This window comes from Peromyscus eremicus, chromosome 7 (assembly GCF_949786415.1).
Source record: "Peromyscus eremicus chromosome 7, PerEre_H2_v1, whole genome shotgun sequence".
NCBI lineage: Eukaryota > Metazoa > Chordata > Mammalia > Rodentia > Cricetidae > Peromyscus > Peromyscus eremicus.
Genome location: NC_081422.1, coordinates 82,612,697 through 82,684,785, shown reverse-complemented (window position 1 = coordinate 82,684,785; position 72,089 = coordinate 82,612,697). Strand labels below are relative to the sequence as shown.

Below are 72,089 nucleotides of genomic sequence, written 5' to 3'. Positions count from 1 at the left end.
GGAGATTATTCCAGTTTTTTTTGTATCTGTTGAGATTTGCTTTGGTCAAGTATGTGGTTGATTTTAGAGGTTCCATGGGGTGTTGAGAAGGAGGTATATTCTTTTTTGTTAGGATGGAATGTTTTGTAGATATTGATTAAGTCCATTTGAGTCATAACATCAGTTAAACCTCTTATTTCTCTGTTAAGTTTTGATGTTGCAGATAGGTCCAGTGGTGAGAGTTGGGTGTTGAAGTCTGCCACTATTAATGTGTGGGGTTTTATATGTGATTCAAGCCTTAGTAATGTTTCTTTTATGTATGTGGGTAGCCTTGTGTTTGGGGCATAAATGTTCAGAATTGAAACTTCATTTTGGTGGATCTTTCTTGTGATGAGTATGTAATGTCTTTCTTGATCTCTTTTGATTGATTTTAGTTTGAAGTCTATTTCGCTGGATATTAGGATGGCTACACCACCTTCCTTCTTAATACCATTTGATGAGAAAGACATTTCCCAGCCTTATACTCTGCCAGGTAAATGTCTATCTTTGAAATTGAGGTGTGTTTCTTGTATGTAGCAAGAAAGATGGGTTCTGCTTTCGTATCTATTCTGTCAGCCTGTGTCTTTTTATAGGTAAATTAATTCCATCGATATTAAGGGATATTAATGACCAGTGATTGTTAGTTCCTGTTATCTTTTGCTGGTAGTGTGTGCGTACTTCTCTTCTTTGTGGTTTACTGCTGTGGGGTTATCTATTGCCTATGTTTCTGTGGGTGTATCTTCCTTCCTTATTTGGAATTTTCCTTCTAATGCTTTCTGTTGGGCTGTATTTGCCGATAGATATTGTTTAAATCTGGTTTTGTCTTGGAATGTCTTGTTCACTCCATCTATGCTGATTGAAAGTTTTTCTGAGTATATTAGTCTAGGCTGGCATCCATGGTCTCTTAGCATCTGCATTACATCTTTCCAGACTTTTGGCTTTCAAAGTCTCCATTGAGATTGTGGGTATTATTCTGATGGGTTTGCCTTTATAAGTCACTTTGCCTTTTTCTTTTACTGCTCTTAATATATTTTCTTTATTATGTAGGTTTAGTTGTTTACTTATTATATGGCAAGGGGACTTTTTGGGGGGTCTAGTCTGTTTGGTGTTCTATAGGCTTCTTGTATCTTCATAGGTATTTCCTTCTTAAAGTTGGGAAAATTTTCTTCTATGATCTTGTTGAATGTATTTTCTGTGCCTTTCAGTTGGTATTCTTCTCCTTCCTCTATCCCTATCACTCTTAGGTTTGGTCTTTTCATGGTGTCTCAGAGTTCTTGGACATTTTGTGTTATGACTTTTTTGGCTTTGGTATTTTCTTTGACTGACGAATCCATTTCCTCTATTGTATCCTCTACACCAGACATCCTCTCTTCCATCTCTTGCATTCTGTTCATTATGCTTGCATCTGTGTTTCATTTTAGTTTTTAGAAATATTTTGTACAACTAGTTTTGAGCATAAACATCTGAACTGCAACTCCTTCCAGATCCATCCCCTTTTCCTACTTACTCAACTTTCTGTCTTAAAAAAAAATTCATTAATCTCATTCTATTTCATTTTCAACTGTTTGTAGTTGACAATAGAGACAGAAGATGCCTTGCTCCTTAGCTTCTGGAGATCACAGTATCCAGACAGAAAAATGTACAGAAATGTTCTTGATATGAAATATTGAAGAACCTTCTGAATCTCAATCAAGTGCTGTAGATCGCTTTGCACCTGGATGCTGTGGGATTTTCTTATTTCTAAAATGTTTTTAGGTGAAAGAAAACTGAACCACTTTGTCCTACTTTTCCTTCTTACAAGTCCTTTGTATATAGCCTACCAGTAGACCATGTGAGCAGGATATAAGTTGATCTGAACAGTACAGAAGATCCAGATTTTGATGGGTCTTCCTGCTTTAAATGATTCAATCAAGAAAAGTTGCTAAGAAAAAAAATCACAGCCTCTTGCTTTAAGTTAATTCCAGATGTAGTCAAATTAACAGCCAAGAATAGCCATCTCAAGGGATGACCACTTTGTATTAGTGATTCTTTGGGAGCTCATTGCTAATAGAGGCTAATTCTGTGTCTAGAGGTGAGACTCTTTCAAACCTTCCCACATTCATATCAATATATTCATTGTCCTGATTTTGTTTATGCAGCAATTTCTAGGAGAGACTGTTTCACAGCACACTTCCTGGTCTTCTGGTTCTCACTGTCTTTCTGATCCCTCTTCCACAATATTTCTGGAGCCACTGATGTAGGATATAAATGTATCTATTGGGGTTCAGATCCCCATGATCTCTTGATATTTACATTCTGTCCAGTTGTGGTATTCTGTGAGTGTCTGCCTGCATGCCTGAGGGATCCTTTTCTATGTTCTTGTAAATGAGCATGACTAGGCTTTTCTTACTTGATCTGAAATCTAATGTATTTTTCAGTTTAATAGTAAACCAAATCAAGGATAAATTATTTCAGGGATTGTGAGATCAAGGCAATGACAGGAGTAACTAATAAGGATAAAGGCAGGAAAATTGTGCTTTGTATTCATTGACATGCAAGTTGTCAACATGGAGATGTGTTTAGTATTTAGAGAGTACAAGGAACCATAATGAGTATCTTAACACAGCTTCCAAAGAGTATGTAAAACGATGATGAGAAAGACGATAATATTATATGTTACTTACCCATTAAATCCTGGGTGAGGGAACTGGTGTTGTCAGAATGGTAGGATTTTCTGTATGTGAAGCTTATTTAGACTTCTAGCTATAAATATGGTTCAGATAAGGATTATTCCTAACTGAGTTAGTAGGAATCCTATTGATGGAGTCATGACCTGTGCTATCATTCATGCTATGGCTTTTATGTAGTATCTTTCTGGTGTTTGAATCAATATCACTACAGTAACAGGTGTTACCTCATAGGGGACCAGGAGATGGAGCCATTCACTACCCCTTAAGAAAATTTCACTGCCTCTAAAGTGGTAGCCTTAACCATAGTTGAGCAGATCATAGAAGCCATGTAGAATCTACTTTTGACAATATCAGAGTAAAAGAAGTTGGATGATTTGGTTCATTTAAGGAAACCTCTAGGGTGTAAACTAAGCTTTATATGGAGCTCCCTGATCCTTCTGTTTGGTGGGTTCAGGATTAGGAAGGGAGGCTATAGGATGAAGACGTCCTGAAGTGGATGATGATGTGTTTCCTCCTTTGGGAATTCTCTATACTCCATTTTCTATACTCCATTTTTAACTGGGTTAATTGTTTGCTGGATGTCCAGTTTCTTGAGTTCTTTATATATTTTTGATATTAGCCCTTTATTGGTTGTGTAGTAGTTAAACCTCTTTTCCTATTCTGTAGGCTGCCACTTTGTCCCAATGATAGTGTGTATGCCAAACAGAAGCTTTTCAGGTCTGTGAGGTCCTATTTATTAATTGTTGTTCTTAGTGCCTGTGCTATTGGTGTTCTGTTAAGAAAATCTTTTCCTGTTTCTCGTGAGTTCAAGGCTGTTCCTGCATTTCCCTTCTATCATATTCAAAATATTTTGCTGAGGTTTTTGATCTACTTAGAGTTGAGTTCTGTACAGGGTGATAAATGTTTATGTGTTGGAATCTTCTACACAAAGCAGTCTAGTTTGTTCTTGTACATTTGTGGAAGATGTTGTCTTCAATTTATTTTGTATTTACCACTTTAAAAATAAAAAATCAGGTATTCATAAGTGTGTGAATTTATGAATTTATGTGTAGACCTTTAATTTGCTTTCATTGATCAATGCATCTATTTTTATTACAACAAGTTTCTCCTTCCATCAAGGGTTCCAAGGATTGAAGTCAAGTTGTCAGGCTTGTGTAACCTGAGGTGTTTGGCTGAACTTGGAATGAAGTTTTTCCTAATCACTGTGTGATATCTTTAGCACCACGGAGGTCAATATTTTCTTTTCCTTGCAGAAGTGAGTCAATGCAGCTGAGCATGCCACAGGCTATTAAGCTAGAACTCAAGGCCCTACCCATCACTGGACTGACTGAAAGTTACAACCAGTTCCAAGGTGAGTGTCTCCACTGATAAAGTAACCAGAGGTAGCCTTCAATAATGAGATAACCTTTGCAAATACAATATTTTAACTCCCCAGAAATTAATAAATTAATTTCTTACATTGCATTTGACTTCATGGATTAAAAAATACACAAGATAAAGAGGTTCACACTATTAATCCCAGCATCAAAAACCTAGTGTGTGGAGGACTTTCAATGAGTTTGAGGACAGTCTGGTCAACATATTGAGTTCTATGCCAGTCTAGGACAAATAGAAAGACCCTATCACCAAAGGAACAAAAAAAAATCATAAAATAACTTAACAGACAAAGCCATGTATCATGAGCAATGAAAATGAAACAAATTGATAAGACGTGAGGCAGTGTCTAAATCCCCCTTGTAGATCTAAAAGTCAATTGTAACCTTACAGAGAAAGAATATCAGATGAACCAGAAGTTTAAGGAGGACAGATACATTCAGGGATCTACTTCTAGAGCATATTTAGATTCTCCTTGAGTATAAATATGCTCAGTTAGATGCAAATGAAAACACCAATATGAAAGTTATCACTACTTATATCTACATAAAAATAACTTTTCATGTAGATCCATGAGCACAGCCTTTGCTCTGGCCCTTGTTGCAATGCACACATCTTCCCTGAGGCATGTGTAATTTAAATCTTTTCAGCATGCTACCACTCTTTTCTTGTGGAAATCCTTGACATTGGTGTATTTGAGCCAAATTTAACCTCAGGTCTTATCCTTCTCTTTTTAAAATCTTGAAGACTCTATGGACCTTTCTCACCTGAGAAATGTAAACAGTCATTTTACCTAAATGTTGTTTCTTCCCACAGTGCGCATTTCCTTACCAAACATAACGAAAATCCATCACAAGATAAACCTGTTTAATGCCATGAGAAGATTGAGCTTCAGACCTCACTGATTGTTGCCTGGAAACCTTTTCCCAAATTGTACTGTGTTTTAAATATGCTGACAATGAATATCTGGCATTAGACTCCCCAAAGTCTGATCCAGGTTGACAAAGTCAATCTGCACCAGGTTTTTTTCTCTTTCTTTCTTTCTTTCTTTCTTTCTTTCTTTCTTTCTTTCTTTCTTTTCCACCCTCCCTCCCTCCCTTCCTCCCTTCCTTCCTTCCTCCCTCCCTCCCTCTCTTTCTCTCTCTCTCTTTCTGTCTTTCTTTCTTTCTTTCTTTCTTTCTTTCTTTCTATCTTTTCTTCCTTTCTTTGAGATAGAGTTTGTCTGTGTAACCTTGTCTGTTCTGGAACTTGCTCTGTAGACTAGGCTGGCCTCAAACTCAGAGATCTACCTGCTTCTGCCTCCCAAATATTAGGATTAAAGGCATGAGGCACCACTACCTGGCTCCATTTTTCATTTTTTTTTTTTTTGAGCTGAGGACCGAACCCAGGGCCTTGTTCTTGCTAGGCAAGTGCTCTATTACTGAGCTAAATCTCCAACCCTCAGTTTTTATTCTTATCTCTTCAGTGGTTTGCTTCCCTGTATGACACCTGCAGGGACCCCCTCACTGTGTGACTTTTTGCAGCCTTGCCTATGAATTTCCCAGATGGTACCTTTGCCATGTTTCATTGATCAAACCAGTTGCTACAGATAAGGCCTAAGAGGATTTAGTTTCCACCAAAGATGGAAGAATTGCCTAGTAGTTGTGGTCCACTGCCAAAAGTCAGCATCCAAGTTCACTTCAGTATTCTTCATGTATACTTGCTTAGCTCCAAGGTTATTTCAAAGTATAGTATTTAATTTCTGAATATTGAGTCATTCCTAGACTCTTGATTTGATACTAGTTTCTCTTTTTTATTTTATTTTATTTTGCAATACAGAACAGTTCTACATATCAGCCACGGAATCCCTTGTTCTCCCCCCTCCCACCTCCAACACCTTCCCCCCAGCCCACCTCCTATTCCCACCTCCTCCAGGGCAAAGCCTCCCCCGCGGACTGAGATCATCCTGGTAGAATTAGTCCAGGCAGGTCCAGTCCCCTCCTCCCAGGCCGAGCCAAGCAACCCTGCATAGGCCCCAGGTTTCAAACAGCCAACTCATGCAATAAGCACAGGACCGGATCCCACTGCCTGGATGCCTCCCAAACAGATCAAGTCAATCAACTGTCTCACCCATTCAGAGGGCTTGATCCAGTTGAGGATCCCTCAGCCATTGGTTCACAGTTCATGTGTTTCCATTCGTTTGGCTCTTTGTCCCTGTGCTTTATCCAACCTTGGTCTCAACAATTCTTGCTCATATAAACCCTCCTCTTTCTCACTAATTGGACTCCCAGAGCTCTACCCGGGGCCTAGCCATGGATCTCTGCATCCAGATCCCTCAGTCGTTCAATGGGGTTTCTAGCACGACAAGGCAATTTACTGAAAGCCAACAGCCAACATCAAATTAAATGGAGAGAAACTCAGAGCAATCCCACTAAAATCAGGAACAAGGCAAGGCTGTACAATCTCCCCATATTTACTCAATATAGTACTTGAAGTTCTAGCCAGAGCAATAAGACAACATAAGGAGATTAAGGGGATACAAATTGGAAAGAAAGAAGTCAAGCTTTCCCTGTTTGCAGATGACGTGATAGTATACTTGAGTGACTCTAAAGATTCCACCAAGGAACTGATACAGCTTATAAACACCTTCAGCAACATAGTAGGGTACAAGATCTACTCAAAAAAATCAGTAGCCCTCCTATACACAATGGACAAAGATACTGGTTTCTTATTTAAAGGATTTATATTCAGAGCATATATGGGATTTTATTTTGGGGATTTGTGTTAGGAGTCAACATAATGTTCTGTTTTGGTGACTTTTCTGTTTCTTCTTTAACACTAAAGTCAAGATTTTTTGTCATCAATATCTGCCTTCTTCTTGACTTTGCAGCCTATGTCCCATTAATTTCTTTTCTTTCTTTTTTTTTTTTTTTCGAGACAGGGTTTCTCTTTGTAGCTTTGGAGCCTGTCCTGGAACTCACTCTATAGCCCAGGCTGTCCTTGAACTCACAGAGATCCGCCTGCCTCTGCCTCCCGAGTGCTGGGATTAAAGGTGTTTCTTTTGATTTCTACCTGAGAACTGATCTCAGGTCCAGAATAGTTCCACCCCTCAATTGTTGAGCAGAGTGTGGTGTGTGTGTGTGTGCTCTCTATGCTAACTTTTTATTTTAATTTATTGATTTATTCTTTGATTCTTTTTCTTCTCCCATTGCTGTATTCAATTTTTGTTTTTTGCTCTCAAAAGGCACAAACTTAGATTCCCGATCTTAGCTTATTTTTCCTAGTATTTTATTTCATGCATCAGTTTCCCTCTAGTAGTAGTTTATGCCATGGTCTACAATTTTTATCTTTCTCATTTTTTAAAAATTTAGTTCAGAATATAATTTTTTACATTTATGTGTGTGTGTGAGACACTCCCATGTCTCACTCTCTTTTCTTCCTTCTGACTCTCCCATAAGCCTTTCAAGTTTTTCCTGGGGATGGCTGTTGAAATCCAGATCTGCTCAGTTCACTTACCTGTTCTGATACAACTTCATAGTATTATACTATAATTTTGGAATTAGTAGGTCTTACAAATAACAAGTAATAAGCAGTTATTTGTATGGACAAGGAAATATTGGAATGTCAGAGTACACACCTTTAATCTGTAAGGAATACCAGTCGGCATATAAAGCTTACCTATTGCTGCCATGAGGACCAGCCTCCAGCAACTCAAGGATTGAGGGGGAAGCCACAGAGTTGGTGAACTAATAAAGTATGCCTTTAAATCATTTTCCAAGATGTTTTTACCTCAGAGCCAATTAACACATCTTTTTAACCTAACCTCAAGTCATTATTTATTTAAAGCATTGCTTTAGCTATGATGTACACCAAAACCTGTGAGCACATTTTCCAACATTAAGGTTAAAAGAATTTAAGCTATCTGGGCTACTGGGACTCAATTGTTTTTCTTTCTTTCTTTCTTTTTTCTTTTCTTTTTTTTCTTTTTTTTTTTTTTTTTTTTTTTTTTTGGTTTTTGAGACAGGATTTCTCTGTGTAGCTTTGGAGCCTGTCCTGGAACTCACTTTGTAGCCCAGCCTGGCCTTGAGCTCACAGAGATCCACATGGCTCTTCCTTCTGAGTGCTGGGATTAAAGGCATGCACTACCACTGCCTGGCTTCAATTGTTTTTCTTAATCATTAACCTAAGTCACTAGTCAATGTCTATAGGGCTCCTCATGAGACATTTTCTTGTTCTTATTTTTTATCTTCTGTAGCCCCTGCTTTATTAGGGGCAGGGGCAACTTTGTATCTTACTTTTACCTATTTTAGTTTTCCCACTAAGATAACCTTTATCCTAATCTCTTACTCTATTTCTTAAAGACTGTCAATTGTCAAAACCCTATTTAAGCCAGGTGGTGTTGGCGCATGCCTTTAATCCTAGCACTGGGAGACAGAGCCCGGCGGATCTTTGTGAGTTCAAGGACAGCCTAGTCTATAGAGTGAGATCTAGGACAGGCTCCAAAACTACACAGAGTAAACCCTGTCTTGAAAAACAAACAAACAAACAAACAAAACAACAAAACAATCCTATTTAAACTAACACTACTATTGTGTAAAATCGTTGCTTTAGTTACAGTCCAGTTTAGGAGGAAATCATCTTCACAGTAATCCACAGGTAAAAATGCCCAGCAGAGCAGGATATTTCCATGAGGTAATCACACTACATTAAAGGCAATGGGGATCCTCCCATGCTGATTCACACCATGCCAGATACCAGTGAAAAATGGCAGCAGCAAACATATAAAGGCACAGCAATAGGAAGAGACATTTTGGGGCTGAAGCCCTTGGGGCCTTTCCTATCCAAGATTCACCTATCAAAGCTTTGCTTCCTGGTGGGCTGACTTCTCTCACTTCAATTGCCACCTGCTGCTCCTCTGACATGTACTTACCACTGAAATCAGTCTAGATATATCTAGCTGGGTGGTGGTGGTATACACCTTTAATCCCAACAGAGGTAGGTGGATCCCTGTGGGTTCGAGGCCAGCCTGGTTTACAAAGCGAGTTCCAGGACAGCAAGGACAACTACACAGAAAAACCTTCTCCCCCAGTAGTTGTCAGGCTGTGGTGGCCCATGCCTTTAGTCCCAGCACTCAGGAGGCAGAGGCAGGTGAATCTCTGAGTTTTAAACCAGCCTGGACTGCATAGTGAGTTCCAGGACAGCCAGAGCTTCACAGGGAAACCTTGTCTGAAAACCTTGTTTGAAAAACCAAAACCACCCACACCAAAGTAAAAAACAAACAACCTGACTCTCCCCCATCCCCTTCAAAAAAAAAGAAAAAGAAAAAAAGGAATTAATCTAGATATGTAAATACAGAGTCATTCACTTCACAATCAGTTCCTTCAATTTTATGTTTTCCTGTTGTCACAATATGGGGAGGTTCATTCACCTATATATGACACTATGTATAGGGCTATTACTATGGTGTGTGGTTGCTTGTGTGATTGAGACAGGGTGCTGAAGGAGAGTTTCAGCCATGCCAGGTGAAGCAAAGGTTATACTTTCAAAGGTTCCTGAGGAAGGGGAGGTCTTTCAGGAAGCAGGTTTGGTTAACATATGACTTAAGCTGCACGACTTAGTGACAAGGGTCACTCTTTCTTTGGGAGTGGCGATTATTATTGCATGAGCCATACAACATGACAGTAGTGAGGCTGCCTCCAACCCCTAAGAGGGAAAGCGAGGCCTGGGTATGTTCATGCCTCACATGCAGCCCTATGTGATTAAGGCCTAGTTACCTGAATAGCCTTGGTTCTCTTACACCAACAGTGAAGGTTTTAATCTATAAGGTAATCATTGTAGTCCATTCATAAGACAATAATATCAGAATAGTTCTTTGATATTTCTTTTTCTTCACTATATAAGCAGGGAAAATTATAATGTAAAATACACATGAGAGCCTTCCACTCCTTAAGACAAGCTGGGTCTTCAGGTTCCTGTTTATAAGCATAGAGTAATTGACTGAGGAGAAATGTGCTGTTACAGGATTTGGTGTCATTTGAGGATGTCACTGAACTTCACCTGGGAGGAGTGACAGAATCAGAGGGTGCTGTACAGGAAAGTGATGCTGGAGACATACAGCAGCCTGGTGTCACTGGGTAAGTAGTCTCAGGAGCAAGCACTTTCAGTGTAGTAAATATATGAACGAATGTGAGATCTAAAGCTGTTTAGGGGTAAGGTTCTAGGCCACACATTAGGATTGTTCAGTGCTCTCTAGTGAAAGGTCCACATTTGCACTTTGGTTGCACAGATCTTAAAACCTGTTTTTGTCTTTCTTCAAAGAACGTTATTAGCAGAAATTTTCTCTAAGTCCTACATTATTTCTTATTAACAGGACAATGTATTCCTAAACCTGAGTTGATCTTCAAATTGGAACAGGGAGCAGAGCCATGGACAGCAGATGTCATTTTTTTAAAAGTTTAGTAATATTCTATTGCATGAATATTCCACATTTTCTTTATACAGTCTTCAGTTGAGGGATATCTAGGTTTTTTTAGTTCTTGTCTATTATGAATAGAGCAGCCATGAACATGACTGTGCCAGAATCCTTGTGATATGAGGCAGGGAGGCTGGGAACAGAGGATCAGATTGGGAGAGGGAAGGTAGATGGGGTTGAGGGAGAGAATGCATGGAAAGAAAGCTAGAATTTAGGGGCATTTGTGGGGTGGTGTGGAAACCTAGTGCAGTGGAAACTTCCTAAAATATATGAAGGAGATCCTAATGAAGTCTTCAAATAATGGGAAGATTGAGTCCCAACTGGCCATCTCTTGTCACCAAATGAAGCTTCCAGTACTAAGACTGGATTGCATTCAATTGAGTTATTGGCCAAAGAGGTCCCATGGAAATCCCCAAATGACTTAGGCTGTTGCCTAGACAATAGGCTGCTCTCCACAAACTGACAGTGAGGCCCCACTATAGAAGACATCACCCATACAACTCTTTGAACATGGAGGGGTCGAGCTGGTTCCTACACAGAACCTTCACTCCTACATTCTAGTGTCTTTTGTATGGGAAGGTACTCTGTAGGTTACCAAAAAGAAAAATGTAAACACCAATCCCGTCACAAACCCTTTGATCTACAATGCTGTCCTGCCTGTGAAATATATTAGGGCAATGGTGGCACAAAGCTTGTGGGAGTAATAAACCAGTGTCTGATTTGACTTAAGGCCACTTCACTAGTAACCATCTTATTAAATAAGAAACACAGAGCCAATACAGAGATGAAAGCCCAAGAGGTCAGAGCTAAGAGCCTTACCTTTCACTGCTGCAGCTCTCCTCTTCAGCCAAGAGACCTGCTTCCTGTGTATTTGTCTTTATATAGACTTTCTGTTCTGTCTTCTCATTGGTTGTAAACCCAATCACTGCCTATCTGTACAGACCTCCAGGTCTTCTATGGTTGGCATTGAGATTAAAGGCATGTGTCTCCATGCTGGCTGTATCTTTGAACACACAGAGATCCGTCTAGCTCTGCCTCCCAAGAGCTGGGATTAAAGGCATGCACCACCACCACCCAGCTTCTGCTATGTCTTGCTATTAGCTCTGACACTCAGGCAACTTTATTTATTAACATACAAATAAAATCACATTTCAGTACAAATAAAATATCACCATAAGAGAAAAAGGTTTTTTTTTTTTCAGGTATTGGTAGTACACAACTTTAATATCAGTGTTTGGGGTGTGTAGAGGAGAACCAAGACTACACAGAGAAACCATGTCTCAAAAAACCAGAATAGCCTGTGTCAAGTTGACATTAAATTAGCATGCTTGACACCATTAAATAGGATCCCGCAGGTACATCATATTTTTATGGTTCTAGATCCAACTGAGGGCCCTGAGGATACTTAAAAAGAGCTTTCTAACTCTAAACTAGACCCTTAGTTCCTAAGACTAGTCTCTTCTCTGTTTCATACTCTAAGTCTAATTACTAAATGAGTACTTCTAGCAAATATGCAAAAATAAATAAACAAAGAAAAACTACATTGAAATGAAGTGCTCTTTGGGGAATATGTGAACCATTGATGAAAAGGAAACATAGTCTACCATCTTTTTCATTTAACAGCATTTTAATATTTAATAGCAATAAATGGGGTAACATTACATCAGGAAATACTTTAAAAACACTAAAGTACTGGATTACAGCTTCATATGCTCATGTTTGGCCCCTGGAGAAGTAAGGCTTGACAGGATAATTGAAGGTGTCAGGAGGATACCTGTATATGAGGGAACTCTTGGCAACATTCATGAAACTTAAACATCCATCCTCACAATCAAGGAATACACCAACTCGGCCCAGTGGCTTCTCTATGTAGTGTTGGAAAACTGGGCATGTGGTGAGGAGACTGTATTGATTATCCTCCTTCACACACACAAGAAGAAAGGCACCTTCACATTCATTCATTTGGTTTCTACTCCTTAACCAGGAATCCTTACAGACCCCCACAGCCCAATCCCAAGAGTCCTTCAATTCCAGCTCCCAGTAATATTTCCCTGAGATGAAGCTCTGTGATCCCCAGGAAGCCAAGCAGGATCCAGCAGAATTCACAGATGTATCCTTATGGTGAGGTCTGAAGATGAATCTTCTCATAACATTAAATAGGTTCATCTTGTAATAGAGTACAATTATATTTTCAAAGAAGATGTGCACTGTTGGAAGAGTCAATATTTTAGTTAAACTGACTGTTTATATTTCTCAGTTGAGAAAGTTCCATAGAGTCTTCTTGGATTTAAAAAGAGAAGGCTAAGACTTGAGGTTAAGTATTGCTCAAATACATCAAAATAAAGGATTTCCACAAGAAACAGAATGTTAGATGCTGTAGAGGAGGGAGCCTTTTTTAATCTATGGAGTTAAATCCAGAATAAGAAATTAATTGCTGCTGAGCGGTGGTGGTGCACGCCTTTAATCCCAGCACTCAAGGGGCAAAACCAGACAGATCTCTGTGAGTTTGAGGCCAGCCTGGGCTACAGAGTGAGTTCCAGGAAAGGCGAAAAGCTATACAGAGAAACCTGGTCTCAAAAAAAAAACCAAACCAAAACAAAACAAAAACAAAGAAAAAAATTAATTGCTAAAGAGTTTACAGGAAAATAATCAAATATCTCCATTACTGAGTACACTAAAATTGAATTAGGCTGTCCTGAGTTACTTAACCATCCTTTATGTCTCAAGGAACAATTGATGCTCTCTTTCAGCCACTATATCATACAACATGATATTGGTATTCATTTATGTTTGTTTATTTGTAAGATGACCATGTGATTAAATAGGATTAGAATGTGACTTACCTAGTCATGTTTCTGTAAAGTTAAAATATTTTAATAATTGCAAAGGTTATCACATTATTGAGAGGGACCTCTGGTCATTTTATCAGTGGAGACACTCACCTTGGAAGTGCTTATAATTTTCAATCAGTCCAGTGATGGGTAGGGCATTGAGTTCTAGTTTCACAGCCTGGGGCATGCTCAGCTCCAATGACTCATTCCTGCAAGGAGAAGAAAATATTGATCTACCTGGTGCTAAAGATATCATCAGAGTGATTAGAAAAAACCTCACTCCAAGTACAGCCAAATGGCTCAGGGAATAAATAAATCCCTAATTACACAAGCCTGACAACTTGAGTTCAATCCTTGGAACCCTTGATGGAAGAAGAACACTGTCTCCTGAAAGTTGTCCTCTGACCTGCACATATGTGCAATGGCACAGGTGGATGCACACTCAAACACACATAAATATAACAAATCAAATTAAAAAATCCCAAACACATCATACACAAAAAATTGAGTATTTTCTATGTGAAAGTTATCTGCACATTGCTAAGGCAGATTGGTCTATTTTATAGCATATTTCAGGGTATCCTGGTTTGCACTGATGGCTAAACTCACCTTCTGATTATGTCATCCAAAACCTGCAAACAAAAAAGAAAAACTCAGATTTCTGAAGAAATGGCATACAATATTTGTTTATAAAGTTCTCATAAATGTGAGTCACCATCACACCTATCTATCCTGGTAAATTATATTTATGTCTCAGGATAACGCCAATGAATCAGATTGACAGAATTTGAATTCTTGATGAAATCAGATGAAAGTAAAATTTGAGAAGGACATAGGTGTTGATTGTGCATTGCTTTTGAACCCCCACCTGTCTGCAAAGGTAACTTTCCCTGAGCTTGCATGGTTAGAGGCCTGAGAATTACTGTGAGTGGGAGGCTATCATGCATCACCAAGTAGGATTCTTCCTCAAAATACCAATCTCCTAAAGAACTCTGAAAAACACAACTGCTGTGGGATGTTCTGTATGGCAAATGTGTTGCTAATTAGTCAATAAATAAAACACTGATTGTCCATTGGCTAGGCAGGAAGTGTAGGCAGGACAAGGAGGAGAATAAAGCTGGGAAGTGGAAGGCTGAGTCAGAGAGACACTGCCAGGATGTGAAGATGGCGGTAAGCCACGAGCCACGAGGCAAGGTATAGATGAATGGAAATGGATTAATTTAAGCTGTAAGAACAGTTAGCAAGAAGCCTGCCAAGGCCATACAGTTTGTAAGCAATATAAGTCTCTGTGTTTACTTGGTTGGGTCTGAGTGGCTGTGGGACTGGCGGGTGATAGAGATTTGTCCTGACTGTGGGCCAGGCAGGAAAACTCTAGCTACACACAACTTTAAAACAGAAGAAATTAAGTAATAGCTTTCTTTACAATTGTGTATAATATTCAAGTAGAAGTAAAAATATTGAATTTGGGCTTTCAGAGAAGCAAGGTACAAAAGCAAAAATTTAGTATGTATTCTTTGGGGAATTTACTACAACAATTTCAAAAAGCTTGTTCTTTCAAGATTATTGCAGAATTTAGTTTCTCCAGATTATTGCTGAAATGAATCCCCCTAACATAAATGCAGGGAATACTGAAAGCTGTCTTAGAATAACAAACACCAAGTGGGCCTAGAACAAAAAAGCCTTTTCCTGCACTCCTCCATGCTCACCTGCAGCAGGACCACATATGGCTCCTGGGACATTGCCATCAGCTCCTGATATGTTTCTCTTAGTTCTTTGCTCTTTTGGATCATCATGGCTTCACTTGTCCTGAGTTTCTCTAAAACACGTTGGCCTTCATTTCTCATAGACTCAATATGTTTCTCTTCCTCTTCACAGAAGAGTGGATGTAGCTTTCTATACTCTGTCCTGATCATTTCTTCCCGGAGAGTCAAGTAGTCCTGAAGAAAAAGGAACATTCTCAATCATTTTTGCAAAGCATTTTATCCTCTTTCATTCCATACTCCTATGCTTAAATTTCACAAATGACTTCTAGAACTCTGCTACATAGACTCTGATTGACTGTCTCCACATTTCAAAAAAATGTAAATTCCTTGGTTTCATTTATTTCTTCTTCATTAATTATACAGGCAAACAGATCCTAAGCATTTTCACCTATATTAGAGGTGCAGAACTGCCTGAAAAAAGGGTATTGATTGATAATTCATATGTTCACAAATATATGAAACTCTGCATGTAGTAATTAGAATTCATGGTGTAGTCATTGAGTCTAATGCAGTGTGCTGAACTGTCATCAATTCACTCATTAGTTTCAGGCTTTTCTGCCACAGCCAGACCATTCTTTCCATGTACAGTTATACTAATACTCAGAATTAGAGGCCAGCAAGACACCTTTTCCTAGTATTATATCCCATGTCTTATACTCAAATCTTGAATGATGAATTTGAAAAATACTTGCCTCGACCAGATTTTGGGCATGAATCTCATACTCACCATCCACAGAGTTGTCATTCTGTTCTCTGCCTTTAAATTCTCTTGATTTTCTAGGATCTTTTCCCATAAAGATGCCATTTGCTTTAGAAGTTGTTCCTGTAACAATAAATATCAACTTTTCATTAATAGTACTGATGGACAGACTCTTAGGCAATAAATACAACTGCTTTAGTGAGAGTAAAAGGATCACATTGCTCTTTCTTTTTTTTTACTTTTGGTAACTATGACTTTTACATTTCAGAACACAGAAATAGAAAATACAGCATACCCCTTTGTTCAGGTATAGTGATTAATAATTATGGCTAATGTCTGGATAATTTGCCTAAGACTGGGAATCCCAGATGCTTCTCTCTAGCTGAGTCCAATATACATTTTCTAATTTAGTCTCCAGACATAGACACTTTTAAAAGATAGGAATTTAGGCCGGCTGGTGGTGGCGCACGCCTTTAATCCCAGCACTCGGGAGGCAGAGCCAGGCGGATCTCTGTGAGTTAGAGGCCAGCCTGGGCTACCAAGTGGGTCCCAGGAAAGGCACAAAGCTACACAGAGAAACCCTGTCTTGAAACCCCCCCCCAAAAAAATGATAGGAATTTAGTATTGCAGTTTCCAGTGACGTGGGCATAATGTATCATAAAATACAAATGATCTTTACACTCATGGGTCTCCCAAGGGATGCTTATACTTATAGTCAACTTTTCTTAATTAGATGATAATAAAGTGCCACCATTCTGACAACAGTGCCTTTGTCATAATGAGGACCAGCATCTTCCTGGGGTTTGCTAAGCCTACCTATCTCCAGCTTTGAAGTTCTCTCAGCAGCATCACTTACCATTTGACTCTCAGCAGCTGCTTCAATGGGACAGTGTCTGTGTCCTCTGTGCTCATGGGAGTTAGAGCAGGGTTGACAGAGGAAGATCCTGTTCTCAGCACAGAAGATCTTCTTTGTCTCTTTGTGTGTCATACACTTATGCTCCTCAGAGCTCAGGTCCTTCATGAGGCTGGTTTGTCTGACAATGGACACCAGCTTCTTCAGAACAATGTTAGTTCTCAAGCCCTTCTTCTGAGATGGTTTCCTGCACATAGGGCATGGGACAGGAGGTTGGATGTCTTCCCAGGAAAGGTGGAGGCAGGCTCGACAGAAGCTGTGGCCACAGCTTACAGTGACTGGCTCTATAAGGCAGCTCAGGCAGATGAAGCAGGTGAGTTCTTTCTGGAAGGCTTGTGAGATGTTTGTTTCCATTTCTCTGAGGGAAGAAAAGCAGAATTACTATCATTGAACCCCAGGGAAGACAGAAACTTCACAAAAACTGATGCAAGTTATGATTTAATTCTGTGTATGGCAAGACAGACTTCATTTTTTGATGATCAAATAAAACTAGCCTAGGATTTTGGTTGCTAGTCTTCCTGACAACTTGTCCTGACAGAAATACAGACTGATTTGATGTTCTTCTCTGCCCTACCATATGCATATTTCTTGGAAACTCCAAATCAATTAGTACCTTGGTTCAAGGTCAGAAACATGCTCACTCAGTTCTTAGGAAAAAAATATACAATAGATTGATCAAAATCCTTCAAGTCCACATGTTGGTATTTCACTACAGACATAGTAGTGAAACAACTGTACATCTAAACAACTCCTTTTGTTGTCTATCAAGAAAACACTCCCTACTTCACATGGTCTCTAGTAAATGCTTTGCTTGATTTCTGATGTTAGTATCTTAGTGGTTCACATCCCACTGTCCCGCCCCTTGACACTTGAAGGCAACAATATTTACTTATGTTCTTTCTGCTGAAAATACCTAACAAGAATAAGAATTATGTAGGCTCATAATTCAAGGATATGTCTGTCCATCACTGTGGGGAAGAAATGGTGGCAGGAGTTTGAGGTAGCTGGTCTCATTGTATCCAAAATCAGCAAGCAGAAAGCAAGAAGCACTTGCTGCTCAGCTCCTGTTTCCTTTTTTCTTCAGTTTGAGACCTCAAATCATGGAATGGTCAAGTGATCTAATGAGCATTTAGTGTGGATCTTACCAACTGTAGTGAACCTTCCACAGATAATCCATCACAGACATTCCCAGAAGTTTCCAAGTCTTTCCCAAATCCCATCGAGTTGAATACTAGGGTACTCCCTGGTTTGTTAAACAAAGATAGAATTCCTGGGTTGAGTTTAAGGGATGAATCCTTGAAGCATAAATGAGGCTCTAATGACTACTGGAGACTTGGAGATCTAATCAACAGGTGCCTATTGCCCTTCTCTTTGAATATCTAAAGAATCTTGGTTTGATTGATGTAAATATCCTCCATATAACTTAAGCCTCCGGGGTTTGAAGCAAATGGAGTCAATGGCTTTAGCTGGTGGCCCTGTGTACATCAAAATAATACAAATTCTCATTGTCAAGATTAGATTAGAAAAGAGATGGAGACTCCAGTGCTGCCTTCCTTAACTTACTGGATGGCCCTCATTTGGTATTTTTTTCTGTATGTTAGGTACTTCATTCCAAAATTATTTATAAGAACACAGAAATAATGAAAATTGCACACAGAATTGAAAAATTGCACCAGATTTTAACCAGAATCTACTTTCCTGAATAGAATAGTATGATTAGTTTTCTGTAATTTAATCACATGTATATTTCCAACCTAGTAAATCAATAAATAGCAGTAATAGCCAGTTCTACCAAAATGGTAAACTACTATCAGGCATTATTTCACACTGTATTATCTTCCTATAGTTTACAATAGAAAAATAATAAAAATTTTCTTTTGTTTTATCTTGAATTTTCTTTTTTTGTTGTGTTTTTTTGTGGGTTTTTTTTGTTGTTGTTTGTTTGTTGTTTTTTGAGACAGGATTTCTCTGTGTAACTTTGGAGCCTTTCCTGGAGCTCACTCTGTAGCCCAGGTTGGCCTTGAATTCACAGAGATCTGTCTGGCTCTGCCTTTGGAGTGCTGTGATTAAAGGCATGTGCTACCACCGCCTGGCGATTTTCTACTTTTATATATAATATTTATAGAATGTATCTTTAAAAACTAGTAATTTGCAATCCAGTCAAAGCATTTAATTTTTATTTAATGTATATTTCACTTAATTTATAGGTGTTGCTCTTGCATCTGTGAGGTACATACAGAAATTCTCTAAAAATGTTTTTAGAGTTTAAAGAATGATCAAAATTGAATAGTACCATGTAAGTGCCTCTGAACATAAGACATCAGAGCCACAAAAGACTGCTTATGGATAAACTAAAATTAGCTATGACTGTTACATATAGTAGTTTTACAAAGACCGATGACCAAATGTGAGCATAATCTTTCTTGAAAAATTGCAAACTGTCATTGTTAAGCAGAAACCTTAGTTTGGTAATGAATTAATACTAGGAAATATCAAAAACTTCTCACCTGTAAATTGCACACTCACCCAAGGAATTGTCTCTGGCCTCAGCAGCATTTACTGGAGACACAACAATATTAGCTCAGCTGTGGGGTATGAACCTCAATGTGTGGAGTGGATAGATCTAGCAGTCTAGGAGCCAGAAGATATGGAGACTCACTCTGGTGTGGAGAAGAATGAACCTGGCTGGCCCCTAGAATGTCCTTATATACTCTCTAAAGACTATGCCCACTTCCTCCTATATTGCTTTTAATAATGCTTCCAATAGGTGAGCTCTTGTAAAATGCAGTATTCTGAATGGATGGAAGATTGAATTAAATCTGTGGTCAATCTTCACAAGCAATTCTCCACAACAAGATTTCCTGATTCACTGCTTAACTGGGTGTGGTGGTAGCTCACACCTTTAATCCTAGTGTCCTAGAGAATGGGCTGCTGAAGCAGGAAGAGTTTTAGTTCAAGGTCTGCCTAGGATATACAGTGAGAACTTTTCTAAAAAAAAAAAAAAGGAAGTAAATTTCCCACAATATTTTACTGTATCTAAATATTTTGCAGTGTGTTTATTCTTTGCTGTTAATAATTTAACAAATGATGTCATCAATCTCTGATTTTGAAAAATATCAACATTAAAAATTGTTAATAGTTCTTTGAGAATTTTGTACAACTTCTTTTGATCATATTCACCTCAACGGCAACTCCTTCCAGATCCATCCTCTTTCCCTACACACTCAACTCTCTGTTCTTTAACAAAACAAAAAATCCATTCCATATACATCATTCTATTTTAGTTCCAAGCGTGTATAGTGACATTAGAGTTCAAAGATTCCTAGCTCTCCAGCTATCTAGAGTTCAAATGAACCAGTCAGAGAACTGTATGAAAATTCAGATATGAAACGAGTCAGAACCCAAAACACATTTTTTCAGAAACTGGATTTCTCTCTGTGTGGCCTTGGCTTTCCTGGAATGAGCTCTTTAGATCGGGTTGGCCCTGAACTCCCAGAGATCTGCCTGTCTCTGCCTCTGAAAAGCTGGGATTAAAGGCGTGTGCCACCACCGCCACCAGGAGGAACCTGCAATATCTCAGTCAGGTACTGTTGATCGCTTTGCACCTGGATGCCGAGTTTTTAACTTTTATTTCTACTATGTTGTTAGTTGAAGTAAAATTACATCATTTTCTCCCTCTATTCTTTTTTACACTTCCTTTTTCTAGGCTGGCACCAGAAGGTGTGGCCAAAAATTAAGGTAGATCTCACACCCCAAAAGATCCAGATTAAGGTAGAACTGTCCACTTCAAATGATTCAATCAAGAAAAATCTCCCACAAGAATAATCACAGCTTCTTGAGTTTCAGTTAATTCTACATGTAGTCACAACCAAGAATAGTCATCATCAGGGCTGATCACTCTGTATTGTGTGAACAGTGAGTGAGCTCATCCCTGATAGAGGCTAATTCTAGGTGTGAGTCTCTTCAAAAATTTCCCACTTCCCTGTGGTAAGACACTTTGCACAGCATTGGTGCAGTGGGAAGGGGCTTGGACCTGCCTAGGCTCAGTGTGCTGGGCTCTGCTGACTCCCCATGGGAGACCTCGATTTGGAGGATGTGGGGATGCGGGGTGGCTTGGGAAAGAGGGCTTGGAGGGTGAGAAGAGGGAGGAGTGGGGTCTGTGGATAGCATGAGGAGTGAGTAGAAAATTTCTTAATAAAGAAAAAAAATTTCTACTTCCACATCCACATATTCATTGTTTTGTTCTGATTTATGCAGCCATTTCTAGGAGAGACTGTTTCACAGCACACTTCCTGGTATTCTGACTCTTACCATCTTTCTGACCCCTCTTCCACAATGTTTCTGGAACCACTGATGCAGAAGCTAGGATACAGATGTATCATGGGGGTTGGGATCCCCATGATCTGTTGATTTTTTCGTTTTCCCCAGTTATGATATTCTGTGAGTGTGTGACTTAGTGCTTCTTTCCTAAGTTCTTGTAAATAAGTACTACTAGGCTTTTTTCTTTTCTTTTACTACATTTAAAATCTAATGTTTTGTTTATTTTTGTAGTAAACCAAATCAGTGATAAATTAATGTTTGAGTGATCATGATAGGTCTAACTATTAAGGAGGGCTGGAGGGAAAAGCATTTTAATATTATTTATGTGTATATCAGTTTTTAGATTGAGTTGTGTTTAGAATTTAGAAAACATAAAAACCATAATGAGTATGTTAAGATAGATCCAAGGTATGTACAAAATGATGATGCAAAAGACATTAAAATGACTTATAACTTACCCATTAAATTCTGAATGAGGGAGCAGGGTTTGTCAATCTTGTGAGGATTTCCTACGTGGAGAGAATACACCCTGCTTTACCTTCTGCCTGAACAGGTGTGGATAATGGTGTGAGCTCCTAGATCAGTGAAGCCGTTGAGGGTTCTTGTGGTCTTTGGGGCCCTCCTACAGTCCTAAGCTGAGCTTCCATAAGAAAAGGGCTACATGAAAGGGACAAGTTGCCATAACAGCAGCATCTGACTCTACAGGAGCCTGTAGTTCATCAGGCCTTGCAAAACTGGGCTAAACCTCCTCCTGGGTGATGCTGGATAAGTTACAAACCTAAGCAGCCAAATATCAAAATATCAAAAAATGTGCCCTCCACATGGATACTAGAGTTATGACTCAGCGTCTAATTTGTGCAGACCTATGCACACAGCTGCTGAAATTATTCTGGGGCTGGACCCACTGATGTTGCCCATATGCAGTCAAGGTAGCAGGATGTACCCTGGCATATGGCACAGCCTCAAGTTCTGGCTATTTCTCCTTGATTCTGGAGATGTTAGGAAGGAAGTGAAGTTCATGGTAGGCAAAGCTGATGTTACCTGTCTTTCAATTCTTCAGAAGACATCCCTATGAGAAGGTCTAATGGTTCTGTCATTTCTATCTGTCACTTGCTCTCCATTACATCTATCTTCACACCCTGTGTTTCAATGTGTCTGTGCATGTGTGCTTATGTGTTACCATATTCATGTGTATCTATATCGCTATTCCTGTTCACTAGGAAATAGGCATTTCCTTTCCATAACTCAGTTTGCTCAACTCACAAGAGAATGTAAAAACCCCAGATTGTCAGCATCCTTTGAGAATCAAAAAGATAGACTGTGCTATTGACTTCTTAGCCATGTAGTCCTCCTCCTTGCCAGAAGTCCCTGTTCATCCACTTGACTGAGAGAAAGGTTCAGCACAAAGACTTATCCTGCCTTCTGAGGAACTCCTCCTGAGGATAACCTGAAATATACCACCTCCTCCCAAATAACTTTGTCTTCTGCTTTCTGACTCACAGAGTTGCCACTAGAAAATATCTTCCAAGTAGCATTAGGGCTCCATCATACACACTGCAGACCTACAGTTGTCTTAATATTAGAATCAATATTGGTTAGTCTATATCTAGGACTTAATGGGAGTGCATGCTCTATGTTAGCTGCCCAAGTAAGAAGAAGAATTCAGCCTCAACACAATCATTTTCTCTACTTACCATCCATATCATCCACTAGATTTTTATAAAAAAAAAAAAGTTAGAACACCTTCTTGACAGGAAAACTAAAAGTATTGAAATGGTCATACCTACTACCCCCAGGTTTACAATCAAGAAAGTCTGACTGTCTTCCTATTTTATCTGGATTCAATTGATTTATTATCTATTAAAACATCTTAGATAATGATTCTCATTTAATTGGTTGTGACACACTCTCACAGACAGCCTTGAATTCAACAATAGAAAGAAAGCCTGGCTTTAACCCACATGACCTAAGGTGGTCACGTCTTGGAATGAAATTAGAGGACCAAAGGAAAAGAAGAACTCAGTCATATCTACAGATTATATGGATAGGAGAAAGTACTTGGGATTTGTTGTGTAGTCTCTGGATGGAAATAGTGGGACATCATTTCACAGTTAAAGTTCTTCTCCAGATTCAGTATTAGAAATTTCTGTGTCCATTCCCTCACTCCATGTACCACTTCAAATCCTTGGAAAACTGTGGGTGTTGGAGTGATGAATAACATTCCTTCTCCAGTTATTGGGTTTAGAATCTATGAGGAGACAAAACAACGGGCTGTGTCTGTGCAATTGAACTGAAGACCTTCCATCAGTGAGGGCAGCACCATGCCATGGGCTGGTGTAGAGGACTGAGCAAAAAGGGGTGAAACTGAAATCAAATGAGCACAAGCATTCATCTCTCAGTGCTTCCCAGTTACACATGCAATGTGACCTGATGATGCATCCTCCCGTGACCATGATGGATTATGTCCTCTGAAACTGAGGGGAAAAAAACATCACAGTTGTTTTTGTAAGGACAAGATGAAAATTAACCAATATAATTGGTTAGTTTTAAATTTCTTGTCAGTTGCTCTTCTGCGGTGGCTTAGAATGAGGTCTGAAAAGAGGACAGGAACTGATGGCAAAGTCTTCATTTTGCAGATCAAAGTCAAGGAGATGATTATGTTTAATTGACATCCGTGCTGCATGTATGGAAATAACCAAGCCCAAGCCAGTGAGCTCTTTCTTACATCAAGGTATGCCCTTTAGAAATGATTCACAATCACAGAAAACTTACCTGAAATGGGAATGTGGCCAGAGACTAGAAGGCACAGCCTTCCTGTATTATATTCCTAGTTCAAACCAGGGGAGTGACCTTTGATCATCTAATTGATTAGTTTGAATTAACAGAACCAGACTGTTTATTACTCTTTAACTAGTAGAGTTTTGTCCAGGAAATGCTAAAAACTAATTTATATCTCATTTGAGGATGCCACTCTGTGCTGTGGACTAATCCTTCTGTACACTGTGTAATTATGTCACTATGATTGGTTTAATAAACAAGCTGACTGGCCAATATCTGAACAGGATAAAGTTAGGTGGGAAAGCCAAATTGAAAATGATGGGAAGAAGAAGAATGGAGTCACAGGAGACACCAGCCAGCTGCCAAGGAAACAGGTCATGCAGAAGATAAGGTAACTAGCCATGAGCCATGTGGCAAAGTATAGATAAGAAATATGGGTTAATTTAAGTGTAAGAGTTAACTAATAACAAGCCTGAGCTATCAGCCAAAGCATTTACTATTAATATAAGCCTCTGTATGGTAATTTGGAAACAGCTGCCAGTATGTGAAAACTCTGCCTACAACTGTGAACTTGACCTGGGAGGAGTGGCAGAATCTCAAATGATTCTCAGAAGATGCAATACAGCAATGAAATGTTGGAAACCTATAGCAACCTGTTGTCACTTGGCAATTCTCAGGAGCAAGCACTTAAGGCTCTTTAGAAGTAAGGTTCCTTCTGTTTGTTTCTTTTTGTGTCAGGGTTTCTCTTCATAGGCCTGCCTGTCCTGGAACTCCCTCTATAAATGAGGATGGCTATAAACTCACAGAGATCCACCTGCCTTTGCTTCTCCAGTGCTGGGATCAAAGGCAGGCATCAACACTGCCTAGATAGGGTTAAGCATCTAGGCCTCGGATCACATGATTGTTCAATGCTCTCTAGTGGAAGATTTACATTTGCATTTTTATTGCACAGACCCTAAAACCTGGTCTTTTCTTTCTTCAAAGAATCTTACTAGCAGAATTTTTCTAAGTCCTACATTATTACTTATTAACAGGGCAATGCATTCCTAAACCTGAGTTGGTCTTCAAATTGGAACAGGGAGCAGTGCTGGGAACATCAGTAAAATCTCCAAACCAGAATCTACCAGGTTAGTCAGTATTCATGGATGGGGAGCTCATTTCTAGCACACATTGGCCATTTCACGAATTTATCCCAAGTTCCATATCTTAGGGCTCAAAGTTGTACATTACATAGTCTACAAAGAGAATTCTCTCATGTGTGTTCCTACCTTTCACTGATGAGTGTTTTCTTAGATTCTCCAAAGTCTAATCTCTGACTCTGCTATTTGATGTTTTTCTCTGGTATTTCTGGTCAGCTAGTAGTTAGCTCCGCCCTCTGACTCAGGATAAACTTTGTCAGTTTCAGGAGTGTCAGAGTGTGATCAAAACATCCCACAACATTTTCTCATTTTCGTCTAGATAAAAAGGAAGGTTTTAATTCTAGCACATTTAAAGCATATGCAGTAAGGACAATTAGCAGGCAAGGATTATATTCACAATGTCCAGGCCATTTGCATTTGGCTAATTCAGAGAAAATACTCCATTATCTATCCTGTCTTAGTGAGTTCAGTGTTTTTACCTAATTCACTTTCTATCCTAACTTGCATTACCAACACAAAACTATCTTTTTAAATCTTGAAACATTTTCTTTTTTTCCCTGAGGATATTTTATTTAATTATTGCAATCAGTCAGTTTTAATTCTTTCAGGACACCCCACTCTCCAATCAGTTACTACATCCCTGCTGGCGAGATGACCCATGAGGTAAAGTCACTTGCTACTAGTCCTGACAACCTGAGTTCCAACACTAAGGACCCCCAAGGGGGAAGGCAAGGATTGCCTTGTAGAGGGTGTTGTTTGACCTCCACATTGCTGCCTTTTCAAGAGCACAAATGCACAAAAGAAGTAAGTAAACGTAATTAAAACAAACCCCCAACTCATTCATCTGGCGCTGAAATATCATCCGCTATTAACTTAGTCTTTTTTTTTTCTTAAAAATCACATTGTAAAGACCTTTAAAAGGTCTTTTTAATTTAATATAAAGATCTGGCTTCATTTTCATTTTGCTTTAAGACTAGGTCTCACTATATATAATTACTGGCTGGTCTGGAACTCATTGTAGACCATACCAGCTTCAAACTAGAGGCAATCTACCTGCCTCTGCCTCCATACTGCTGTGACAGGTGTGCTCTACCACGCCTAGCTTGGTTGACATTATTTTCCATTTCAGAATCACAAAACACTTCACAAACTAGAATACTTATCAGATGAACTAATGGATTGGCTAACATCAGGGAACATCTGATAAGTCTTAGACAGAAATTGTTTTGTTTCTGTTGAAACTAGAATAGTGTGTGTTGTGGAACTCAGGTGCTGACTGACTCCATTTTGACATTTAGCCTACAAGCCTAGAATATCTGACAGACTTTTTTGTGAAGCAGGAATTTTGAAGGACTTTCTACCTTGTCTTTGCAAAGTTTGGCAGCCATCTTCCGTTGTGCCCTGCTTGGCCAGTTTGCTCAACATACTGTCAACAATTGAGGTAAGGGAAGTTTCTTGTCCAGTGGCTACTTTTGCAAACTCCATATAGAGAGTCTTCAATGCTTATCATCCTTTTTTGAAGTTGATTGGTGCTGCCAGGAGCAGACATGTCTCACTGTAATGAAAAGCCTTATGTTATTAAAAACATCTTAAATGCCATATTATGTGGATCTCTGAAGTGTTTGAAGACCATCTATCTAAAATATATGTCTGTTTAACCTTTAAAACTTAACCAACATGGCCAAAATTTGATTGCTAGATGACTAGCCACTAACCTCTATTTGTTAATTATCCTAAATAGTTTGTAATAACACCTTCAAGGACTAAAAACTTACATTACATTGTTAAATGTGCTGCATAAGTACAATACCTTAAACAAGATTAGAAACATATACATAGTATGACAAAAATAATCTCAAATATGTATCAATATACAAAAATATCTTAAACTAGAATATAATCATATACAGTATCACAAATATAACCTTAAATTTGTATCAACATACAAAAATCCTTACCTATATAAAATATTTGAGACTAGTAGGTTTTTTTTGTTTAAAAGCAGATTCAATAATCTATCCTTTTATCCTATGATTCCTATATCCTCCCTATTTTCTTTTCAGAATGAGATCCCTGAATCTGAGATCTCCTTTGCTTAATTTCCTCCCTGACCATGACCAATAACAACTTGTAACCAACCCCTCTAAATAATGGCAAACATCCATAATGCACGAAGTGACCGAAAACTACTACCCCACCTCTTAGAAATATGGGCATCATATTCTTAAAATTACTTCTTGCTGTCTGGAGGTGATAGCAACTTTAGGGGACCCAGAGAAAATTGAGATAATGGTCAAGTCTTTGGAGAGTTAGCTTTTGTCCAGTCTAGATGTGATGGGAAAGTGCAGTACTTATCTGAAGTCTTGGTTGGAGTAGTCTGTGAGACTGAACCATCTTAGCTAACTACTGAGAAATTGTCCTGAGTAGTTTGTAGTTCAAAGCTGATCTTTGGGTGGTGTTTGTCAGCTTAACCATGCCACCACAATCCAGGTGGAATCATCATTGTGGGGCCCCATCCTTCTTTTGGAGACTTCAAAGGTCGCCAGAAATGGTCACAAGACCAAATTTAGCCATAGAGGTTTTAGAGGATTGAGTACATACAAAGAGACCGGAGAAATAATAGAGAGATGCTCAGCCCTTTTGGACCAAGGAAGGAGAGAGAGCTACAAGTCACTGGTCACTTCTCCATTACTTCACTTCTCTGATCAAATAAGATTTTTACTCCAACATCTGACTCCTAAATTTTTATTGATAAAAGAATAACTAAACACTTCAGATCTGCCTGTTGCTAAAGATATCATCAAAGTGATTAGGAAAAACCTCACTCCAAGTTCAGCCAAATGGCTCAGGGGTTAAATCCCTTGCCACACAAGCCTGACAAATTGAGTTCAATCCCTGGAACTCATCCATGGTGGAAGGAGAGGACTGTCTCCTGAAAGTTGTCCTCTGACCTCCACACATGTGCAATGGCACATATGCATGCACACTCATACACATAGTTATCACAAATCAAATTAAAAAGAAATAAACACTCATCTGAACATGTTTCACAACAAACCATTTCTGATATCATACTGATATCAGGATTCCATGATCAGGAAACAGCATAGTTTCTACCTAGATGCTCTTTCTGAAGCCCTTTCTGTTACCAATCCACTTCTCAGTGTTTCCTGTCTTTCTTCTATAACCAGAAAAATAGCCCATGGGCTTCAATGTTTATGATTTCAAAATTAAAAATTTTAGCATCAAGCCTAATTACATACTGTGATTGTTTTAAGTAAAATAGACCCCAAAGGGAATGATATTATTATTAGGTGTGGCCTTGTTGGAGGAAGTGTGTCACTGTGAGTTAGGGCTTTAAGTTCTTTTTTGCTCAAGCTTCCCTCAATGTGACAGTCAGTTGACTTCCCATTGTCTACTTATCAATATGTAATGACTCTCAGCTCTAGCACCAGCTCTGCCTACACTCCAACATGTTCCCCACCATGATGACAATGGACTAAACCTCTGAAGCTGTAGGCAAGCCCATTCAATTAAATCTTTTCTGTGCCATGGTGTCTCTTCACAGCAATAAAAAAAAAAAACCCTAACTAAAACACATATAATCCTTCATTCACAAGTAGAAATAAAGGACACTTTCTGGTAAAGAAGAACAGAAGTCAAATATCCATGAAAACAATCCAAAATACAATATACACAAACAATTGTATATTATCTGTATAAAGTATATCTGTACTTCGCTAAGGTGGCTTGGTCAATTTTATAGCATATTTGGAGATATTCTGGCTTTCACTGGTAACTAAACTCACCTTCTGAATATATCATCAAAATCCTGCAAACAAAAACAGAAACTTAGACTTCTGAAAAAATGACATACAATGTTCGTTTATAACATTCAGATAAGTAACAGTCATCTTCACACCAATCCACCCTGCAAATTTATTTTCATGTCTCCGGAAAATGCCAATGAAACAGGTTAGCAGAATTTAAATTCTTGATAAATCAGACCATGAGAGTAAAATTTGAGAAGGGCATAAAAATTGATTGTACATTACTTTATAACCCCAAGCCATCGACAAAAGTAACTTTCCCTGGGCTTGAACATAAAGCACAGGGATACTTTAACTAAGGGTACTTCAAGAGGATGACCTCATGCCTGTAATTCCAGAACTGCCAGGTTGGAGGCCTGAGGATTACTGTGAGTTGGAGTCCATCATGCACCACAGAGTAGGACCCTATCTCAAAATCCCAACCTCCCAAAGAACTCTCAAAAAAACAGCTTTCAAATAGAAGAAATTAAGACAAAGTTTTCTTTAAAATTGTGCATAATATCCAAGTAGAGGTAAAAATGGAATGTTGGAAACAACAACCGGTGAATTTGGGCTTTCAGAGAAGCAAGCTATAGAAGCCAAAAATTAAGACATATTCCTTGGGGTATCTACTGACACAATTTCAAAAAGCTTATTCTTTCAAGATTATTACTGAATTTAGTTCTTCCAGATTATTGCTAAAAAGGAAACCCCTTAAACATAAAAATGTAGGGAATATAGAATGCTATCGTAGATGTAACAGTCACAGATGTGGGCTTCAGTTAATAAAACATTTTCATGGACTCCTCCATGTGCACCTGCAGCAGTACCACAAATGGCTCCTGTGACATTGCCATCAGTTCCTGATACATTTCGCTCAATTAATTGCTCTTTTGGAATATCATGGCTTCACTTTGCTTGAGTTCCTCTAAAATAGTTTGGCCTTCATTTTTCATTCACTCTATCATTCTCCTCTTCTTCGTAGAAGTCTGGATACCATTTCCTATATTCTGTTCTGATCATTTCTTTCCATAGAGTCACACAGTCTCAAATGAAGAGGGACATTCTAGATCACATTTATTGAATATTTTATCCTCCTCCATTAACTACTTCTATGTTTAAATTCAACTAGTGACTTCTATCAGTGTAGTTTACTGTCCACACTTTTCAGAAAATTTAAATTCTTTGATTTCATTTATTTCTTTTTAAATAACACAAGCAACCAAACCCATCCTTTTCTCTAAGTATCTTCACCGTTTAATGAGATCCTGAGCTACTTGAAGAAAATGTATGTAGGTGAGAGTTTCCCTGTCCCAACCACCTGCTCCCAAATAACAAACATACAGACCTAAGATGACTGATAAATGATAAGCTCAGGCTTGTTACTACCTAACTCTTACATTTAAATTAACCCATATTTCTCTTTTTATAATTTAATTTAATCTTACATATTAGCCACAGATTCCCCTGTCCTCCCTCCTCCCACACCCTTGCCCCAACACCCCTAATCCACCCCCCCTTCCTATCTCCTCCAGGGCAAGGACTCCCCTGGGGATTCAGCTCAGCCTGGTAGATGCAGTCGAAGCAGGTCCAGTCCCCTCTTGCCTTCACCCAGGCTGAGCAAAGTGTCCAAGCAGATGCACCAGGCTCCAAAAAGCTAGCTCATGCACTAAGGACAGGTCCTGGTCCCACTGCCTGGGTGCCTCCAGTTCAAGCTAATAAACTGTCTCACTTATCCAGAGGGCCTGATCTAGTTGGGGGCTCCTCAGCTATTGGTTCATAGTTCATGTGTTTCCACTAGTTTGGATATTTGTCCCTGTGCTTTATCCAACCTTGGTCTCAACACCTCTCACTCATACAATCCTTCCTCTTTCTCACTGAATAGACTCACAGAGCTCCACCTGGGGCCTGGACGTAAATCTCTGGATCTGCTTCCATCAGTCATTGGATGAGAGTTCTACCATGACAGTTAGGGTGTTTGGCCATCTGATCACCAGAGTAGGTCAGTTCGGCTTTCTCTCAATCATTGCCAGTAGTCTATTGTGGAGGTATCTTTGTGGATTTCTGGGGAACCTCTCTAGCACTTTGCTTCTTCCTATTCCAATGGGGTCTTCATTTATCGTGGTCTCTCTTTCCTTGTTCTCCTTCTTTGTTCTTGATCCAGCTGGGATCTCCTGCTCACCTAAGCTATCTTTCCCCTGACACTTGCCCTTCATTACCCACCCCCCATGTCCAGGTTGCTCATGTGGATCTCATTCATTTCTCTGTCATTGGGTGATCCCTGTGTCTTTCTTAGGGTCCTCTTTACTAGGTAGCGTCCCTGGAGTTGTGAGTAGAGTCATCCTTTGTTTTACATCTAGTATCCTCCTATGAGTGAGTACATACCATGTTTGTCTTTCTGAGTCTGGGTTAGAGCCATCATTTTGCCTGCAAAACTCATGATGTCATTGTTTTTCCCTGCTGAGCAGTACTCCATTTTGTATATTGACCACATTTTACTTATCTATTCTTCAGCTGAAGGGCATCTAGGTTGTTTCCAGGTTCTAGCTATTACAAACAATGCTGCTATGAACATAGCTGAGCATGTGCCCTTGTGGTATGATTGAGTATTTCTTGGGAATATGCCCAAGAGTGGTATAGCTGGGTCTTGCTGATGATTGATTCCCAAATTTCTAAGAAAGTGACATATTGATTTCCAAAGTGGCTGTACAAGCTTGTATTCCCACCAACAGTGGAGGAGAGTTCCCCTTGCTCCACATCCTCTCCAGCATAAGGTGGTATCTCAGAGTCTTTTTGATTTGCATTTCTTTGGTAATTAGGGATGTTGAGCAATTCCTTAAATGTCTTTCAGCCATTTGAGCTTCCTCTGTTGAGAATTCTCTGTTTAGTTCTATAGCCCATTTCTCAATTGGACTGTTGGGCATTTTGATGTCTAATTTCTTGAGTTCTTTATATATTTTTGGATATCATCCCTCGGTCAGATGTGGGGTTGGTGAAGATCTTTTCCTATTCTGTAGGCTGTCACTTTGCCTTGTTGACTGTGTCCTTTGCTCTACAAAATAATCTCAGTTTCAAGCGGTCCCATTGATTGTTTCTCTCAGTGTCTATGCTACTGGTGTTATATTTAGGAAGTGATCTCCGGTGCCAATGCATTCAGGACTACTTTCTGCTTTCTCTTCCTTCAGGTTCAGAGTAACTGGATTTATGTTGAGGTCTTTGATCCACTTGGACTTAAGTTTTGTGCATGGTGACAGATATGGATTTATTTGCAGCCTTCTACATGTTGACATCCAGTTTTGCCAGCACCATTTGTTAAAGATGCTTTCTTTTTTCCATTGTACAGTTTTGGATTCTTTGTCAAAAATTATATGTTCATAGGTGTGGGGATTAATGTCAGGGTCTTCAATTTTATTCCATTGTTCCACATGTCAGTTTTTATGCCAGCACCAAGCTGTTTTTATTACTGTAGCTTCATAGTAGAGCTTGAGGTCAGGGTTTGTGATGCCTCCAGAGGTTGTTTTATTGTACAGGATTGTTTTGGCTATCCTGAGTTTTTTGTTTTTCCATATGAAGTTGAGTATTGTTGTTTCCAGGTCTTTGAAGAATTGTGTTGGTATTTTGATGGGGATTGCATTGAATCTGTAGATTGCTTTTGGTTAGATTGCCATTTTTACTATTTTAATCCTGCCTATCCAATAGCATGGGAGATCTTTCTATTTTCTGATTTCTTTTTCAATTTCTTTTTTGAGAGACTTAAAGTTCTTGTCATATAAGTCCATCACTTGCTTAGTTAGTGTTACTCCAAGGTATTTTATATCATTTGTGGCTATTGTAAAGGGTGATGTATCTCTGATTTCCTTTTCAGCCTGTTTGTCAATTGTATATAAGAAGACTGCTGATTTTTTTTTGAGTTAATCTTGTGTCCTGCTATGTTGCTGAAGGTGTTTATAAGCAGTATGAGCTCCTTTGCTGAATTTTTGGAGTAACTTTTGTATACTATCATATCATCTGCAAATAGTGAAAGCTTGATTTCTTCCTTTCCAATTTGTGTCCTCTTGATCTCCTTATGTTGTCTTATTGCTCTGGCTAGAACTTTAAGTACCATATTGAATAATTATCAGGAGGCTGGACAGCCTTGCCTTGTGATTTTAGTGGAATTCTTTTGAGTTTCTCTCCATTTACTTTGATGTTGGCTGTAGGCTTGCTGTAAATTGCCTTTATTATGTTTAGGTATGTTCCCTGTATTCCTGAGCTCTCCAATACCTTTTTTCATGAAGGGATGTTGGATTTTGTAAAAGGCCTTTTCAGCATCTAGTGAGATGATCATATGTGTTTTTTTTCTTTCAATTTGTTTTTATGGTGTATTACATTGACAGACTTTTGTATGTTAAATTACACTTGCATCCCTCAGATGAAGCCTACTTGATCATGGTGGATAGTTGTTTTGATGTGTTCTTGGAGTCTGTTTGCCAGTATTTTATTGAGTATTTTTGCATCAATGTTCATAAGAGAGATTGGTCTGTAGTTCTCTTTCTTTGTTTGCATCTTTGTTTGGCGTGTGAATCAGAGTAGCCTGGGAATCAATTGTAGCCTCATAGAAGGAGTTTGGTAATGTTCCTTCTGTTTCTATTGTGCGGAGCAATTTAAAGTGTATTGGTATTAACTCTTCTTTTTCCTCATAGCTCAAGTTTGTTGTTTTTTTTTTTTTTAAGGTTTTTCGAGACAGGGTTTCTCTGTGTAGCTTTGCACCTTTCCTGGAACTCACTTGGTAGCCCAGGCTGGCCTCAAACTCACAGAGATCCGCCTGGCTCTGCCTCCCGAGTGCTGGGATTAAAGGCGTGCACCACCACCGCCCGGCTTAGCTCAAGTTTTTATATTCATCAAAGAATACATACAGGAGTAAAACCTTAGAGATGTAAAGAATGTGACAATTCTTTAGGCAGATCTCACATCTACAAAGACATCCCAAACTCCACACAGGAAAGAAACATTACAGATGTAAAGAATGTGGCAAATTTTTTACCAGGGCCTCACAACTTCAAGTCCATCAAAGAATCCAAAATGGAGAAGAAAGTTAAAAATAGACTGATCATGACAAGTCCTTTGCCCACTATTCACGTGTTTAAGGCCACTGAAGACCCACTGAAGGCAGAACCCTTAAAATTGTAATAAATGTGTCATGTGTTATGTCCTTTTCCCATGGATCATCTCTGCATAAACTCACTAAAACCATACATTAGGTAAAGCTTACAAATACAAAGCATGTGGGAAAACCTTATCTAGTTTTTTAAATCTTGAAGATCATCACATAATCCATATTAGAGAGAACCCATACAATATCAAGAATGTGGCAAGTGTTACAGAGTCCTCAAATATTCAAGCCTAACAGAGTATCACTAATGGGAAGAAACTTAACACGTTCAGAATTTTAAAAATTTCTTTACAAGTAGCTCAAAACTTAGAACATGTAAGAAAAATTCATGAAAGAAACAAACTCAATTGATAATTATTACCCAAGTACTCATGCAATAAAAGGATTCTCTATAATATGGGTAGGGGAAGGAAACCTTTAGCAGATGTTCAAACCTTATTCAGTGTCAGAAGAGTGACATCAAGAAGCCTTATGCTTGCTGTGGTTTTAGAAACATTTTACCAAGAAATAAAATTTATGTTCATAAAAGTTCCTTGGAAAACAATCTACATATACAGCAATATATCAAACAGAATTACACAATAATCATACATTAAAATGACATAGGATCAATTTCACAAATACGAAATAAATACTAATTTTAAATGTGAAGACTTATGCCAGGATAATTTTATGGATAACTATATCAAGTTGAAACCTCCACACAATTTTCTGTATATTTTATTGCACAGGATATTGATCTGAGACTGCTATAGCTTTTATATAAATATTTTGTGTTGTTAATATTTGAGATTTTATGGAATCTAATATAGATTGTTTTGACCCTCCAATCAGTTCCAAATTTTTCTGATTATTAATAAATACAATTAAAATTTTGTTCAATTTCTGTTGCTTTGAAATGTTGGATATTCATTTTATACTGATATTGTGTAATTAATGCTAGTTACTGCATTATAGAACATGTCCAAAAAAGCATATCATGAAAATACAAAGTATATTGTTTTAGAAAAACTATAACAGATTCAATCATTAGAAGTATATATGGGGAACAAAATAAGGCCTGAGTAGGTCTGTAAGTGAACTAGAGCTGGGTATTAACGATACTTTGAAGATCTGGTAGAATTCTGTGCTGAAACCATCTGGTGGGTTCTGGGCATTTTTTTATTGGGAGACTTTTAATGACTGATTCTATTCCCTTAGGGGTTATTGGACTATTTAAATAGTTTATCTGGCCTTGATTTAACTTAGGTATGTGGTACCTATCCAGAAAATTATCCACTTCTTTTAGATATTCCAGTTTTGTGGAGTAGAGGTTTTTGAAGTATGACCTGATGATTTTCTGTATTTCCTCAGTGTTAGTTGTTATGTCTCCCTTTTCATTTCTGATTTTGATAATTTGGATGTTCTCTCTCTCTGCCTTTTGGTTAGTTTGCATAAGGGCTTGTCTATCTTGTTGATTTTCTCAAAGAACCAACTCTTTGTTTCATTAATTTTTTTTTTTTTTTTTTGGTTTTTCGAGACGGGGTTTCTCTGTGTAGCTTTGTGCCTTTCCTGGGACTCACTTGGTAGCCCAGGCTGGCCTCGAACTCACAGAGATCTGCCTGGCTCTGCCTCCTGAGTGCTGGGATTAAAGGCATGTGCCACCACTGCCCGGCTCATTAATTTTTTGTATTGTTCTCTTTGTTTCTATTTTATTGATTTCAGCTCTCAATTTGATTATTTTCTGGGGTCTATTCCTCCTGGGTGACTTTGCTTCTTCTTGTTTTAGAGCTTTCAGGTATGCTATTAAGTCACTAGCATGAGATTTCTCCAACTTCTTTATGTGGGCATTTAGTGCTATGAATTTCCCTCTTAGCACTGCTTTCATTGTGTCCCATTAGTTTGGGTATGTAGTGTCTTCATTTTCATTGATCTCTAATAAGTCATTAATTTTTTTCTTTATTTCTTCCTTGACCCATTGGTGATTCAATTGAGCATTATTCAGTTTCCATGAGATTGTAGGCTTTCTATAGTTTTTGTTGTTGTTGCAATCTAACTTTAAACCATGGTAGTCTGATAGAACACAGGAGGTTATTCTAATTTTTTTGTTTGTGTTGAGATTTGCTTTGTGGCCAAGTATGTGGTTGATTTTAGAGAAGGTTCCATGGGGTGCTGAGAAGAAGGTATATTATTTTTTGTTAGGATGGAATGTTTTGTAGATATTGACTATGGATATGGATTAATCAATATGGATTAAGTCCATTTGAGTCATAATATCAGTTAAACCTCTTATTTCTCTGTTAAGTTTTGATGTTGCCAATCTGTCCAGTGGTGAGAGTGGGGTGCTGAAGTCTGCCACTATTAATGTGTGGGGTTTTATATGTGATTTAAGCTTTAGTGATGTTTCTTTTTTATATGTGGGTGCCCTTGTGTTTGGGGCATAATTTTTCAGAATTGAAACTTCATCTTTGTGGACCTTTCCTGTGATGAGTATGTAATGTTCTTCTCAATTTCTTTCAATTGATTTTAGTTCAAAGTCTGTTTTCTTGGATATTAGGATAGCACACCAGCTTACTTCTTAAGACCATTTGATTGGAAAGACTTTTCCCAGCCCTTTACTCAGAGGTAGTGTCTATCTTTGAAATTGAGGTGTGTTTCTTATATGTAGCAGAAAGATAGGTCCTGTTTTAAAATCCATTCTGTTAGCCTATGTCTTATTATATGTGAATTAAGTGAACTGATATTAAGAGGTATTTATGAGCAGTGATTGTTAGTTGCTGTTATGTTTTGGTGATAGTGTATGTGTATTTCTCTACTTTAAGATTTACTGCTGTGGGGATATATATCTATTGCCTATGTTTTTGTGTGTGTATCTAACTTCCTTAGGTTGGAATTTTTTTCTAGTGCTTTCTGTTGGGCTGGATTTGTGGTTAGGTATTGTTCAAATTTTGTTTTTTTCTTGTTCACTCTGTCTATGGTGATTGAAAGTTTTGCTGGGTATATTAGGATAGGCTGGCATCCATGGTCTTTTAGTGTCTGCATTATATCTTTCCAGTCCTTCTGACTTTCAAAAATCTCCATTGAGAAATTGGGTGTTATTCTGATGGGTCTGCCTTTATAAGTCACCTGGTCTTTTTCCTTTGCTGCTCTTAATATTCTTTCTTTATTCTCTAGATTTAGTTGTTTAATTATTAGGTGGCAAGGAGATTTTTGGGGGGGTCTAGTCTGTTTGGCGTTCTATAGGCTTCTTGTATCTTCATAGATTTTTTCTTTTTTTTTCTTTTTTGTTTTTTTTTTGACAAGGTTTCTCAAACTCACAGAGATCCACCTGGCTCTGCCTCCCCATGCTGTGATTAAAGGCATGCACCACCACCACTGGGCTGATATTTTTTTCTTTAAGTTGGGAAAGTATTATTCTCTGATCTTGTTGAATATATTTTCTGTGCCTTTGAGTTGGTATTCTCCTCCTTCTTCTATCCCTATTATTCTTAGGTTTGGCCTTTTCATTGTATCCCTGATTTCCTGGTCGTTTTGTGTTATGACTTTTTTGGTTTGGGTATTTTCTTTGACTAACGAATCTATTTCCTCTATAGTATCCCCCGCACCAGAGATTCTCTCTTCCATCTCTCGCATTCTGTTGGTTATGCTTGCATCTGTGTTTCCTGTTCATTTACTCAGATCTTCTATTTCCATCATTCCCTGTGTTTGTGTTTTCTTCATTGTTTCTACTTCCCTTTTCATGTTTTGAAACGTTTCACTCATATGTTTAATTGCTTCTTTATGTTTTTTTTTTTTTTTTTTTGCTTTCTTGAAGGGATTTATTGATTTCTTCCAATTTTTGTTTGTCTTTTCCTCAATTTCATTTTTTCTTTTTTCTTGAAAGGCCTCTAACATCATCATGATGCTATTCTTAAGGTCACTTTCTTCTACTTCTTCTACATTGTGATGTTCAGGTCTTGTTGTTGAAGGAGGGCTAGGTTCCAGTGATTCCCTATTGTTCTTTATGTTGTTGTATGTATTTTTGCATTGAGTTCAGCCCATCTCTCATCTCTTCGTCCAATTCGAGTTCTTGGTCCAATGCAAGCTCTAGGTCTAATGCGAGCTGGTGATTTGGTTTTTGTGCTACAGGAAGTGGCTAGGATCTCAGGTGAATGGATATGGGGGCAGGGAATGTAGATTACAGGGTCTGGGGGGGGGGTCTTGGTATTGCTGTTACTAATGCTTGCTGTAGGGGAGTTCCTGTAAATAGCAGTATTCTAAATGGATGGAAGATTGAATTAACTCTATGGCCAGTATCCACATTCAAATCTTCACAAAAAGATTCCTTAAGTCACAGCTTAGCTGGATGTGGTAGCTCACACCTTTAATCCTAGAGTCCTACAGATAAGGCTGCTGAAGCAGGAGGAGTTTTAGTTCAAGTCATGCCTAGCATATACAGTAAGAATTTGTCTCAAAATACAAAAAAAAATTCTAAAATTCTAATTTTAAAACCATATTTTCTTGTTTCTAAATATTTTGTGGTGTGCTTATATTTTTGCTTTTCCTTTTATAATTTCACAGATTGAAAGACCCTAGCCCTTCAGGCTTACACCCCCAAGCCTCAGGAAGAGAAAAACTTCAAGCACCAGGAAATGAGAAACTAAAAGTCTAGTTCCCAGGGCAGCCACTACTCAATCACCCCTGTAACAATATAACAATGTAAAAAGATTTCTGTTAAGAGATGCGCTCAACTGTGACTGGGATAGTTGCAGGTGTTCCAGGAAGGACCACCATGAGCTGTGTGTAAGCTCCACTCCCGCCCTGATACCCCCCTTGAGGTTTACGTAACTGTACCCCCTCTGTGATCACCCTGTGATCAGGCCATGAAATTGTATGGGAATTGTAATCTTGTGGGGTTTGTAGGATTTTCCTTTAAAAGCCCTATGGGGCTGCAGTAAGATGCAACTCTTGCTCTTGGGAGCAGAGGAGCCCTTCTATATAGAAGCTTAATAAATCCTCGTGCTGTTGCATCAACTGGACTGGAGTCTGCGTTCTTGGGGCACCCACTTGAGACCCTAAACTTTGGGATCCAACAATTGGAGGCCCCACCTGAGATTTTGGGTGCCCCTGGACCCCCACTCAGCCAGTTGGAGGTAAAAACGAGCTCGATCTATGTTTTATGTTATTATGTCCTTGTCTTTTGTCTGGTTGATTTGGCATTTGTATTGGGTGCCTGCAGAAGTGTGCAGGACTTGTTCTGGGACTTAAATGGGAGAGCAGATGTGCTCAAGGGTCCCTGGGTCCCCACTCCAGAGGTATCCTCCAGAGTGATCTGAAGGAGATGAGTCTCTCCTTCCTTGGGGGAATGAGGCTGTTTGAGGCCACTCCCATTTGAATTTGTTCTCTGACGACTGTGGCCTAGAGCCCACAATGGCAGGACTCCTGCTGGCAGGCGGGACTCATGCTCCTGCTGGCCTGGCAGGCAGGATTCAGGAGCTCTCACTGGCACTGCTTCCTGTGCTGAAAAACCCCCTGTTCTTCCAGAGGACTGGGCAGACTCAGATCTGCCCGCCTGGGCAGGAAAAAAAGTCCTCCAAAAAAGGCTCCAAAGGCGAACTCTCCCTGCCTGGATCCCTTCCTTCCCCAAGCCCTGGAAGGGCAGTTAGTTTTCCACCATTCCCATATTCTGAGCTCCTAGAGGCTCCAGCTGCCCTTCCAGGGTCACAGCTGACAGGTCTGTGGGCCCAGCCAGGGCATGGAATCTCTCATGCTGTTGGATGGGACTCCCAGGACCTGCCCTGGAGCTAAAACCTGATCAGGCTCTGGCTCCAAGAATGGAATGTCACTCCCTATATGAGGTTAACTAACAGTTTCTTGTCTGTGGTACAGTGCTGATGCAAATTTAGATTTCTAGATTACTGAGGGGAATCACAAGAAAAACTTTGATATGGAAGGTTATAAAAGGTCAGTAAACTGTTTATACCTGCAAATACTGAATTTGAAAGTTAATTCTGGTTGGTTTTCCTCTTAAAAATGGCTCTGCCTACCAAATACTAGGATTAAAGGCATGTGCCACCACTGTCTTCTTCTCCATGTATTAAAAAAAAAGAACAGAAAGTTGAATGGTGAATGGGTATAGAAAGGGGATGAATCTCAAAGAAATGGATGTTGAGTTGAATATGATAAAAATGAATTCAATACATTCTCAAGAATTATTAAGAATTTTTTAATGTTGATATTTGCTAAAATACAGATTGATATCATTAACTGTTAAATTACAAAAGGAAAAGCAGAGGTTTCTATGTCAGTCCTGAGGGGGCAGTGTTTACTTCATGGCTCTTTCTCTCCAGAAGTTTCTGCCTGCTTCCCCAGCTCTGGGTACAGGGCTTTCAACCGTGCCACCATGATGGACCACAGTCCAGTGCTCATGCTCAGTCAAAATACAAAGCATGAATCTGGAAGAAAAGTTCAATCTGTAAATGTCATTGCTACGAAGAAAATTGCAGACATCATCCGGACATGTTTGGGACCTACATCGATGATGAACAATGGACACAATGGGAGGCATCATGATGACCAAGGATGGCAATGCCGTTCTTCCAGACATTCAAGTCTAGCATCCAGCAGACAAGTCCATGGTTGAAATTAGCAGGTCCCAGGATGAGGAGGTTGGAGATGGGACCACATCAGTAATTATTCTTGCAGGAGAAATGCTGTCTGTGGCTGGGCACTTTCTAGAGCAGCAGATGCACCCAACAGTGGTGATCAGTGCTTACCACATGACACTGGCTGATATGATGAGCACTCTGAAGAAAATCAATACCCCATTGATGTCAATAACCGTGATATAATGCTGAACATCATCAATAGCTCTACTACTGCAAAAGTCTTCATTTGAGGGTCCTCTTTGGCATGCAATATAGCCCTGGATGCTGACAAGACTGTGCAGTTTGGAGAGACTGGCCTAAAGGAAACTGACATCAAGAAGTATGCAGTAGTGGAAGAAAAGATCCCTGAGGGCATCATTGAAGACTCATGTGTCTTACGTGGAGTCATGATTATGAAGGATGTGACCCATTCACGAATGCACCACTATATCAAGAACCCTAAGATTGTGCTACTGGATTCTTCTCTGGAGTACAAGAAAGGAGAAAGCCATACTGACATTGATTTACATGAGAGGAGTATTTCACTCGAATTCTGCAAATGGAAGAAGAGTACATTCAGCAATTGTGTGAGGACATTGTCCACCCGAAGCCTGGCAATGTCATCTCAGAGAAGGGCATCTCAGATTTAGCTCAGCACCACCTCATGCTGGCCAATGACACGGCCATTCACAGAGTACGGATGACACACAATAATCATTGCTAGAGCCTGTGCAGCACAGACAGTAAGCAGATCAGAGGAACTGAGAGGAAAAGATGATGGTACAGGCACAGGCCTATTGGAAATCAAGAAAATTGGAGATGAATACTTCACATTCCTGACTGAGTGCATAGACCCAAAGCCTGCACCATTGTTCTTAGAGGAGCCACCACGGTGATACTGTCAGAAGTAGAAAGCAACCTCTAAGATCCATGCAAGTGTGCCAAAACATTCTTCTGGACCCTCAGTTGATACTGGGTTGTGGAGCCTCAGAGATGGCTGTGGCCCATGCCTTGACACAAAAATCTAAGGCCATGACTGGTGTGGAACAATGGCCATATAAAGCTGTGGCCCAAGCTTTAGGTTATCTCTCGTACCTTGATCTAGAACTTTGGGGCCAGTACCATGCATTCACTTACCTCCCTTCGAGCCAAGCACACACAGGAGAGTTGTGATTCCTGGGGTAGGAAGGGTGAGACTGGTTCCTCAGGGGACATGAAAGAGCTGGGTATATGGGAGCCGTTGCCTGTGAAGCTACAAATGTACAAAACCACAGTGGAGAGTGCAGTTCTGCCTCTGCAGATTGATGACATCGTCTCTGGCCACAAGAAGAAGGCCTGGCAAAGTAGTTCTCCAGATGCTGGCCAGGAGTGAGTGGTGAGCAAGGTGACTTCAATGTGCAGAAACAGCAATCTCCCCCTTTCCTGAGTCAGAGTTCCAGGAACACTGTGGACATCTTTGTTTGCAAAAGATCAAACTGAGGGGCAGCCCTCAGTCTGTCCCATCTCAGTTTCCAAAAAGCACTGACAGGTATACCTTCTCTATTGTAACCTTTCCATTTAGTTTGCTTCCAATGATTAAATCTAAGACATTTGATAGAAGAAAACAAAAACAAAAACAAAAGGAAAAGCAAAAATATAAGCATAGCACAAAATATTTAGAAATAGTGTAATGTTGGAGCAAAATTACTCTGTTTTTTTTTAAAGTCAAGTTATTATTGTATATCCCAGGTGGCCTTGAATTAAAACACTTACTACTTCAGCAGCCCAATCCCTAGCACTCTAGGATTAAAGGTGTGAGCTACCACACCCAGCTAAGCAGGAACTCAGGAAACCTTACTGTGGAGGTTTGCTTGTGAACATTGGTCACAAAGTTAATTTAATCTTCTGTCTATTAAGAATAATGCTATTTTCAAGGACTCACCTATTGGAAGCATTATTTAAAGCAACCATGGGAGGAAGTGGGCATGGTCTTTAGAGAGTATATAAGGACATTCCATGGGCCAGACAGCTTCATTCTTCTCTAGACCAGACAGAGTGAGTTTCTATATCTTCTGGTTCCTAGACTGCTACATCTATCTCCTCCACACATTGAGGATCATACCCCAGAGCTGAGCTAATATTGCTGTGTCTCCACAAAACACTGCTGAGGCCGGAGTCTATTTCTTGGGTGAGTGGACAATTTACAGGTGGAAAGTCATTGATATTTCCTGTTTTTAATTTATTAACAAACTAAAGTTTCTGCTAAAAATGCTTCATATTTTGCTGTTTATCAAAAGAGATTCTGCTCCCATTGGTCATCTCTCTTTGCAAATATACTGTGAGTTACAGCTATAGATAATTTTAGTTTATCCATATACAGTCCTTCATTGCCCTGATGTTCTATTTTCAATTTTGATCTTTCTCTAAATTCTAAAAACATTCTTTGAGCGTGTCTGATGTACTTCATACACGCAACATGGACATATCTAAATTAAATGTACACATATAATATAGAAAAACCCATACTCTGAATGGGTTGAAAATATCTAGTGTTTAGAGATATATTCTATAAATATTATGCACAAAAGTGAAAACTCATGATTTAGCAAAGGAAAACATTTTAGTATTTTTCTGTCGTAAACTTTTTTTTTTTTTTCGGTTTTTCGAGACAGGGTTTCTCTGTGTAGTTTTGTGCCTTTCCTGGAAATCGATTTGAAGACCAGGCAGGCCTTGAACTCAAAGAGATCTGCCTGCCTCTGTCTCCTGAGTTCTGGGATTAAAGGAGTGTGCCACCACTGCCCCGCCTTTTGTAAACTTTTTAGAAAGGTATCACAGTGTGAAGTAATGTGTGGTCATATTTTACGGTCTTAGAAATACTGGCTATTCCTATTAGTCATTCACATCCCACTGTCCCACCCCTTGACACTTGAAGGCAACATATGTTACTTGTTCTATTCATGAAAGTAGATTCTAGTTAAAATCAGGTACAATTTTTCAGGTTTCTGTTCAATTTTCATTATCTCTGTGTACTTATTTATTACTTTGGAATTAAGTATCTAATGTACAGAAAAATAAGGGAAGGAGGGCCATCAAGCAAATTAAGGAAGGCAGCATTGCAGTCTCCAACAATGAGTATTAGTATTGTATTGAAGTATACATATACAGAACCACCAGCTAAAGCCATTTGATGCCATTTGCTTCAGACACCAAAAGCTTAAGTTTTTTGGAGGATATTTACCTCAATCAAATCAAGATTCTTCATTTGTGTAGATATTCAAAGAGAAGGGCAACGGGCACCTGTTGCTGAGATAGACAAGTATCCAGTAGTCATGAGAGCCTCATTTATGCCTCAAGGATTCATCCCTTAAACTCAACCCAGAAGTCTATCCTTGGTAAACAAACAAGGTTCCCCACAGAGTACCCTAATATTTGATTCATTGAGATTATAAGAAACACATGGAACCTCTGGGGTTGTCTGTGAAGGATTATTTGAGGTAGAATCGCTACACTTGGAAAGATCCACACTAAATTCTCATGAGATCACTTGATCACTCCATGGGTTAAGGTCTCAAACTGAAGGAAGGAAAAAGAAAACAGGAGCTGAGCAGCAAGTATTCCTTGTTTTCTGCTTCTTGATTTTGGATGCCATTAGACCAGCCACCTCAAACTCCTGCCACCATTTCTTCACCACAATGATGGACAATATCCTTGAATTACGAACCAAATTAATTCTTATTCTTGTTAGGTATCTTCAGCTAAACGAAGACAAGTAACATATGTTGCCTTCAAGTGTCAAGGGGTGGGACAGTGGGATGTGAATGACTAAGATGTTAAAACCATAAATCAAGCAAAGCATTTACTAGGGACCATGTGAAGTAGGAAGTACTTTCTTGAATAGACAAAAAAGAAGCATGTGTTTAACCTACCTGTGTCTGTAGTGAAAGGCCAGCAAGTGGACGTGAAGAAATTTGATCAGTCCACAGTGTATATTTTTTTTTTCATAAGCACTGGGGAAGTCTGTCTCAGACCATAAACCAAGGTACTAATTTGGATGGAGTCTCCAAAAAGATGCAGGTGGTAGGGCTCAGAAGTTCATCAGATCAATGTGTATTTCTGTTAAGAAGAGTGAAACAGGAAAGATCAGCAACTAAAATTCCATATTATATTGATTTTAGGTCTCAAAAAAATGAAGCCTGTTTTGCAATACACAGATTGAATCACACCTTTAAGCAAATTATGTGCAGTCTCTGGCATCTCTGGGGTCCAATAATAGCAATTTTGCTTTTCTTCATTCAGAGAAATGGAGTCAGACCTCTCACAAGCCTTCCAAAAAGAACTCACCTGCTTCATCTGCCTGAGCTGCCTGACAGACCCAGTCACCATAACCTGTGGCCCCAGCTTCTGTCGAGCCTGCCTCCACCTTTCCTGGGAAGATACTCAACTTCCTGTCCAATGCCCTATGTGTAGGGAACCATCACAGAAGAAGGGCTGGAGAACCAACATTGTTCTGAAGAAGGTGGTGTCCATTGTCAGACAAGCCAGCCTCATGAAGGACCTGAGCTCTGAGGAGCATAAGTGTGTGACTCACAAGGATATTAAGAGGATCTTCTGTGCTGAGAACAGGATCTTCCTCTGTCAACTCTGTTCTAACTCTCATGAGCACAGAGGAGACAGACACTGTCCCATTGAAGCAGCTGCTGAGGATCAAATGGTAAGTGATGATTCTGAGAGAACTTGCAAGCTGTAGATAGGTAGACTTAGGAAACCACAGGAAGATACTGGTCCTCATTATGACAAAGGCACTGTTTTCAGAATGGTGGCACTTTATTAACATCTAATAAAGAAAAGGTGACTAGGAATTTAAATATTCCTTGGGGGAACCCATGAGTGTAAAGATCATTTGTATTTTATGATACATTATGCCCAGGTCACTGGAAAGTGCAATAATAACTTCATATCTCTTAAATGTCTCTATGACTGAGGACATAATTTTAAAAAGTACATTGGAGTCATCTACAGACAAGTACCTGGAAATCCCAATATTATGCAAATTACCCAGACATTAATTAAAATTATTAACCACTATATCTCAGTAAAGGGGTATGCTATATTTTCTTTTTTATTTTATGATTTAATTTAATTTTACATATTAGTCACAGATTCCCTTGTCCTCCCAATCCGTTCCCCTCCTCCCTTCCCCCCAACCCACCCCCCATTCCCATCTCCTCCAGTGCAAAGACTCCCCTGTGGATTCAGCTCAACCTGGTAGATTCAGTCCAGGCACATCCAGTCCCCTCCTCCCAGGCTGAGAGAAGTGTCCTTGAATAGGCCCCAGGTTCCAAACAGCCAGCTCATGCACTAACGACAGGTCCCGGGCTCATTGACTGAGTGACTCCCAAACAGTTCAAGCTAATCAACTGTCTCACTTATCCAGAGGGCCTGATCCAGATGGAGGCTCCTCAGCTACTGGTTCATAGTTCAGGTGTTTCCATTAGTTTGGCTATTTGTCCCTGTGCTTTTTCCAATCTTGGTCTCAACAATTCTAGCGCATACAAAGCCTCCTCTTTCTCGCCAATTGGACTCCTGGTATGCTATATTTTCTATTAATATGTTCTGAAATCTAAAATTCATAGTTACCAAATGTGAAAAAAATATAGCATGGTAATCCTCTGACTTGCAGTAAAGTAATTGTGTTAATTGCCTGAGAGTCTGTGTCTCAGTACTATTTATCAAAAGTTGACATTCATTGTTTTTTAAAGGAAAGAATTCTGAAGCAAATGGCATCTTTATGGGAGAAGATCCAAGAAAATCAAGAGAATATAGAAGCAGAGAACAGAATGACAACTCTGTGGATGGTGAGTATGAGAACCATGCTTAAAATCTGATTGATGTAGATATTTTTCAAAATTTATCAATCGTGAATTGAGTATGAGGCATGGGATATGATAGTTGGAAAATATTTCCTGCTGTCCCTAATCCTGAGTGTTAGTATAACTATACATGGAATGAATGGTCTGGCTGCCCAGAAGAGTCTGGGACTAATGAGTGAATTGCTGACAATTCAACACACTGCATGCATTAGACTCTATGACTATACCATGAATTCTAATTACTACAAGAGGAGTTTCATATCTGACTCAACATATGAATGATCAATCAATACCTTCACTTCAGGCAGTTCTGCACCTCTAATATAGGTAAAAATGCTTAGGGTCTGTTTGCCTGTGTAATTAATAAAGAAGAAACAAATGAAACCAAGGAATTTACATTTTCTGAAATGTGGGGATAGTCAATAAGAGTCTATATAGTTATAAGAGTCATTTGTGAAATTTAAGCATAGGAGAATACAATGGAGGAGGAAAAAATACTTTGCAAATGATTGAGAATGTTCCTTTTTCTTCAGGACTACTTGACTCTTCGAGAAGAAATGATCAGGACAGAGTATAGGAAACTGCATCCACTCCTCTGTGAAGAGGAAGAGAAACACATTGAGTCTATGAGAAATGAAGGCCAATGTGTTTTAGAGAAACTCAGGACAAGTGAAGCCATGATGATCCAAAAGAGCAAAGAACTAAGGGAAATGTATCAGGAGCTGATGGCAATGTCCCAGGAGCCATATGTGGTCCTGCTTCAGGTGAGCATGGAGGAGTACAGGAAGAGGCTTTATTGTCTTAGGCCCACAATGGTGATTGTTATACTAAGATAGCTTTCAATATTCCCTAGATTTATGTTAGGGGTTTTCCTTTTCAGGAATAATCTTGAAAAAACAAACTTTTTGAAATTATGTCAGTAGATTCTTGAAGGAAAGGTCCTAACTTTTGGATTTTTACCTTGCTTCTCTGAGAGCCCAAATTCAGTGGCTGCTGTTTCCAACACTCATTTTCCTCTACTTGGATATTGTGCTCAATTTTCAAGATACCTATGGTTCAGTTTCTTCTCTTTGTAAGCTGTATTTTCAGTGTTATTTGAGAGGTTGGGATTTGAGAAAGGTTCCTACTAGGTGATGCATGATGGCCTGCAACTCACAGTAATCCTCAGGCCTCTAACCTCTCAATTCTTGATTTACAGGTGTGAGGAACAATGCAGGAGTGAGCCCAACCTTTTTGAGTACCCTTAGCTAAAGTACCTCTGGGACTTGTAGACAAGCTCAGGGAAAGTTCCCTTTGAAGACAGGTGGGAGTTCAAAAGCAATGTACAGTCAATACCCATGTCCTCAAATTTGACTCTCCAGTCTGATTTCATCAGAATTCGAATCATGCTAACCTAGTTGGTTGGCATCATCCTGAGACATGAATATAAATTTTCAGGCCAGATTGGTGTGACGGTGACTGATATTTGTATGAACTCTATAAACAAACATCGTATGCCATTTCTTCAGAAATCTAACTTCTTGTCTTCTTCGCAGGGCTTGGATGACATATTCAGAAGGTGAGTTTTTCCATTAGTGCAAGCCAGGAAACCCTCAAATAAACTATCAAATTGAACAAGCTGCCTTAGCAAAGTGCAGATACACTTTATATAGAAAATCCTCAATTGTTTGTGTTTAATATGTTTGGGATTTTTTACTAAATTTGTTATATTTATGTGTGTGTGAATATGTGTGAGTGTGCATGTACATGTGCCATTGCACATGTGTGCAGGTCAGAGGACAGCTTTCAGGAGACAGTCTTCTCCTTCCATAATGGGATTAAACTCAAGTTGTCAGGCTTATGTGGGAAGGTGTTTATCCCCTGAGCCATTTGGCTGAACTTGGAAGTGAAGTTTTTCCTAATCACTGTGATGGTATTGTCAGCACCAGGCAGATCAATGTCTTCATCTCTTGCAGGAGTGAGTCAATGCAGCTGAGCATGATTCACACTATGAAACCAAAACTCCAAGCCCTACCAATTACTGGACTGACTGAAAGTTACAACCACTTGCAAGGTGAGTGTCTCCACTGATAAAGTGTCCTTCAACAATGAGATAACATTTTGTAAACACAGATATTTTAACTCCCCTGCACCTGAAATTTTCAAAAACCTTTTCAGCATGCTACCACTCTGTTCTTGTGAAAATTATTGACATTGGTGTGTATGAGCCAAATTTAGCCGCAAATCTCAGCCTTCTATTTTTAAAATCCATGAAGACTCTATGGACATCTCTCACTCAAGAAATGTAAATGGTCATTTTTCCTAAAATGTTTACTTTTCCCACAGTGCCCATTTTTTTTGATAATGTAACCATGCTGCATTACAAGATGAACCTATTTCATGCCATGAGAAGATTGAGCTTCAGGCCTCACCATAAAGATAAATCTGTGGGTTATGCTGGATTCTATTTTGCTTCCTGGGGATCACAGAGCTTCATCTCAGGGAAATATTACTGGGAAATTAAGTTGAAGGACTCTTGGGACTGGGCTGTGGGGGTCTGTAAGGATTCCTGGTTGAGGAATAGAAACCAACTGATTGAACCTGAAGGTGCATTTCTTCTTGTGTGTGTGAAGGAGGATAATGATTACAGTCTCCTTACCACATGCCCAGTATTCCAGCACTATATAGAGAAGCCACTGGGCAGAGTTGGTGTGTTCCTTGATTGTGAGGATGGAAGTTTAAGTTTTGTGAATGTTGCCAAGAGTTCCCTCATATACAGGTACCCTCCTGGCACCTTCAATTACCCTGTCTGGCCTTTCTTCTCCCGTGGTCATATGTGGGGAACCTGGAATCCAGTACTTTAGTGTTTTTTAAGTGTTTCCTAGTGTAATGTTACCTCCTTTATTGCTATTAAATATTAAAATAGTATTAAAGGAAAAAATGATAGACTATGTTTCATTTTATTCTGTGGTCCACATATTCCACAAAGAACCCTTCCTTTCATAGGGATTTTTGTTTGCTTGATTTACACACTGTGGGATTCCATTTAATGGTGTCAAGCAGAAGCACAGATATGCATTGTGCAGACTAATTTAATGTCAGTTTGACAGAGGCTCCTTTGGTGTTTTGAGACACTGGTTCTTTTTGTAGTTTGGGCTGTTCTCTGCATTCCAGGTGCTGGGATTAAAAGCATATACCACCAACACCTGAAAAAAAACTTCCTTCTTTCTTTCTATCCTTCCTTCCTTCCTTCATATTTTTTTTTTATTTGAGACAAGATTTTTGTAGCCTTGACTGTCCTGGACAAGGCTATGGAAGAGGCTGATCTTGAACTCGCAGATATCCCCCTGACTCTGAATCCCCAATGCTAGGATTAAAGGCTTGTGCTACCACCACAAAAAAAAAGAAACCACTTTTTTTTGGTGATGGGTACATTCCAGACAGGGTTTCTCTCTGTAGCCTTGGCTATCCTAGAATTTGAACTGTAGATCATGCTGGCATAAGAGTCACAGAAATCTGTCTGCTAAGATTAAAGGAGTGCAAATCCACCACCAGGCCATAATTTTTAAACACTTGAAAGGACAATTATCAGATTCGTAGAGAAATACAAAAAAAATCTTGAGGACAACAAAAAATGCAAAAAAATAAAATAAAATGAGAAAGCCAAAACAATCATGAATAATAAAAGAACCGCTAGATATATCACTCTCCCTGAGTTCAAATTGTACTACAGAGCTATAGTAATAAAATAGTTTGATGTTGTCATAAAAGTAGATGCATTGATCAATGGAAGCAAATTAAGATCTACACATAAATTCATAAATTCACACACTTATGAATACCTGATTTTTTATTTTTAAAGTGGAAAATACAAAATAAAATGAATACAACATCTTTAACAAATGTACCAGGTCAAACTAGATGGCTTCGTGTAGAAGATTTCAACATATCAACCTTTATCGCCCTATACAGATCTCAACTCTAAATAGATCAAAGACCTCAGCAAAATATTTTGAATACGATAGAAGGGAAATGCAGGAATAGCCTTGAACTCACTTGAAACAGGAAAAGATTTTCCTAATAGAACACCAATAGCACAGGCACTAAGAACAACAATTAATAAATAGGATCTCGTGGAAATGAAAAGCTTTTGTTTGGCATAGGACACCATCATTGGGACAAAGAGTCAGCCTACAGAATAGGAAAAGAGGTTTAACTACTACACAACCAATAAAGGGCTAATATCAAAAATATGTAAAGAACTCAACTGGACGTCAGGCAAACAATTAACCCAGTTAAAAATGGATTATAGATCTAAACAGAGAATTCCCAAAGGAGGAAACCCACCATCATATACTTCAGGATGTCTTCATCCTTGTAGCCTCCCTTCCTAATCCTGAGCCCACCAAAGAGAAGGATCAGGGAGCTCCACATAAAGCTTAGTTCACACCCCAGAGGTTTCCTTAAATGAACCAAATCATCCAACTTCTTTTGCTCTGGTATTGTCAAAGGCAGATTCTAAATGGCTTCTATGATCTGCTCAACTAGGGTTAAGGCTACCACTTTAGAGGCAGTGAAATTTGCTTAAGGGGTAGTGAAGGGCTCCATCTCCTGGTCCCCTATCAGGTAACACCTGTTACTGTAATGATTATAATTCAAACACCAAAAAGATACTACATAAGAGCCACAGCATGAATGATATAGCACAGGTCATGACACCATCAATAGGATTCCTGCTAACTCAGGAATAATCCTTATCTGAACCATATTTATACCTAGAAGTCTAAATAAGCTTTACATACAGAAAATCTTACCAGTCTGACAACACCAGTTCCCTCATCCAGGATTTAATGGGTAAGTTACATGTAATATTATCGTATTTCTCATCATCATTTTACACACACCTTGGAAGCTGTCTTAACCAGTATGGTTCCTTGTGATCTTTAAATACTAAACACATCTCCATGTTGACAACTTGTATGTCAAAGAATACTAAACACATTTTTCCTGCCTTTACCCTTATTAGTTATTCCTGTCATTGCCTTGATCTCACAATCCCTGAAACAATTTATGCTTGATTTGGTTTACTATTAAACTGAAAAATACATTAGATTTCAGATCAAGTAAGAAAAGCCTAGTCATGCTTATTTACAAGAACATAGAAAAGAATCCCTCGGGGATACAGGCAGACACTCACAACTGGACAGAAGGTAAATATCAAGAGATCATGGGGATCTGAACCCCAATAGATACATCTATATCCTACATCAATGGCTCCAGAAATATTGTGGAATAGGGGTCAGAAAGACAGTGAGAGTCAGAATACCAGGAAGTGTGCTGTGAAACAGTCTCTCCTAGAAATGGCTGCATAAACAAGACCAGAACAATGAATATGTTGATATGAATGTGGGAAGGTTTGAAAGAGTCTCACCTCTAGACACAGAATTAGCCTCTATTAACAATGAGCTCCCCAAAGAATCACTAATACAAAGTGGTCATCTCTTGAGATGGCTATTCTTGGCTGTTAATTTGACTACATCTGGAATTAACTTAAAATAAGAGGCTGTGATTTTTCTTGTTAGCGATTTTTCTTGATTGAATCATTTAAAGCAGGAAGACCCACCAAAACCTGGATCTTCTCGAGTGTTCAGATCACCTTACATCCTGCTCACATGGTCTACTGGTAGGCTATATACAAAGGACCTGTAAGATGGAAAAGTAGGACAAAGTGGTCCAGTTTTCTTTCACCTAAAAACATTAGAAATAAGAAAATCCCACAGCATAGAGGTGCAAAGCGATCTACAGCACTTGATTGAGATTCAGAAGGTTCAATATTTCATATTTAGAATATTTCTCCACAGTCTTCTGTCTGGTTACTGTGATCTCCAGAAGCTGGGGAGCAAGGTGTCTTCCATCTCTACTGTAAACTACAAACATTTGAAAACGAAATAGAATGAGATTAATGGTTTTTTTAAGACAGAAAGTTGAGTGAGTAGATAAAAGGGATGGATCTGGAAGGAACTGCAGTTCAGATGTTTATGCTCAAAACTAGTTGTACAAAATACTTCTAAAAACTAAAAGGAAACACAGATGCAAGCATAATGAACAGAATGCAAGAGATGGAAGAGAGGATCTCTGGTGTAGAGGATACAATAGAGGAAATGGATTTGTCAGTCAAAGAAAATACCAAAGCCAAAAAAGTCATAACACAAAATGTCCAAGAACTCTGGGACACAACGAAAAGACCAAACCTAAGAATAATAGGGATAGAAGAAGAAGAAGAATACCAACTCAAAGGCACAGAAAATACATTCAACATGATCATAGAAGAAAACTTTCCCAACTTAAAGAAGGAAATACCTATGAAGATACAAGAAGCCTATAGAACACCGAACAGACTAGACCCTGTAGCAGGAATCTTAGAGAGACTTATTAATAAAATCAAACCCAGGCACAGTTATTGGGGTGAAATCTTGGATGGTCAGAGAGACAGAACAACTCACAGCTAACCTCACCTGGCCAATTTCTCAGCTGATCTTGTTTCCTCAGTCTGGAAGCCTCTGTGTCCTCATATCCAAATGGCTGTCAGCTGAACTGTGCTGCTAGAAGACTGAAAGCTTAACCAGGCAAATGCTTCTAGTTTCTGGTCCTCATACCTTACATACCTTTCTGCTTTCTACCACCACTCCCTGGGATTAAAGGCTTGCTTTCTGGGATTAAAGGTGTGTGTCACCATGCCTGGCCATTTCCAATGTGGCCTTGAACTCACAGAGATGCAGAGGGATTTCTACATCTGGAGTGCTAGGATTAAAGGTGTGAGTGCCACCATTTTCTAGCCTTTGTATCTAGTGACTGTTCTGTCTCTGAACCCACCTCAGTTTCAAAGATAGACATTACCTGGCAGAGTATAAGGATGGGAAAAGTCTTTGTAATCAAATGGTTTTAAGAAGGAAGGTGGCAGGATTGCTTGGCTCGGCCTGGGAGGAGGGGACTGGACCTACCTGGACTGAGTCTACCAGGTTGATCTCAGTCCGTGGGGGAGGCTTTGCCCTGGAGGAGGTGGAAATGGGGGGTGGGCTGGGGGGAAGGTGAGGGGGCAGGAGGGGGGAGAACAAGGGAATCCTGATATGTAGAACTGAATTGTATTGCAAAATAAAAATAAAAAAAGAAGGAAGGTGTTGTAGCCATCCTAATATTCAGCAAAATAGACTTCAAACTAAAATCAATCAAAAAGAGATCAAGAAAGACATTACATACTTATCACAAGAAAGATCCACCAAAATGAAGTTTCAATTCTGAACATTTATGCCCCAAACACAAGGGTACCCACATATGTACAAAAAACATTACTAAGGCTTAAATCACATATAAAACCCCACACATTAATAGTGGCAAACTTCAATACCCTACTCTCACCACTGGACAGATATGCAACACCAAAACTTAACAGAGAAATAAGACATTTAACTGATGTTATGACTCAAATGGACTTAATTGATATCTACAGAACATTCCATCCTAACAAAAAAGAATATACCTTCTTCTCAGCACCCCATGGAACCTTCTCTGAAATCAACCACATACTTGGCCACAAAGCAAATCTCAACAGATACAAAAAACTGGAATGACCTCCTGTGTTCTATCAGACCACCACTGTTTAAAGCTAGATTTCAACATCAAGAAAAATTACAGAAAGTCTACAATCTCTTAGAAACTTAATAACACTCAACTGAATCACCAACAGGTCAAGGAAGAAATAAAGAAAGAAATTAAAGACTTCCTAGAGATCAATGAAAATGAATATACCACATACTCAAACTTATGGAACACAATGAAAGCAGTGCTAAGAGGGAAATTCATAGCATTAAATGCCCATATAAAGAAGTTGGAGAAATCTCACACTAGTGACTTAACAGCACACCTGAAAGCTCTAGAACAAGAAGAAGCAAAGTCACCCAGGAGGAAGAGATGCCAGGAAATAATCAAATTAAGAGCAAAAATCAATAAAATAGAAACAAAAAGAACAATACAAAGAATCAATGAAACAAAGAGTTGGTTCTTTGAGAAAATCAAAAAGATAGACCAACCCATATCCAAACTAACCAAAAGGCAGAGATAGAGCATCTAAATTATGAATATCAGAAAAGAAAAGGGAGACATAACAACTAACATTGAGGAAATACAGAGAATCATCAGGTCATATTTCAAAAACCTGTACTCTACAAAACTGAAAAATCTAAAAGAAATGGATAATTTTCTGGATAGGCACCACATATCTGGGTTAAATCAAACCAGATAAACTATTTAAATAGACCAATAACAACCCCTAAGGAAAAAGAAACAATCATTAAAATCTCCCAACCAAAAAAGTCCAAGATCAGATGGTTAGACGGTTTCAGCACAAAATTCTACCAGACCTTCAAAGAAGAGATAATACCAATACTTTTTAAATTGTTCCACACAATAGAAACAAAAGAAACATTACCCAACTCCTTCTATGAGGCTACAATTACCCTGATTCCCAAGACAATAAAAATGCAACAAAGAAAGAGAATTACACACCAATCTCTCTTATGAACATTGATGCAAAAATACTCGATAAAATATTGGCAAACAGACTCCAGGAACACATAAAAACAATTATCCACCATGACCAAGTAGGCTTCATCCCAGGGATGCAAGGGTCATTCAACATATTAAAGTCTGCCAATGTAATACACCATATAAACAAACTTAAAAAAAACACCACATGATCATCTCACTCGATGCTAAAAAGGCCTTTTACAAAATTCAACACCCCTTCATGATAAAGGTCTTGGAGAGATCAGGACTACAAGAAACACACCTAAACATAATAAAGGCAATTTACAGCAAGGCAATAGCCAACATCAAAGTAAATGGTGAGAAGCACAAAGTGATTCCACTAAAATCATGAACAAGACAAGGCTGTCCGTTCTCCTGATACTTATTCAATATAGTACTTGAAGTTCTAGCCAGAGCAATAAGACAACATAAGAAGATCAAGGGGATACAAATTGGAAAGGAAGATGTCAAGCACGCACTATGTGCAGATGACATGATAGTATACATAAGTGACCCCAAAAATTTGACCAAGGAACAAATACAGCTTATAAACACCATCAGCAATGTAGCAGGATACAAGATTAACTAAAAAAAATCAGTAGCCCTCCTATATACAAATGACAAATGGGCTGAGAAAGATTTCAGAGATACATCACCATTTACCATAGCCACAAATGATAAAAAATACCTTGGGGTAACTCTAACTAAGGAAGTGAAGGACCTGTATGACAAGAACTTTAATTCCCTGAAGAAAGAAATTGAAGAAGATGTCAGAAAATGAAAAGATCTCCCATGCTCATAGATAGTTAGGATTAACATATTAAAAATGGCAATCTTACCAAAAGCAACCTACAGATTCAATGCAATCCCCATCAAAATCCCAATACAATTCTTCACAGACCTGGTAAGAACAATATTCAATTTCATATGGTAAAACAAAACACCCAAGATAGCCAAAAGAATCCTGTACAATAAAACAACCTCTGAAGGCATCACGATCCCTGACTTCAAGCTCTACTATAGAGCTACCGTAAGAAAAACAGCTTGGTACTGGCATAAAAACTCACCTGTGGAACAATGGAACCAAACTGAAGACCTTGACATTAATCTGAACACCTATAAACATATGATTTTTGACAAAGAAGCCAAAACTATATAATGAAAAAGAAAGCATCTTCAACAAATGGTGCTGGCATAACTGGATGTCAACATGTAAAAGACTGCAAATAAATCCATATCTGTCACCATGCACAAAACTTAAGTCCAAATGGATCAAAGACCTCAATGTAGATCCAGTTATTCTGAACCTAATAGAAGAGAAAGAAGAAAGTAGTCTTGAACGCATTGGCACCGGAGATCACTTCCTAAATACAACACCAGTAGCACAGACACTGAGAGAAACAATTAATAAATGGGACCTCTGGAAATTGAGAAGCTTTTGTAGGACAAAGATCACTGTCAACAAGACCAAAGAACAGCCTACAGAATGGGAAAAGATCTTCACCAACCCCACATTGACAGAGGGCTGATATCCAGAATCTATAAAGAACTCAAGAAATTAGACTTCAAAATGCCCAACAGTCCAATTAAGAAATGGGCTATCAAACTAAAGAGAGAATTCTCAATACAGTAAACTCAAATGGCTGAAAGACATTTAAGGAATTGCTCAACATCCCTAATTATCAGGGAAATGCAAATCAAAACCACTCTGAGATACCACCTTACACCCGTCGGAATGGCTAAGATCAAAAACACTCAAGAAGGCTTATGCTGGAGAGGACGTGGAGCTAGGGGAACTCTCCTCCACTGTTAGTGGGAATGCAAGCTTGTACAGACACTTTGGAAATCAATTTGGGAATCAATCTCCCCCAAGATCCAGCTATATCACTCTTGAGCATATTCCCAAGAAATGCTCAATCATACCACAAGGGCACATGCTCAGCTATGTTCATAGCAGCATTGTTTGTAATAGCTAGAACCTGGAAACAACCTAGATGCCCTTCAACTGAAGAGTGGATAAATAAAATGTGGTATACATACACAATGGAATACTACTCAGCAGACTACTATACTATACTATACTACTCCTTATGACACAATCCACTTTCCAGTGACAAATTTGTTGATTCAAAAAGCAAGATACACATTTTACCTACAAAAATGTTCAAACTAAGTGTGATAGACTTGTTTCTTTGTGCAGCTCTCTGGAGAATCATAGCCTAAGGTGAGGAGATAGGTTATCAGTCTTTCCAGTGATAGACTCAGGAAACATCTTTTACTTCGTCAAGGGCTGGGGAATCCCTTTATGATAGGTCCAGCTTCTCAGCATTTGCCTGCAATAACCTAGCCCTAGGGAGATCCCAGACAATGATGAGCACCAAAGTAAGTAGAAGGCCAGGACAGTGCTCCATACCTGCCTGCAGATACTCATAAGTGTAATAGATGGAAAGTCCATGTGTTTGGTCAGATCAGAGAGTTTGACTATAGGAGACACTATGCTGTGGGATGTATGGCAAATGTGTTGCTGATTAATCAATAAAACACTGATTGGCCGTTGGCTAGGCAGGAAGTATAGGCGGGGCAGGGAGGAGAATAAAGCTGGGAAGTGGAAGGCTGAGTCAGAGAGACACTGCCAGCCACCACGATGAGAAACAGCATGTGAAGATGCCGGTAAGCCACGAGCCATGTGGCAAGGTATAGATTAATGGAAATGGATTAATTTAAGCTGTAAGAACAGTTAGCAAGAAGCCTGCCATGGCCATACAGTATGAAAGCAATATAAGTCTCTGTGTTTACTTGGTCAGGTCTGAGGCTGTGGGACTGGCAGGTGATAGAGATTTGTCCTGACTGTGGGTCAGGCAGGAAAACTCTAGCTACAACACTACACTGAAAAAAAGGTCAGATGTGTGTGATAAATGGATTTATAGTAGGTCAGATCAGAGAGTTTGACTATAGGAGACACTACACTGAAAAATAGGTCAGATGTATGTGATAAATGGATTTATAGTAGAGATGACTCATTCCAATAAGAACTGGTATAAAGACTTAACAAATTAGACAACATTAACATGAGCCTAAAGAACCACACAATTTATGGGCAATGTCCACTAAGGAATCCAATCATCTCTTGGTTTTTGAGTGGCACTGGATCATTCTTTTGGCTATATATACATCTTTAAAGGTGAGCTCGAGTTTGTGTTCCAATATTACTTCTATCACTGGTGGTCAATCTCCATGCTGCCTGCTATGTCTGAGCACTCACTGGAATGATATAAGCAGCAGTGAGTTATACAGGCAGAGTATGGCTGGGTACCATCATTTTGAAGATGCTGTCTGTGTTAGAGTACCCTCACAGTCAGAATTTGTCATAGAAGGTCAATGGGCAGGAATGTAAAGACCAGTTGGTTTAGTGTGCTTTTAGCATATATAAAGTCCTGGATTTGATTGTAATGGCTGTATATAATACGTGCCCATGGAGGCACACTTCTGTAAACCCAATTCCTCAAACCTGGAGTGAGAAGAATCATAAATTCATACTCATCCTTTTATATATAGGGATTTTCAGCCTAATTTTTCATTAGAAGTATTTCTGGAAGTTAAAAAAAAATGTTTAGCATGTGAGCCACACTCATTTCCCCTGTAGAGCCCATGGATGGAAGACTGTAGAAATTGGACTCTGATGAGTCAGAGCAAAGCAGGTATGGTGCACACTTAATGCTAATATAGACTCTGTCATTCTACCTACTTTTTATCTGGGTTGTCCATATAGTGGCTGAGGATATTTGTCATCTAGAAAGCCTTTTGCATACATATTACCCAAATGCCAGACTGCTTTTCTTGCCTGGTCATGTTGAAGACACCAAGAAAGATTTGGCCAGTTGAAGGGAAGTTTTATTTTTGTCAAACCATCATGTAATAACATGGTTTAGAATGATTTGGACTACGAGTATTTCTAAGGAATACGCTCCAATCTATAATCTCTCAGTGTGATTCTCTGGCAATCAAAATTATTCCCTGAGAGGGATATGACAGGTTGAAGATGCAGGAGAAGGGTCAAATATTTCTACTAAGCTGGTACAATTTTGAGTCAAAGATGGGAAGGTAAAGGGTATCTTTCTTAGGCTGCTTCTATCAGGGGTTTGGCCACAGTGACAAGAATATAACTACTATGGTACCTAAAGGTTAAAAGTAGGGAATGCACAGAGTTGTTTACTTCTCAACTCATCTAAGGCAATACCATATGTTATCTGTGAGCTATAAGTACCATGGGTAAATGAAGAATGAAGGTCAATAACAGCCATGCTCCCCATGCTGGATCCAATGGATCACTCTCAATTCAGTCACTAGCGTCTAGCTGAATTCCTCTGATATTTAACAAACATCATTGAAGCATTTCTGCTGTACGTGTTCCTTTCCTTATGATTTACCATTTGTACTTCTCTTTTAGACTAGAAAGTATTATGAGAAGTCCTTCTGAAACTTCCAGTGTTTGGAGAAATGCATGGAAGAAAGAGGAATTGTGTGAACAACAGTGGTATTCATGTGATTCTTAGAAGGATGGGCTCCCATCTGGCATCAAACCCATATAACACATTCAGTCCTGCTGATTTTTCTGTATTGTACCAGCCAAGTAAATTGCAGACATTGCCTATAGTGTCTGTATTGCTTAATGACAAAATGTGGTGATCTTCCTGAAGCAACATTCTGACTCTGATGACTAGCTGGAAACAGGAAATTAGATCTTATTTACAAACACACAGTCATGATAAGTTTTCTGTTTTTCTGCCATAAACTAACATAACTCTCCATGTTGTGACTACATTCCAAGTATCTTCAGTTTTTAGAAGATTTCATAAGAAGAGCACTATCACTTTTCAGGATGTGAAGGAATCTTCATCTGCTCCAGCTGCTCTAGCTGTGGATAGTACTTCCAAAGAAACAACACAAGCACAAAGGGAAAGTACTGTACAGATTGAGGCTTTGCTTCCATTATATGTATTAGTCAATTAGTCTCTGTACCATATGTAAAACTGAACAGATTTAGCAGAACTGGTAAATGTGAAAAATGTTAATGTATCTATCTCATCAGTAGAAATACAACCATAGAATTTTAAGATGTATTTAAAAGTCGCATTGGCTCTCGTTGAATAACATAAACTAGAGGAAAGCTAGAGCACATATATAAGTTGATGTGGCTTCACCTGATGTGGGCAGAAACAGTTGAGCCACCCTATCTGCTACTTATTCCCACATGTGGGTCATGCAGATGGAACAGATGTAAATAGTTCCCAACGTAAAGGTGAAATTTGAGTTATGTAGCAGCCTTCTTGGTCAGATTCAATGGGGAAAGATCCCAGGATTGGCAGTGTCACACCCTGTGATTGGGAGTGTGAGAGAGCAGGAAAAAGATCTCTAAGTACAAGGAAAATGGGAGGTTCCTGTGCTTTTCTTCTTTCAGAAGCATAAGAATATGCAACAGCTCTCTGGGGGAAATGATGCATAAATTAGTGTTTTATCCTCTTTAACAAAGTACGTTGACAAAAACAATCTGAGGGATGAAAGGTTTATTTTGAAATTAGTTTGAGAATTAAGGTGATAATTGTAGTGCATCTATATAGAGAGAAGCCCAAAGTAACCAGAACCAGAGAGCAGGGAAAAATGAATGGTATTGCACAACTCACTTTCTCCTATTTTTACTGTCTAAGATCCCAGTCAAGGAAATGATGCCTTCCCACAGTTGGTGGATCATCCCACCTCAGCTGTCCTCATCACTGTAATGTCCCACAGGTGTGCTCTGAGGATCTGGATCTCATCAAATTGATAACTGAGATGAATCACCACAGTAGCCATGAAGTACTTTGTTAATGGTTGTGTGTTAACTTATGGTAGACCCCATCACTCTGCTTAGGACAATTCTCTCATGTGTAATCATACATATGAACTTGAATATGAAAGTCTCATAGTGTTGGCTCAATGCTGCAGGAGAATCAGATCCTCTTCCTCTAGTCCTTTAGAGCTTGTATTACCATCTTCATGGTCTGCTCTTCAATGTTTAGATCTGTTTTAAAGGACACCCAGAAAATGGCATGGCTCAACTGACAGAAAAGCTTTTTAGTCTGGCTTCCATCACTGGAAGTAAGTGTCAAACATATGAGTTTCACTCATTTGAATTCTCTTCTTCTCTCCCTGGACTTGTTGATGTGCGAGATGACTGAGGTAATGGAGATCTGGGAGCTGGCTTCTGTCTTGTAACCTCTGACCTAATGGGTGAGGAAATTCTTGACTTTGGCTTAGCTTTGACCCTTTTTAATGCACTCTGGATTCAATCTACAAGATCAGAGGTCTTGGGAGTTCCCATGAACTCCTACCCATATACTACATCTTAGGAACATGATCTCAGTCCTCCTGCGACCTATCTGGACTTTGTTTGTATCTGTCCTCTGTAGCTGGAGAATTTTCTTTCTGGGTCCCACCAAACCCTGGCAGTCCAACAGCCCACTTATAAAATAAACACACAGATGCTTATATTATTTAAACTGTTTGGCCTAATGGCTCAGGTTTCTGTCTAGTTCTTACATCATAAATTAATCCATTTCTATAAATCTATACCTTGCCACGTGGCTCGTGCCTTACCGGAGTCTTCACATGCTGCTTGTCATGGCGGCAGCTGGCAGTGTCTCCCTCACTCAGCCTTCCACTTCCCAGAATTCTCCTCTCTCCTTCTCCCGCCTGCTACCTGCCTGGTCACTGGCCAATCAGTGTTTTATTTATAGAGAATGATATCCACAGCACTTCCCCTTTTTCTTTTCTTTCTTTTTTCTTTCAAAAAGGTTTTAACTTTTACACATCTCCAAAGCCAGCTTGGTATTATTTGGGAATTTGGATGTAGCTTCTGTTACTACTTCCTGCTGGAGGGGGGTGCTGTATCTTATGGGGACACAAAGAAAATTTTAGGATTATGGAGTAGTCTGTGAGGGTGTATCGTCTGAGCCAGTTGCCTTGAAATGGTTCTGGATGTTGGATCATCTGGGCCTTGGTGTCATCAGAGATCTTTTAGGGGGTCTTGGCTGGTCAAACCCGATGTATTTTAATCTGGAACAAATCCATAGCCTCTGGCTTTCTGTGGAAACAAAAGCAGAGCCTCCTTTCCAAAGCAACATATCCTTACATGCAAATTTTGAAGTCAAGGTACCTTTAAAATATACGTTTTGGCATAAATCAACAGCTTTTGCAATCAAATGTTTTCTTTCAGTTACAAATATCAAAGAGAACATAATCCAGATTCTCTGTCTGGTAGCCATCTTTACATGGCTTATTTTTTTATATTACCTTGAGCCTATTGCTTTAAACTGCAGCATTCTAAGACTGAAACAGGGCTGTGGCTGCTGACTCTGCCCACTTCAGCTTCCCAACATGGCGGTGGTACATTTTCCGCCAGCTCTGGGAGCCATCAACTCTCAGACATAGTGGGTCTATGCTTCTATCAAAGCAGCGTGTAGCCCAGAAACCTCTTATTTCGTTTTGTACTATCAAAGGCTAAATCCACCACTCAGCTTAATGTGCCACTTGCAGAGGTCTCATTCCTGCCATACTGCAGGTCGAGCATGCACTCCAGGAACCCACCATAGTAGCTCAAACACACAGGCTGCTGATAACTTGAGAGGGAAAACTAGGAACTGTTTTTAGCTCCGTTTTAGAATCTTTTTACTCAGGTTTTAGGTGGAAACTCTTGCCAACACGTTGGGTGCCATTTGTAGCTGGAGAGTTTTCTCTCCAGGCCCCACCAAGCTCCGGCAGTCCAACAGCCCACTTATAAAATAAACACACAGATGCTTATATTATTTAAACTGTTTGGCTAATGGCTTAAGCTTCTAGCTGTCTAGTTCTTACATCTTAAATTAATCCATTTCTATAAATCTATACCTTGCCACGTGGCTCGTGGCTTACCGACGTCTTCACATGCTGCTTGTCATGGCGGCAGCTGGCAGTGTCTCCCTCACTCAGCCTTCCACTTCCCAGAATTCTCCTCTCTCCTTCTTCCGCCTGCTTCCTGCCTGGCCACTGGCCAATCAGTGTTTTATTTATACAGAACGATATCCACAGCAGTTCTCTGTGCTTTAGTACTGTTATATGTTTCATTCTTGGGATAAGAAGCCCATTTCCTTTAAGTGTCTTTAGTAGGTGCAAGGTCTTATTGGCCAGTCACCAGGCAAGAAGTATAGGTGGGGTAAGCAGACAAGGAGAATTCTGAGAAGAGGAAGGCTGAGTCAGGAGTCTTCAGCCAGACAGAGGAAGCAAGATGACAAAGCAGAACTAAGAAAAGGCACCAAGCCAGGAGGCTAACCATAGATTAGAATTATTGGTTAGTTTAAGTGTAAGACCCAGCCAGTAATAAGCCTGAGATAATGACCAAGCAGTTATAATTAATATAAGCATCTGTTCGTTTACTTGGGTGATAAGAGTGGGAGAGATTTGTCTTGACTACTGGCCGGCCAAGACACAGGACAACCTTCAACTACAGGCATGGATGACCCACATGCCAATGCACATGCCCACATACATATCTACTCACAGACACTGGGCTTCAAAAGTAATTTAGACTTATTTTATCTTATGTGTATGTATGTTTTGCCTGTGTGTATTTATGTTAGCATACCACATGAGTACCTAATTCACTCAGAGGTCAGAGGACAGCTCAGATCTTCTGAAACTAAAGTTACAGATTGCTATGGGATGTTCTGTATGTTAAATGTGTTGTTCTGATTGGTTAATAAATAAAATACTGATTGGCCAGTAGCCAGGCAGGAAGTATAGGTGGGACAAGGAGAGAAGAGAATTCTGGGAACAGGAAGGCTGAGTCGGAGAGACGCTGCCAGCCACCACCATGACAAGCGAGATGTAAGGTACCAGTAAGCCACGAGCCATGTGGCAAGGTATAGATTAATAGAAATGGGTTAATTTAAGATAGAAGAACTAGATAACAAGAATCCTGCTGCTGCCATACAGTTTGTAAGCAATATAAGTTTCTGTGTGTTTACTCGGTTGGGTCTAAGCAGCTGTGGGACTGGCAGGTGAGAGAGATTTGTCCTGACTGTGGTCCAGGCAGGAATGGAGAAAACTCCAGCTACAACAGATGGTGATGAGACACCATGTGGATTGTGAGAATCAACATTAGGGCCTCTGCAAAAGACAGGTGTTCTTTACCTCAAGCCATCTTTCTAGGCACTCAAATGTTTATATGGCAAGACCTGGCTTCTGGGATGATTCCCTGTATGGAGTAATTCAAATTACACACTTTTGTGTGACTATTTGTGTATATATTTAATCTTAGAATTTTCTGTTTAGCTTTTTCAAACATCCTCAGTGCTATCCCTCCTTTGTTCTACCCTCCCATCCCTTTCCCCACTCAGAACCCCCTCCCATTTTCCTACTTTTCCCTACATGTCACCTGTGTCTATCATGACCCCCTAATATCTTCCTTCCTTCTCCATACCAATTAATGTTCCCTTTTTAGTCTGCTGAAACCTATAGTTCTCCAAGTTAGTATCTAAATCTTAAGTTTCACACTAAGATAATATGAATATTGTGATAACGACCTTTTAAAGCTATCAATTAGAAACTTCGAGTTTTAGTAGCACATTTCTTCATATGGCCATATTTCATGTTTTCAAATATACCTTATGTTTTTTGTTGTTGTTGTTAGTCAGACATTGCTCTAAAATGGTTTTGTCTACCTTGAAATTGGTTATTCCTCCTGTGTGTTTTAAATCTTCAGTTTCTTTAGTGACTTTGTGAATGACTTGTTTACAGTGATTATTCTCTTTCTCATGTGTTTCTGGGGGTTTTCTGTAACAGTGAATTAATGATTGGATGAGTTTTAACTGCATACAACCAGCAAATGTCCTAGTCTTTGTCATGAGATTCAATACAATGGAGGGTACAGAATTCTTAGTTTTACCTTCCTATATGTACAGAGCTTCAATGTCACTGGGAAAAGAGATAAAGCTTCATATCTTGATTGTAGTTGGAACTCTGTGTATGTGTGTGTTTGTGTTTGTGTGTGTGTGTGTGTGTGTACATTGTCTTCCATAAGAGTGGATCTTACATTACAAAAAGAATGTAGGAAGTGTGTAAATCATCTCCATGATACTCATTTTATTGTCATTTCATTTTATGGAATGTTTGCTCCAGAATATGCCTATCACCACATGAAACCACCAGAAAAACATGGTCTGCCAAAGCTTTTATCAGATGACTTGGGAAAGGGCTTTTCTACTCCAAAGATAAAAATTACATAGCTCTACTAGTCCACTTTAAAAATCATATCTACTCCAGACAAAAGCTGTGCTGCTCCAACACAACAGCATTTTAGGTTTTCCTTTCTCCAGTATGTGACTGCTCCTTTGTAGTTCATGCACTGAACATGGAGCATGGTGCCACTAGATGTTAATTCCCTGAGTTTTGGAGAGGGTATATATACATTTAATATTTTCTGTCCTTTAAGGCTGAGCACAGGGCCACCATTTCAGAGAAAGAGACACTTATTCTCGGCAGCTTTACTGCTTTACAGGTTTACATCAAAACTACCTCAGCTAAAAAGAAAAGTTTCCCTTAAGATGAAGAGGACAGCAACAATAACCCACAGGTGTAAACACAAATGTTTAGAAGGCAACTAGACAGGCACATCCCACTATCTTTTTTAGACAAATGTCTAGTTCAGCATCCATCCCATCTCCGAATTCAAGCACATATGACATCCCAGCAAAAGATTTTTAGATTTCAGCTTCAAGACAAGCTGAGGTGACCTCTCATGATAGCCTTTTTATTTCTTCAGAACTCATTTTAGTCTCTCTGTCTCTGAGTCTCTATATCTCTTTATCTCTCTCTCTCTCTCTCTGTCTATCTCTATTTCTGTCTCTCTCTGTAGCTGCCTGGCCTGGAACTCATTATGCAGACCAGGCTGGCCATGAACTACAGATCTCCTGCCTCTAGCCTCCTGACTGTTGGGATTGAAGGTAAGAAGCACCATGCACAGCTTCTGTGAATAGTCCTTTTAATACCCTCACATAAACTATCCCATAAAAAGCACACTTGTCCTTCCTCTGCATTACTATTCCTTTTGTCCATATGTTGTTACCTCACAGTATAACACATGACTGCTCTCATTTGATTTAATGATTGCCTCTTGACAAAAATGGAGTGTTAGTTATCTAAGAGGGAAAACTTCTCTTTGTTTTGCACATTGATGGATCCCAACTGTTTAGAATAACAATTACATAAAGTAGGGCATTAATAAGTACTGAGAGTTTCAGGCCTGAATGACCAATGAGACAGCCCTGTAGATGCTGGTGATTTGCTGGTTTGCTGGTTGATTCCACTAAGTATTGGGCACTGAATGTATACCCAGGATCTCCTGGGGTCACCTCATGACCCAACTATGGCTATGGACTTGAAGAGGTCCTCTGCTGGAGGCCCCAATGGGTACTCTAGATTGTGGCTGGCTTTTCGACTGGCGCTTTTGCTATCCAATTCACCCCAGTGGCTCCATGGGATACCATAAATGGCTCCCAGGTTCTAATCCCTGGAACCTATGACTGTCCTCTTTGTTCTAAACAGGATTTGTAGGTAGGATTAAATGAAGAGTTTTGAGATGAAATTTTATTCTGGATTATCAGGGTGTTGAACTTTGGATATTAAATATCCACACAAACACACATGCATATATGCCAAGGTGCTCTTTATAAATGACATGGCAGCTTTAGGAGGTGGGACCAAACTGGAGGAGTAGGGCACTGGAGGTGGAGGAAGCTTGAGGTTTAGAGATGAGCTCTTTTTCCTGGCCCCTCTATCCTACCTTGTCCATGGAGACTCTAGTAAACAGTCCCACACTGCTGGAAACAGAGCTTCAAGCCATTCCCGCCTTCCATCACACCCCAGCCCCTTATAATGAATGGTTTCATCTCAAATTGTTAGCAAGAATAAACCTCTCTTCCCTTAAAAAAAATCATTCCATATGTATCACTTTATTTCAGTTCCAACAATGTACAGTGACATTAGCATTCAAAGAATCCTTGGTCCCAGCCTGTCTAGAGTTCACGTTAACCCCCTAGAGAGCTGGAAATGCTGTGGATGTAAAGCAGTTCAAAACCTGCAACATATTTCTTATCAGAGACTGGATTTCTCTGTGTAGCCTTAGCACTCTGGGAAGTAACTGTGTGGAACAGTCTGGACTGGACCTAACAGAGATCCACATGATTCTGCCTCCCAAGTTCTGGACATTTCAGTCAGATAGTGTTGATTGTGTTGCACCCCGATGCCCTGTTTTTTTTTTATTATTTCTAATTTGTTGTTAGTGGGAATGAATGTACATCATTTTCTCCTTCTATTCCTTCTTAGATGTCCTTCATGTAGTCTCTAAAGGCCACACCAACTTCCTCCATGGTTGTTTTTAATAATGCTTCCAATAGATGAGCTCCTGTGATTAACATTGTTCTAAATGATGAACAATTGAACTCATATAGCAGTCAATCTCCACAACAAGATTTCTTGAGTCACTACTTAGCTGGGTGTAGTAGCTCACACTTTCAATCCCACAGTCAGAAGGAGTAGGGTGCCAAAGCAGGAAGATTTCTAGTTCAAACCCAGCCTAGCGTATACAGTGAGAATTTGGAGAGAACTTGGAGTAAGGCGAACTTTACTCTACTGTTGGTAAGAGTGCAAACTTGAACAGCCACTTTGGAAATAAATGTGGCATTTTATCAGAAAATTAGTAACCAATCTACCTCAATATCCAGTGATACCCCTCTTGCTCATATATCCAATAGATACACAATTATACCACAAGATCATGTTCATGGCATCTTTATTTCTAATAGTCAGAACCTGACATCATGAGGTTTGCAGGCAAATGGATGGATCTAGAAAAAAAATCATCCTGAGTAAGGTTACCCAGACTCAGAAAGAAAAACATCATATGTACTCACTCATAGGAGGATACTAGATGTAAAACAAAGATGACTAGACTGCTATTCACAACTCCTGAGAAGCTACCTAGAAAACAGGACCTGAAGAAAGACACAGGGATTGCCCAATGACAGAGAAATGGATGAGATCTATATGAGCAGTTTTCAGAGTCATTAGCCATTTTTAAGATGAAAACCAACCAAAATTAACTTTTAAATTCAGTATTTGCAGGTATAAGAAACTGTAACAAACAGTGTACTGATCTTTTACATAATAACAAAAATAAATCTGAATTTGCATCAGCACTGTACCACAGACAAGAAGCTGTCAGTTAGCCTGGCATAGGGAGTAACATTCCATTCTTGGAGCCAGACCCTGATCAGGTTTTAGCCCCAGGACAGGTCTTGGGAGCCCCACCCAACAGCATGGGAGATGAAGAGGGTGGGAAGGCATCCACCATGGGGACAAAAGATTGCTGTTAATCTCAGATTTTTAAGTATAGAGAGCGGCAGACTGAAAGTGACTTCATGCCCTGGCTGGGCCCACAGACCTGTAGGCCACTCCTCAGCTGTGACCCTGGAAGGGCACTTAGTTCTCCACCAGCCGCCACACTCTGAGCTCTTCGATGCTCCAGCTGGCTCCTGCCAGCTCTGCCCCAATGCTCACAGGCTGCCCAGCCCTCTCAGCGGTGCCCTGGGTCCCCAAAGCAGCAGCTGTGCAGCCGCTGCCTGCAGGACCCATTGTAGAGCTTTCTGTTGCCTGCTGCCTGCGCTCTGGTGAGAGAGGGAGCAAGGAAGCAATGGGGGAGTTCAGTTAGTGGCCGCCCCCCAACTTGAGGGGAAAAACCTGTGAGGTCCCAGTGTGAAAATCTTTTTACCTTAGCCAAATTGGTGGGGTGTCTACCTGCCTTTTTGTGACCTGCCAGGAGAATCTGGCAGTTGGGCCAGTCAAAGGGAAGGCTCCTTGCCTGCCAGCAGGAGTGAGAATCCTGCCCTCTAGGCCAGCAGGAGCATGTCCCACCACAGCCGGTGCTGCTGGTAATGGTGGTGGCGTGGAGAACAAGGGCCCAGGCAGGGACAAAAGGCAGCTCAGGCAGCAGCAGAGGCTGGGTGACATGGCTGGTGGCTGCTTGAAGGTGGGGAATGGGAGTGTGTGGATAAAGGGGAAGTTAGGTAAGGGCCCCATGGAGAGGGAATTAAGAGGCAGAGACAGACAAAGACAGATAAAACATAAAACAAAACATAAAATGGACAGACACAGTCCGTGGGGTGGTTGATTCAACTACAAAACCGAAAGTACAGATTCAGATGGGAGAGGCCTCGAACAGCCTGCAGCCTCACTCCCCCGAGGAAGGAGAGACACTATGTCTGCTTCCTTCCTCCAGACCACTCCAAAGGAAACCTCTAGAAGGGGGACCCGGGGACATCTGAGCATGTCTGCTCCCTTCGCAGGTTCCAAATACCGGTCCTGTGTGCACCTCCTGCACAGGCACAGAATACAGATGCCAAATCAACCAGACATAGGACAAGGATACAATAACATAAAACATAGATCAAACTCGTATTGACCTCCAACTGGCGGAGTGGGGGTCCAGGGGCACCCCAAAATCTCGGTGGAAACTCCAATGTTATACCCCAAAATCTTGGGTCTCAAGTGGGCACCCAAGAACCCAGACTCCGGTCCAGTTGATGCAATAGCAAGAGGTGTTTATTGATGTAGCTGTACAGTCAGGCAAACTCTGGTCCAAAGACCAAGAGTCGCATCGCAATACAGTCACATAGGTACTTTTAAAGGAAAAACCCACAAAAGCCATAAGATTACAATTCCCATACAATTTCGTTTCACAAGATCATGGTTTGATCACAGAGTGGGTACAGTCACATCCACATGTACATTCTTCCTGAAACCTCAAGGGGGATGGATATCAGGGCGGGAGTGGAGTTTACACAAAGGTCACAGTGGTCCTTCCTGGAACACTTGCAACTATCCCAGTCACAGTTGAGCACATCTCTTAACAGAAATCTTTTTACATTGTTACATTGTTGCAGGGGTGGTTGAATAATGGCTGAGTCAGGTTGCTCTTAGAACTAGTTTCCTTTTTAGTTCCTTATTCTCCTGGGGCTTGGGGGGTGTAAGTATGAAGAGTTAAGGTCATTCATAACAAGTGTACCTGGTCAAAATGTATGGCCTCATGTAGAAGACTCTAAATACATCAGTATTAATCACCATGTATAGAACTCAACCCTATAGATCAAAGACCTCAGCCTGATAAATTATATATCATAGAAAAGAAAGTGGGGAATAGCCTTGACCTCACTGGAACAGGAATGATTTCTGAACAGAACACCAATAGCACAGGCACTAAGAACAACAATTAATAAATGGGACCTCATGGAATTGAAAAGTTTCTGTTTGGCATAGGACACCATCATTGTAACAAAGTGGCAGCATACAGAATAGGAAAAGAAATTTAACTACTACACAACCAATAAAGGGCTAATACCTAAAACATATAGATAACTAAAAAGACAGAATATCAAGAAAACAATTAACCCCATTAAAAATGGAGTATAGATCTAAAAGGAGAATTCCCAAGGGAGGAAACACATCAACCTCCACTTCAGGATGCCTTCATCCTGTATCCTCCCTTCCTCATCCTGATAAGGATCAGGGAGCTCCACATAAAGCTTAGTTCACATCTCAAGTTTTCCTGAAATGAACTAAATCATCGACCTTCTTTTGCCCTAGTGATCTCAAAGACAGATTCTAAATGGCTTCAACTAGGCTTAAGGCTTTCCAGGATCTGGCTATGACTTTAGAGGCAAAGAAAATTGCCCAAGGGGAACTAAGAGGCTTCATCTCCTGGTCTCCAATCAAATAACACATGTTACTGTAGTGATTTTAATTCAAACACTAGGAAGATGCTACATAGAAGCCACAGTATGAATGATAGCATAGGTCATGACCCCATCAATAGGATTCCTGCTCATTACAGTTAGGAATAATCCTTATTTGAACCATATTTATAGCTAGAACTCTAAATAAACTTTACATACAGGAAATATTCACCAGTCTGACAACTCCAGTACCCTCACCTAGCACTTAATGTGTAAGTTACATGTAATATTATCATCTTTTTTATCAATATTTTACACACTCCTTGGAACCTGTGTTAAGATACCCATTATGGTTCCTTGTGCTCTCTAAATACTAAACACATCTCAATGTTGAAAATTTGCATAACAAATAATACTAAACACATTTTTCTTAGCCTTCTTAGTAGTTATTCTATCATTGCCTTGAACTCACAATCCCTGAAACAATTTATCCTTGATTTGGTGTACTATTAAAGTGAACAATACATTAGATTTCAGATCAAGTAAGAAAAACCTAGTCATGTTTATTTACAAGAACATAGAAATGAAACGATCAGCAGTATAGGCAGACACTCACAGAATACCACAACTGGACAGAATGTAAAAATGAAGAGATCATGGGGATCTGAACCCCAACAGATACCTCTATATTCTACATCAACAGCTCCAGAAATATTGTGGAAGAGGGCTCAGAAAGACAGTGAGAGCCAGAATACCAGGAAGTGTGCTGTGAACAGTCTCTCCTAGAAATGGCTGCAAAAACAAGACCAGGACCATGAATATGTTGATATGAATGTGGGAAATTTTGAGAGTCCCATCCCTAATCAAAAAATTAGGCTCTATTAGGGATGAGCTCCCAAACTGATCATCCAACACAAAGTGGTCAGGCCTTCTGATGGCTATTCCTTGTTGTCAATTTGACTACTTGTAGAATTAACTAAAACCCAAGAGGTAAGTGTAGCAACTACCCTGAATCTAGAACAACAAAACTAAATGAATATGGTCACACATGGAGAGAGAGAGAGAGAGAGAGAGAGAGAGAGAGAGAGAGAGAGAGAGAGAGAGAGAGAGTGGTTCAGTCTACAAGGCTTGATGTATGAGCTTCTCTTCAGTATAATTTGAAATCTGTAGCATGAGTCTTAAAAGTTCTTATTAATAAAATCAAACCTGAGCCAGTTATTGGGTGAATGCTGGAAGATCAGAGAGACAGAACAAGCCCCAGCTACCTCACCTCACCAGTTCCTCAGCTGATCCTGTTTCCTCAGACTGGAAGCCTTAGTCCTCATCCAGAATGAATGTCAGCTGAACTGCTGCTCC

The 72,089-nt window shown here is 39.5% G+C and overlaps 2 protein-coding genes and 1 pseudogene across 2 annotated transcripts; 2 read left to right on the top strand and 1 right to left on the bottom strand.

The window, feature by feature from the left end:
* Window positions 1–12,225: 12,225 nt before the first annotated feature.
* On the bottom strand, window positions 12,226–17,073 carry LOC131915657 (tripartite motif-containing protein 43-like). Its single transcript, XM_059269064.1, has 6 exons — window positions 16,663–17,073; window positions 15,834–15,929; window positions 15,050–15,280; window positions 13,953–13,975; window positions 13,455–13,552; window positions 12,226–12,719 (listed from the first exon to the last, which is right to left on the bottom strand). Exons 1-6 carry the CDS (start codon window positions 17,071–17,073, stop codon window positions 12,226–12,228), a joined length of 1,353 nt encoding a protein of 450 aa, XP_059125047.1.
* Window positions 17,074–40,206: 23,133 nt separating this feature from the next.
* Window positions 40,207–41,894, top strand: LOC131914432 (T-complex protein 1 subunit gamma-like; annotated as a pseudogene).
* Window positions 41,895–44,801: 2,907 nt separating this feature from the next.
* Window positions 44,802–49,214, top strand: LOC131915656 (tripartite motif-containing protein 43-like). The gene is made up of 6 exons (XM_059269062.1): window positions 44,802–45,212; window positions 46,261–46,356; window positions 46,905–47,135; window positions 47,907–47,929; window positions 48,327–48,424; window positions 48,697–49,214. The coding sequence occupies exons 1-6, from the start codon at window positions 44,802–44,804 to the stop codon at window positions 49,212–49,214; spliced, it is 1,377 nt and encodes a 458-aa protein (XP_059125045.1).
* The last annotated feature ends 22,875 nt before the right edge of the window (window positions 49,215–72,089 follow it).

Coding starts and splice junctions, on each gene's coding strand:
- LOC131915657 (XM_059269064.1), bottom strand. CDS start 17,073: ATGGAAACAAACATCTCACAAGCCTTCCAGAAAGAACTCACCTGCTTC. Junction 15,281..15,833: donor GAATGACAACTCTGTGGATG/GTGAGTATGAGA, acceptor CTTTTTCTTCAG/GACTACTTGACTCTCCGGGA. Junction 13,553..13,952: donor TTGGATGACATAATCAGAAG/GTGAGTTTAGCC, acceptor TTCTCCTTGCAG/GAATGAGTCATTGGAGCTGA.
- LOC131915656 (XM_059269062.1), top strand. CDS start 44,802: ATGGAGTCAGACCTCTCACAAGCCTTCCAAAAAGAACTCACCTGCTTC. Junction 45,213..46,260: donor CAGCTGCTGAGGATCAAATG/GTAAGTGATGAT, acceptor TGTTTTTTAAAG/GAAAGAATTCTGAAGCAAAT. Junction 48,425..48,696: donor AAGTTACAACCACTTGCAAG/GTGAGTGTCTCC, acceptor CTTTTCCCACAG/TGCCCATTTTTTTTGATAAT.